Below are 61,172 nucleotides of genomic sequence, written 5' to 3'. Positions count from 1 at the left end.
TATTATTATTATTATTATTATTATTATTATTATTATTATTATGTAAACGCTGTGGTGATGAAAATTATATTGATAAAATATGACAATGACGATTGAAAGGACACTGAGAATGCTGGTGAGGATCATGACGCTGATGATGATGATGACGAGGATAAACGGTGTGAGGTATATACTTAGGTAGCGGCAAATTAAGGCACTTCAAGGTAGGACTGTAGATGAGCATAATGGCGGATGAAGCTAAAGTTTTCCTTTGAAGATAAGGGACACAAGCAGTACGATGACGATAACGATAGAAAGAAAGGTGAAGAATATACGAAAGAAGATAATGATAAAAATAGACGTCGAAAAAGGAGGTTGCCTAGCAAAGGAACAAGCGATAAGGATAATGATGAAGAACGTGGGATAACGTGAATAAAATTATAAAGGTAAAACCGTAAAATTATTGAGACATTATTATTGCTTTATATTGGCAGTATTTTATATTAATATAATAGTAATTAATATTAATAATAATAAAGTAAGTAAATAAGCGGTGGCAGATAAATAAAAACAACGAGAAACGTCAAAGCATGTTAGGGCACGATCGATTAATGCAAAAAACGCAGCTATATGAATTAGAACAACAGCGTTAATAATATTATGACAGTAGATTTTAGAAACACAATTGACCCACTGTAGATTTGCGATACTAACCTGCTGATACCGTTATCTATAATTGTAGTTTCCTAGTGTGATAATAACAATATTGAAAATCGATTGTGTTGGATATAATGGTGGAGGGCGGGGTCTAGTACACAGAAGCCACTTTCCACGCACACAGCTTTAGGAGAAATTTAAATAAGTATGTTAACACCAAATTAACAAAACAACGGATGATGTTCGCTAAACAAATCGGGTCCGGAAGCAGGGAAAATATACATATAAATAAGTAATAGATATATTTGTATGATACGTAACCATCATAGTTTTGATTCTGTTGGACATACGCCAAGTGCGAGAGGCGTCCAGAATGACGCGATTGTAAGCAACAACACTGGTGAAACGGGAACAGGGGCAAGTAGAACAAGGCTGACCGAACGCCGTTAGTAAAGAACGAATGGGCTAAAATGGGTAAAGATTCTGCTGATGACAGGAAAAACCTAAGTCTTATTATTATTTACTATTAATATAAAAACAATACAGCAAGACGATTAAAAAGTGCGGTAAATGGAGCGGCAAAACTAGATGGCGGGATAGTCGGTTGAAGCGAACAGAAGTTTGAAAGCAGTACGCAGGGAATTGACAAGCGTAACCTCGTAATGTTGATAACGCATTAACATACGGATACAGCAAACAGCTCTGGACGTACCGGGAAAAATTGCAGACAGAAAATGCTAGATGAGGGTGAAAGAGACCAAGAAAATTGACAAATTTAGCAGAAAGTCAGTAGCGCTGCGGGAAAGTGCAGAAGAGGAGAAGGAATTGAGAATGAGCGAGATAGGGAGGGAGTGTGAAAGTGTGAGTGAGTGTTTGCTTGTGTGAGTGTGAGTGAGTGTGTCTGAGAGCGAGAGAGAAAGGGTGTGTTAGGAACGGAGCGGTGAGTGTAAAAAGCAGCAGCAGCACCATCAATAAAATAAAGATGAAAATACTAATGATGTTCGAGAAATAACAATAACTAATAATAAAAGGCTCAAGATTGGAGGAGTCGACATTTTTAACGTGTCTTTGCTTCACCTGCGCAAAATGAACACAATGAAATACGACTGATAAAATAACAAACCAGGGTCATATAGATCCGTATTGATCATAGTAGGGCGAATTGGGGTTTATTCTACGGGGTTCGGAAAATTGCAAAGAGTGGGGTATTAAAATGCTTTTTTTCACCAGAGACGTCAACGATTGGAGCCCGAATTCTCCGCACTGAGATTAGAACGAGTGTAAGGAGAAACAGAAGGCGCTTAGAAGAAGAGTCATATACATGAAAGTAAAAAGGTAAAGGGTGCATTTGAAAAAAATGCCATTATATATACACGAATACAAAAGCTGACTTTGTCTTTCCCTTGTGATTTTATCCTCTGCCTCGTTATCACGACAACAAGAAGGACGGTTTCATAGTGATCAATAGCTCATCTAGGACATTTACATACTATCTAATAGATTCTTTAGATTTGTTAAAATGCAGCATTACGTTTTTAGCTTAATAGAAGCATATTAATAAATATATATTGTTGTCCCTTTTCGTTTGTTCGAGTGTGATGTTATTTTTTGGCGAAATAAACTGCCGTTGATAGTTCAGTGTATAATAGAAATTTTATTATTAAGAAGAACGATCCTGTGAGTGATAACTTTTAACAGATTAAGCAACTTAGACTCTCCAATACCTAGCACATTTATTTATGTTACCGTGGATTAAATAATGAGCCAGTTTCAGCCACGCGCTCATCAAGTCAACTTGGGGGTCAATCTTTGTTCCACCGCCGATTTTTAGGCCCAGTCTAACGATTTCAACACATCTTATTCGAAGATATGTGCGGTTAACGAGGAGAGTGGCGTATGTTTCTCATGTGAGTTTTCATTACAACCAATATGCACAATAGGTATTTTATTTACTGAACACAAGCAAAGACGCTTTTCATTACATCTGGCTGAATTCACAGAAACTATCATAGCATCTCGTACTACAGCTGTCACTAAAAAGATTCATCATACACTTTTTACAGGCTGCCTTTACATTTAGCTGAAGCTGGTACCATCACATCAATATCTATCACACTGCTTGTATCGATTTTACGACAATTATCGTTACCTCACTATCATAAGCTTTCGTTGCTTCGCTAGAATCCGTTTAAAATCGACTGCCACTACTGTTTCGGTTATCAGTCAGTTATATCCTTACCATTGAGGCCATATTGATTTCCGTTTTTCAGTGGGCGTGATTCCTAGACTATCTACTAAGTTCTGAGCAGAAGTGGACACACATAGCGCGTTTCGCATTATACGGGGCCACCAACCACCTGAAACAATGCTTAGTTACCACAGCACCGAAAACAAAAAGCCGAAACAACTTCCTCACCACAGATGTCTGTAGCTAGATATTTTATGAACGTGTACAGCTTTACACTGGAAACGGATTCACAGTTGAATCTGATAGCGCAGTCCCTATGAGAAAAAAAAAACAGTTTCGGACCGTGCTTCATTGCACGTTTATTTAAGCTATTGCTGCTAGGTAAAGTACGCGGTTGAAAGTTCAAACAATTCAAGAATAGAAAAACCAATTAATGACAAAACTGATTGTCTGAAAAAAAAAAAACTTAAAAAAAAAAGGATTGATGATGAATTAATGTTGAGATATCGATGAATGGTTTCAAACGACTATAATCTTTAGGATTTATGTATTTTGTATGTACATATTTGAACGTGTCAATCAGAGCGCTGCAAAGGTTCACAACTTCTCCCCTTGAGACCTTAGGCTTTCCTTTTGGATCTATTGAGGAAGTTGATCAAACACTTGAACATCGTACTACTTGTGATATGATTTGGCACAGTCGGAATAAGTAGCCTACCTAAAAATCGGCGTGAATGAAGTTGATATGACTATTTATCAGGCTATAGATGCATTCATCAAACAGACTGAGAAGCAATGTTCTACAATGATAAAATAGGATAAAAAGACACCAGATAATATCATCGCATATTTCGCAGAATGAAAAATCCATATATTACACTGCCTAAAAAAGTATCCAACCAATAATCAATCTAATTTCCGTGCCTGCGTTACACAACATGAGAGCAAAGCAACTGTAGTTGAGCAAATTCAAAAAATGCCGCCATTTATTTTTAGAATTGTAGTCCCGTATTACAATCGCATACAACGTTGATCATCGCCAATTATTCAATCAACTAACCGCCAAACTTTAATTTTACATAGAACAGTGGATTACTGAAGTTTTATCAGTGACAAGGCAACTTCGCGGAGTCTTCCGTGTTAAGCGCATTTTAATTTTTAGACCTAATTATCTTCGCAGCACATATACCCCGGCTCCTTCAAACCACTACACGGAATAAAATTTTAGTCGTTAATAGATTTGCGTAACTGCAGGTAATTTGATGTACATGGCACACCTGCTTTCTACCCTAATTTATATTAACGTACAACGCCTTTTCACACACTGCTCACATATTGGCGTTCATAAATAAAATCCTTATTCAATTAAATTAGTAAACTGTACCCGACAGATATAGGCGTAAGCTGTGGACATCACTAAAGTGTCCTGCTTCCCTATGTAGCTATGCAATATTTTCAGCAAGGCTGTCTATACAAATGTTGCGCTTCGTCCTGTCCTTTTACCTTTACCTGAAGCTTGTCCACCGCTCGGGCGCGACACAATGATATGATATAACAGAGAAATATATATAATAACAACGAAATCATTAGAACTTTGGAATATGGCAAACTTAAAAATGGATACTACAACTCAATTGCCAGCCAAGCGCAATAAGGGCCCGTGTTATGTTCGATACCAAAAAAGCGTCGCAACTAAGAAAATTAAATTCTAGTATTTTCTTCCGTTTGACGTGCTCTTAGCGTTATTGGAACACCAGCTGAGCCACGCCGGCGACTTATCATAAACCTTTTTTTAAATCGTGACGCATAGTCGTCAATAAGTCTACCATGTTTAGATTAGGTTTGATATAAAGCATCAGTCTTGAATTTCCCAGTCCTAGCTTCCTGTAATACCGGCCGGAATATAACTGAATGCCGCTCGCACATTCATTATTGTTTCATGGCCTATATTAGGGACTCTGTTGACGCCTGTCTCGGCCCACATCCAGATAATGCAATTACTCTGGGTATGAGTATGTATAAATACTCTCTCAGCCAGCAGCAAATTTCAACTCTGCCCGTTAAACTAATAAGCAATTATGCTACCATTATACTTTCATGTTCTATGAGAGCATACGATATATAAACAGTTGTTAACTATATATGAAGGCCTTGAAACTATTTGTCCTATGGATCTAAAAGCAAAACTAACAGGATAGTATTATTTTGACCTTATGTTAATAAGCATTTTCAATAAAATTATTTTTTCAAAGCTATTTAATTAAAGCTACTAATAAACGTCTTGAACACTTAAATGCATTATGTTTTACGTCTGGAACTAAGCCATTAGGCGCTGCCTCAGACAAAAGAGCAACTGAGTAATGGTCAATGGTAAACCATGACGTCTTTGCCTAGAATCCAACAGCTGGCTTATTATAGATTATTATATAGATATTATACAGTTATGATGATTTTGTTCTTTCATTTCACGTAATTATACTATCATCTAATGGTATCGACCCATCTACACCTTTTACGCCCAGGACTGCTTCGGACTTTATACCTACAACGAACTCTGTATCGTTGTAATTTTGCTCACTTCGACGAGAAGCAAGTTAACTATAGTCTATCCCGCAAGAGTCCTCTCTCGTGATCAGCGCCTGGGAAAGCCCCGCATAAAAATATGACTTTTTCTTTGTCGAAAGATCTGAAATTATTTTTTATTGTTGGATTAACATTCGCAAAATACGTACAATTTTGTATATTATTCTTATACTGTTCTCCCAGTTTTTGAGAAAACGAGCTTAGAAAAAGGACTGTGTTCTAAGCACAAATTAGAGGACAGGTTTATTGGATAAGTTAGTTTCTTAACTTAATGGACCTTCTTAAGGTATAACATATATTTTGCGCTTAGAGTATCTCACGAACCCACTAGTAAATAGCATAGCAGACGAGATTCTGCATATTAGATGGCCCATACAAAAGTCCCTGATGTTTAGGTATGTGCTATGAAACCAAGAGACCTACCAGACACACTAAGATAATTAGCTAATACTAAGTTCGTAACGACGACAATCGGCTAAGTAATGCGAGAAGGCAAAAATTGTGTTGATTATCATTATTAGTAAATTACTAAAATGAAAAGATAAGTGTAAAAACACCAAAATCATTCTAACATCACAAGTAGTATAATAATGTCACAGATTACACTGTTGGCCTACCAATTTTCGATTTATGTGCCTTAAAAAGGTCCGGAAACGGGGAATCTGATTGCTCAGGTCATGGTACGATCGACCGATGGGTTCGTCACGCGTCCCTTTACTTGGCACTTTAAGCAATCTAATGCGTTTTTTTTTATCGGTTATTATACATCAAAGAAGTGCCCGTACTTCCTCGAACCTTCAACTAATCTAATCTCCTTATGAAGATATTGTTCTTGTCGTTCTAGTACTGTTGCTGAGCCATACTTGCTAAACACAACGGAGATGTGATTAACACAGCTCGATACGCCGCAACTAGTAAGCCACACCGGCTAATTATATCTGTAAGTACGCATGTCCAGCTAACCCACCAATACTGGTCATCTTTAGCCAAATCCAATCTTTCTCCCTGGTAACTGGATTTTTCGCTCAAAACACTCGCCGTCGCCAGAAATACCTGTGTGAAAGTTCTGCATTCCTGAAAATTCCTGCGAAGCTCGTAATCATAGTCTTACTAGTTCTTTGACGCGATGACTAGGCAAACATACGTAAAAGAGCGAATCGGGGGCATACGGCGCCCTGCGTCGAAAATGATGGGAGGCACTAGAAATCGTGTTTGATCCGCATTTGATATACCGTTGTTAGGCTAACAACGGTGGAATAAGAGGAATAATAATCACAATCATCATAAGCATTACCATTATCATTAAGATAATGGTAATGCTTATGATTACCATTATCTTAATGGTAGTATAGTGGCAGTATCGTCAACAGGTAACAAGCATGCACTACAACCAAAGCAACTTTACTAAATCAAGATAATCCAGCATGTCGTCCTTTGTATCGCATCTGCCAGCACTATATATCAATTAAAATCATTTTTCAGCAAAAATATGGACACTTAAGGACGTCATTGTGGCGCTTGGGGTTTAAACGTGCCGGGGGGGGGGGGGGGAATCTTCTATCGATCAGCGCTGTGCTAGTTGATGTTAGCGTTGCAATTCAGTACAGATATATTAGAGTTGTTGTTTATATTGTCATGGCTGCTGCTGCTGCCCCTGATGATGATGATAATTTGTGCTACTGTGGTGGTTAGGTTTTTACGCAACCCCTCCTGTGTCGCATGCGATCGGCGCAAGTGCGTCTGCTTCCTTTTTACCTGCAGTGATTATCTGTTTTCATTACAATGGAGCTAAGGATCAGACCGACCGAAACATTGTTATACTCGAATGTGCTCGGCTGGCGACACGTTAAAGCGCGACTCACAATCGACTACACTATAGACAGCGCATCTATACGCTGTTCGGCGCAGCCTCGGCTTTGATACTGATTTCAATTCACTAATTCAGAAATTATTCCGTTTATCCTTTCGATGTTGTCGGCGCGTCGTTGCCATGTGGTTAGCGTTAGAAAATACGGGAAAAATTAGGTGCGGGTCAAGCCGATCTGCGGCCTGGTAAAGTAACGAACATCTGTGCAAGGTAACGGGCAAATGTTTTTTTCTTCGCCAGTCACTGGATCCGGCGTATTAGTGCAGTTTGCCTTTTATATACATCTCAAATGCTTAGACAACACTTTGTTCATCATCATGCTGTAATCCGAAGGTGCTTAGCCCTCAGCCTTTATCCGGGATATGTTTTTAACGAAGTTAGCGTATCCTTCCTTGTGTTAAGTTGAAAGAAGTTGTTGTCGAAAGAAGTTTTTTTTTTCGTTCCTTTTAGTTGTTTGTTGCTTTTGTCGATTACAATGCGTGAAAGAGAAGTATCGATAAACCTTCAACAGTGACTTGGTATTCATTTTACCTAGCGCCGAAGAAAAGAATATTATACGCCTTGCAGAATGCAGGCAACGATTTGTGTTTCTGAATCTATTTTGTTTTATATACAAGCAACTACATGTTAAAAGTTGACGCCGAGATATCTCACTGGAAAGATCTCCGTTCCATACTGTTACTCATGAACAGCAATATATAGAATAAGGTACCGATGTTAAATAAGTACATGAAGCATTCTGAGATTCTACTTGTGGTAATTTTATAAAGATCTCTGCCCTACAATACGTGATCTCTTAGCTTGGGCAATAATAACAATTCTTTAATTCAAATATAAACACAATACATGATGATTGTCGAGTTTTCACTTTTTGTCACCTGGTCTGCAATCGACTCGTTCATACAAGGCCGCTGATTAGTTTCTTTGAAGCAAGCCCGCTCAATTTGTCCAATTCAACCCCTTCCTAGACTTAACGTGATTTAAACCAGAAACAGTCTGCTTAGTAGACGACCGGAGTGACTTATATATGTATATATATATATATATATATATATACATATATAAGTCACCAGTAAAATTAGTCTGTAGTCATCGCGCTACAGCTGTTGATCGCATTCCGGTTGCGTTCTTGGGCAACAACGTGGTCATCTAGGGGGCATATCTTATCAACCAAGCTTACTTTACAACACCGTTCGGATATGCTAAAAAGACTTTGAAGGTAGCCGCTCGGCGACCCAGTCCGGATATGGTGGACGTCACGTTGGCCGATGGTCGTACACACATCGTCAATTACGCGGCCGATGAAAATGGAGGCCGCGCAGAAATGATTACCAACGAGCTTTGAAGGCACAGCAAGAATCAAGCTCACCAAGGAATAGGCTGCCATTGCACCTTTTTCTTAGAAATTCTTAGATTGTGCTTATCGGCCCTGTACAGGTTCAACTGTGCCAGGTTAACAACAGTTCACTGGTGCTGCCCTCGTACGGAACTTTCGCTAGATTGACTTTGGTTCTTGGCTAAATGTGTGGCCCTCTGCTGTATCGTTAGAAAACTAGATTTAAACGGAATGGTAGCTCAGGGGGCAACAGTCGAGCTGTTCTCACTTAGCACGAAGTTGAAGGACTAAAATGTTTACAGGTATGTGATACAATAGAAGTCCATTCTAACAGACCGACAGCTGTTCCGTGTTGTGCTGAAAGGTTTTGTGCTTGTATTTTTTCAGTATTTTCACACCATGATCCTACTTAGTTAGTCATCCTGCATGCATGTTTAACTAGCTCAAAGCTTTTGAATATTTCCTGATTGAGCGGAAATCTATCGTGATGATATAACTATGTTAGCTATGAGCTAACAATCCCTTTGTTTTGATTTTCCTGCTTACGAACTTTGGTTTTCATCCTATTACGTTTGTTTACGTTACGACGTTGTTTGGTTACGACGAGACCTAATAAAAATTGATTTTACGCACCTTAACGGGTGATTTTTCATCGAAAAGGAAGCCAGACTTCCCGCCGATCGAAGTTAGGCTAAAAAAATATCTATTGGTTTCATTTTTTTCTAGTCCGGTAGATTAAGGCTGAATAAGGAAAAATAGCCTACGGCCTTCATTAGCTTTCTACGGATCCTATTGATTTCGTTCCGGTGATCACCTATCTGATTGTGACAGCGTAGATTTTTTTACTGGTTGCCAAATAAGGTAAATTAAATAACTGAATAGAGGACCGTCAAGACGGAGTAACGAAGAACGAAATAAAAGAAAAAACGGATACGCAACAAAATTAAATGTAACCAAAACCAGACATGACACCTGTATCTCACCTCTATGTAGACATCTGTCTATAACTAGATGCAGGATAGGGAGGGAGTTGCTGAGATGGACTACTCACTGTTAATGGCCGTATCACTGAAGCGAGCATATCTGCTGCAGCTAGCTAAAAACACGGTGTGATAAGCATCAGTTGGTGTCTGACATGCTCGTTGGGAGCTTCTGTCTACCAATTAAAATTAGATAGGATATTTCGAGGGATCATGAACACAGAAGTCGATGCGACCCCAAAAAGACCCGTGTGCCTGAATTGTCCTGCATTTTATACACAAGGCTTTGCTTAATAATGAGCGAATCGAGATCATTACTAAAACTTTCATCAGGAAAGCGAAAAGGTTTGCGACCTGTAGTCAACTGAAAGGCATTTAAAAAGATCTATCTTTTGCTTACTACTATTGCACTCTACTGGCACACAGCGCAAACTGAATGTTGCGTCTGGAACGAAGCGGGTTTACAGGTATCAATATTTTTCCTGTTCAATGATACTACCTATTTTGTACTAAGAGCATACAAACATTTATTTGGACTCTGACTACCTATTATTGTGGCAAAGATTTGTCGGCAAAATACATAGCTTCTATCGGTTAAAGGCCGACCCATGATGGAGTTTGTAGCACCACATTCGCCTGTCCATTATGTTGAAACTTAATTTCTGGAAATTTAAACACATGTGCTATAGTCTTTGGGCGCTTTTAAATGAGTAACTTCCGGCCATGTTTAGTTTTTTCTGAAAAATGATTATGACACGAGAGTGTCAAACACCGTGCTTAAGCGTCACAACTGCCGAAGGCATTGTGACACCGAACTGTGGACCGGCGCCGGAAGTACGAGAGGTACTAACGATTTCCCGACGCACTAGCAAATCGTAGAAGCAACATTCATTGTGAGCTGCCTGTTACAGCATGTACGAATTAAAACACCACAGAAGCAAAATTTTTCATGCCAGGGAATCGCGGGGTCACACTCAGATAACAGCTCACAGAAGAGCTAGACATCTCATATGAATAGACTTAAAGAGAAGACATTGTCCAAACACCCCAGTACAGATGATGCGAGGTGGCTGCACGGGCGTCATGAGAATATGAAACTACAGTTGTCGGAGTATCGCCTCGAGCGTGAACCCAGACAGAAAAAAAACAGCAAGATCCATATCACTTACTAAACCCCTTCTCGATCCCCTTTTAAAAAACAATAAAAAAGAATTTTTGGGAAGTGCTTTTTCTGTTGCCGAACGGGAATTTTCCGGAAGATTTTTCAAAATAGGCCTAAACTCTAAAAGAACAGCTCGAGGGTTATTTAAATACAACAATACACCGACTCACATAACGCTGTTTGAAGAGCGGTTTTTGTGAAAAAATAACTCATTGACCAGATTTAGCTTTCTGTGACTAGTTTCTCTACCCAAAACTCAAAATCACCTAAAAAATAAAAATCCAAGGCACCCAAAAAATTCATGATAGAAAATAAAACACTGCTGAGCTATCTATTTCTACGACAAAGTTTACGAGTCGTCTAGCTGTTAATGAGTGGAAAATGTAATATGTCCTAAAAAAGGTAACTGCAATTCATCCGTGTCCGGTTTAAGCATCGCCATTATTAGATTTTTTTTGGCCTGAAGTAGGGACGAGTGTTCAATGTCGAATATTTTTAATCGAATCTATCGAAGCAGCCCGTTTACACCAATACCTCTTTTCGGCTTACGTTGAGTAAGCTTGCATTTTCATGTAGGAACAGTATTATTTTCAACCATAATATATGGCTATTCCTTTGAATGAACATTGGTAGAACATTGGTAGATGTACGAAGTGCTAAGCTAAAGTTGAGCACGGAACCCCTGTTCCTGAACCAACAGACCAATTCCATATGCAAATTTAACACCAAAAACGGATGAAGCAGTATCACAGCTTGTTTTAATTATATCTTGCTTATTTCGTAATCATCGGAAGTTTTGAAAATATTGCCATCTATCTAGATGTCCATAGAAACACTATTACGTAAAAGTAGTAGAACAGCTATTATAATCCTCGCGAATCTTACAGTTAGTGCTAGCCACCCAAATGCATGTAAAGCAGATAAAAAATTCCTATTCATCCGTCAGATTGACACTAGCTAATGCCATAGGCGCCAATATGTTACATCCTATAACATCCGAGTAAACGTGCAATGTGTTAAAGCTTTAAGCTTTAGGTGTTAGGTCACTCCTCTTAGCCCACAATTAGTTAGATCGGCAACAAATGCAAGATAAAGTAGCTCCTTGTTTTTCAGTGTTGCCTCATCCTGTTATCCATTCGTAGTCAACAATGTAATGCTCTTCTGGTCCACTTCTGAACCAGGCAAAGTCGCCAGGTTTAGGAATCAAAAATTGTGTACGTCGTCGGTGCATCTGCTCCCTGCTAATATGCGAAACATTTTTCGTAGGCACAAACACTAAGACCTATCAGTCGTCGATTGGGACGACGACCCAAGATCAAGCCTGCGTGTCAGTATTTTCATGACCTCACTGTGTACTTAACTTCCATCAGATCTGCTTGTCATTAGCATGGACCGTTTGATTAGTCGAGTATTTTGTATACTTTTTTCGGTTGAACGCTGGTCTTTCGGCATCGAGCTTGCAGGAGCAAACTGTTAGCAATACTTACACAAAGCTGGCCGCAACGTTGTACAACGGCATATCGCGCAGAGTCCATGAACTTCGATGCGCCTTTTGCCACTCGATTTTTGGGCTAGTAGTAATCAAGGCGGACTAGACTCGTCGACCTCACATATGTGTTTTGTGCCTTACACTTTTCGCTTTGACGCGTCTCCTGGCACTGGCATTGAATATTTTTCGAGTCTCGTTTTTTACTCTAGCCAGATCTGTCGCTGTTTGCCTGGTATTTTCCTTCATATATGACGCGGTCACGCCGCACGTCGCAAAAAGCTGTCAAATACGACAGATTCCCGACTAGCTGAAATGTGAGACGTCGTTCGTTAGGCACACGGAAATACACTAAGGCATAAGGTACAGTCATGAGAGTATGGACAAAGTAATTTTGCGATGATTATCTATTCTAGGCCTTTTAACATACGGATACATTACGGAACACTCACTTTAGCATACGTGAAAAGGCTACATAGAAAGATTCTGTTAATGTACTGTAATATATTCATCATATAACGTACAGAATGAATGAGGCCGTAATTTTTGAAGAAGTGTATGAACTGCGCGGTGGTTAATTACATGATGAGTTTGTAATGTTATTTTTTGGTTAGGTATACTTCAGCTTGGAGCGAGTTTTACAAATTAAAAAAAATTAGTTCTAATTTCCAGAGAGGTTCATCATCTCATTCTGATGAAAAAAAAAAACTTTTGGATTCCGGTGCGTAAAATGGCTGTTCCCGACGACTTACGTCTTTCTGCGACGAAAAAAACTGTTTTTCCATAAACTCGTAAATAAATATTGCAAATCTCACAATACACATATTTCTAATCTGATCGTATTTATTATGGGCCTAAGCGGGGTACGTGTTCAGGTCCAATTTGCCACGGATCTTCTCTGTGTTGGCCGCATATGCTCAGGTTGATATTGCCACATTCCGTTGCACCTGACAGAGGTTTGTCAGATTGTCTGACCGTGCCTGAACTGAGGACTCCTATGTCTAACATGTATCCTTTTTCACATTTTGTGACGAGCTGTTATAGCTGACGAGAGTATCCACAAACAGAATCGTTTATGAACATCCTGAGAAAGCATTTGTTAATGTTGTTTAAAAACGTATCGGATTCGAAGCTATGTCCTATAGACAGCAGTGCTATACCGACGTTCAACAGTAGTTATTTTTTTTTTTATAGTAGTACTATCAAAAACTACTCCGCGCCTTGATGGGGCTGGAAAATGGGCACGTCCGCCCAGTACTCTAGCTCAAACGGCCGTAGCGAAAATCGTTATAAAAGTGATTCCCCTGTCTGCTAGCGACCAAAAGGAGGCTTACAGTAAAAAAATCTGCAAGTTTATCTGCCAGCAATATTTGAAGCAATAATAATTTAAATTGGAAACCAAGCGTAGGCACGGTTTTTTTATGCTGAAAAAAGGCCGGCCGCCTAAAGCAACGGAGGCAGTACTATATAAAAACATGAAACATTTGTTTACTAAGCTCAGACTGGAGTGCCAAATAAAAGATCATAGTCATACAATTCCTACAGTTGTTATAAATAAGAATATAAATTAGTTATATGAAAAAATTGGTCAACACCGATTGCTAGGCCCAAAATTAAACATTTAGCCAACACTGTAAAAATGCAAAGCTGTCATTCTCTCTGTTTTCGAATTGATTAGGTTTGCAGATTTGGCAATAAGAAATCATCTTTTATTATTGAACTTATAAAACGTCTACATCAGCTTTACTGTTATGCATGAAAAAAAAAAATAAGCAACACAGGGTCACAGCAAAACCCCAAATCGCTGGCGAATCTTTTAATCTTAACCTACACTGAAGTCCTACATATTTCATGTAAGCATTGCCTTCCTGATCGATAATTTGAATAATCACTTCAGCAAACCATGTTCTACAAATTGCTTGCACATAATATCTTACAGATCATAATTATGACGCTTATACACGGGCTTGTCATATATTGTTTCTTCTATTTATGCATACGTAAAAATGCAGATAAAGGTTCTGAAAAAAGGATCTAATGTATCCACTAGATGGCGCCACCAGGCCAGCCACAGCCGTTGGGTTTAGCCGGCCAACTGCATTGTCCATCCGTGTTTCTCCTCTTTCGGAGCTTCACTTGAAGTACGTAAATAAAATTTACTCTGTATTGCCGTAGTCACTAACATGCAGTAAATCGTGTCTGAACGGGCTGTATTAAAAGAGCTGTATGTACGGGTGCAATACTGCAACTACCAGACCGAAGCAGGATCGCATTGTGCTGTTTTTCTTTCTTTTAGTCAAAAAAACATTCAATTTATTGTATCAATTATACAAACACAGTAAATTCAGGCCAGATCTTACCTTGCCTTTGTGTGTTCGTTGAAACTAAGTTATTATTAACTAGGACATAAATTATTGCTGCTAATGCAGTACGGAAATCAAACTGACCTGTCGCTTTTTACATTTGACGCGACTGTTTAGACGGCTAAACCTTGGATTGAAAATAACACAGACCGTCGATGCAAGCCTTGCCATCAACCTATAGTGCAACTTGTGTGGCTAGATAAAGAAAGCCCTAGGTACTTACGTAATCGCTGACCGACGAGATCGTTTGCGCATTCGAAATGGGTCCGTAGTGGCACCAGTGTACAAAAAATGGCCTCGAATCCGTCGTTTACATTAAGTACAGCTGGCGTATTCTTTCAAACGGATACTATTATCCGCTAGCCGTAAGGTCAAGGTGTTGCCTTTTAATTTGGACTTTTGAAAAAAGTTATTTTCAGTTAATTCGAGCGAAAATGAACTAGAAGGAAACCGTGGGCGACAGCGATGGATGGTAGGAAGTAGTGGCAACGATAGGACCTTGTGCGTTTAAACCTATACAAAAATGCACTGTCGACCTTTTCCACACCTGATCTACCTGTTATTTACACATCTGAGTTGGCGCAGCCACGCTTCAAAACACCAGGCAGAAAAGCCATAGCAACGGTCAAAACCGGCGAAAAGAACCCCATACCACGCAGGGTCCTCTTCATTAAAAGAATTCGTTGTCCTCATCTAAGGGAACGCTAAGCCATACGTCCGTTACATAGTTACGGCATCTTTTGCTTTGATTGAAGTGAATGGTATTTATTCCGAAATATTTGATTGCAATATCACCTTCCGCTGATCACATGCGTTTGCTGTACGGGTCTATATATAATATACTATACAAGGCTCCGAGCTTCTAATTTACACTTTATTTTGACTTTAGGTGTGCCACCTAACCGTGTGGCAGACTTATGTACGTTCCTGTCAAGGTTGGCTCACAAAACGTTCATGATCCGTCGTCTAAAGCAAAATGCTATAATCCAAAATAGGCATTAATCAGTATGGCTTTTCCTTTCCGACTTTGTTTTTGCTTTCAGTTAGCTTTATGGCTTGCCACGGGGAAGCGATGTTTCCGTAATTACTAGAATAATAAAATGTTATATAGAAAAAGGTAAAGAACAGACTTCGTCCAAGGAACAAGGGAAATCCCGCTACTCATGAATTTCTCATGCCTGCACGATCACCAACTGTAGAATCCACAGCTAACTGAGAAACCAGCAAAATATCTTTTCGGTTTGCCCTTTGGCTCGGGCGTCAAAAGCATTAGAGGCGTCTACATAAGTGCACACAGTGCAGGGTTCCGGGACTAACCAGAACTTTGTGCATTCACATAGGCTGGACACAACTGTAAAGTGACGAATTTAGTACCATATCCTGCTGCCCCCAGGACTCCACTTGCTGTCCCCTAACAACTGCTTTGTTGGATTAAGCGAGAAAGCTAGATAGATCAATATCGTAAAATAAACGCAAACGTCCGCACATCTATATTTAGGTACGCACGTCCAACGAAAAGCAACGCTCGACAGTAGACGAGAGATCCTCCATTATTTTATGCATTTTTCTTGTCTAGCCGATCTTATTTCGCATCACTAGCGCTGTTGCTGTTGGTACCAGTGGTGGCACACCATTAAAAAATTTTAGGATGCCTCTGGACGGTAACCCCTAAAGATCTTCAGTTTTTCAAGGATATCAGACACCTCTTATTTTTCTTTTCCTCCTTTCTATCTGTCTTTTCTGGCCTATGTCTGTTAAGGGGGTTCTTTGGCGACACGCTGGCTACGGCGGTCCACAAGGCTCCCTCCAGTCCCCAACGAGCTTGTGCCTGTAATACTGTATTCCTGCAAGGCTATCTGGTCGCGTTACCGTCACTGAGTGTCCTTGTCAGTCCTTCCCCTTCCATTTCTACGACTTCAGGCAAGTACTGTCAGGTTTACCCATTGTCGTAACCGGCCAACGGCGTTTCGAGAAAGTGATGCGTTTTTAGGGTATCCTGGCTAAGCTTCGGTTTTCCTCAAAGGCTTCTTCTTCACTCGGGTTTCATCTGCCTCTTGAATTCCGATTCGGTCTGCCTTTGGCTGCCCTTAATCCCCCCCCCCCCCCCTTTGCTTTCTACTACATATGCTTTATCTCAGTGTACATTTCAGCCACTCTCTCTTTTTCATTTCTTCAATCTTCTCAGTATTTCTTCTCTTTATCTTTTTCGTTCTTTCAGCTCGTATCCTCCCTAAGGAAAAAGCCAAGCGGCTAGAAAGTGGCTCCGCCCACTCAAACTGGGTCGGAGGATTCCCAGCCATCGAGAGTCGGCTACTGCTAGCCTGCCCGACCCAACTGTTCCTGACAGGGGATCTCTGTTGGTTGTCTATTCCTTTGTTCCAAAAATAGCCCAGTCGGACTATTTCAAGGACTGCGCCAAATACCTCTCCCGCCTTTCAACCTCCCTGCCGCTCCGGATCCCAGTTTTGCCCACCTCCATTGTCCCTGCCCCTTGCCTTTGACATTTCCATGTTCTGTCCATGGTCTTGGGACACTTACCTACTTCGGCCTGCTCGTGGTCCTACTTTCCAGCTTCTTACAACCTACACATGTGCGTACATTGGGCTGTGTCTAACTGTATGTATTTGTTTGTGTATATGTGTTAGTCGCCACAGGGGCTTCGAGTGAGGCTTCTGTGGGCCTTACTCGGATGGCAGTGGAAGCTTTCATACGTTGAGCTCGTGCGGACTGCGACCGCTCATCCATTGGCACATGTTGCGCTTCGTGCTAGTAAGCTTTACAGAAATCGTGCAGGTTGTTACTGAGATCTTGCCTGACCGCTCTATTACAACATTGCGGAAAACAAGAAGCAGATGGCTATCGGGGCTTGCCGGAGCCAAACAAGGCGAAATGCTATACAATAGCGAAAGTTGGGCTCCCAAGGATTATTTATCTAGAAATGACAAAATCAAAGCAGAGTTCATAACCTTGAAAATCCATTTAGGATGTTTTTAGTGGTCTTGGCGTACCAAGCTAGTACATCGGCTTTGGAGGGCATTAGGCAGGTGCCTACATCCACATCAGCCCGCACTAATTAAATTGTATTTGTATTTGATAGTAACCGCTTTTTGGTAGTAAGTATTGTTTCGTCTTTGTCTTTTCTCTAGTGCGGCATATTACAGTTATTAAGATGATAATGGTGATCATTATTATTTATTATATTTCAACGGTTACTATTACCGTCTGTGGTTGCTGCGGTGAATGCGGTGAAGAGTATGAAAGTTGAAGTTGTATTTTTTAGAACTTGACATATACATCTAGAAATGTACATTTAGCCTGGGAACGAGAGGTAAATAGCGGACGTTATAAGACGGAGCGGATAATCGTACAGTAATATAGAAACAAATAACAGGTGCAAATAATGTTTTCTTTTTTTGTTTACCTTCTCTCGTCGACCGCCAGCTTGTGTCAATTGCCGGTCGATGCTGAATGACCGCATACGGTACCCTACGCATTTTAGATATTGTATATTTGCGTTATCCAATAATGCTCTATTTAACAATAACTATGCGCGGTGTTTTTTAACTCGTGCTGATATCGATTCGGACGTCGAAAGGCGCAATACCCGAAATAAAACACCCGCTTTCCAAAGCGAATCCTGATTACTCGTCTCGGATCGATTCCTACGTTCTTTCCGTAACGCTGACGGCTGGTAGCCGTAGTACGTATACGAGAACTTTTGACCAGGAAACGGGAAAAGTGCGCCGCCAATGTCTATAATGGTACGTCTTTCGTAAAAATACCTTTCAACGCCCTCCACATGTAGTTTATCGAAGGAATCGATTCGCTATTCTTCCATCGTCTTCAGATACTCTAGCAGGACTCACAGCGAAAGCCCGAAGCTAACCTACATGTGCCGGCCACAAAAGAAGGATTGTAAAATCCTGAAACAACGAGAAGTAGCCTTTACGCAATCAACGAACTAAGTCAGAATTTGCAGAAATAATGTTACTTCTCTGTCTCTAGCCTTGAGACGAATAGAACGGGTCTACTATAGATGTTTGTACTATACTGTGCAAGATACCATATTTAAGCCGTTGTATTACTTACGCAACAAAGACATGAATACAGCTTTTTGCCATCCTAAACACCTAGAGACGGAACATCGGCTAAAAAGGATAAACTTAGAAAAAGAGTCAGCTACCAACTTTTTTCAACTCACGTTTGAGCCTTGCCCGGTGTCTCTTCTTTTGCCGCATTTTATTTCATACGAAAAAAAACTAAATAGTAATATTATTTCGAAAAAAAAACGACAGTCACACGACAATGAGTTACCAAAAAGAATACAGCAAAGCAATAGATATTCAAAAGAAAATAGTTCTTACTTGTCTTACTGCCTCGGGAGCGTAAGTTTCAATGCTCCGCTAAGCGTCTGAGCGCACGCTAATATGGAGAGTCTTTTTATCGCTCGTTCAAGTCATTCAGAAAAAACAACAGCGTATAAATGCGCGTATAAAGATACAGGTTGAAAGCCTAACCTCGGTGACGATACGTCGATCAACTGAGAAGGGGAAAAAACCCAAAAGCCACAAGCCTTTTTCCGCTGGACAGGTAGTTCCTCCCAATCCGTGTGATCAATTGCACCAATATGGATGATACCTGTGGTGCATCTAATAGCAGAGCCATATTTTCGGAACCTCCAAGCAGTCATCGATTGCCTCTCTATTTATTTGTCCGTATGATATGAACCTATACTTTTTACGGCAGTGGCTGCTCAGCGGGCCCGGAGGAATTTTCGAGAAAGCGAATTTACAACAGAGGTCCGATTTAATACAAGGCCCAGCTGGGATAGGAGGCCAGCTGACGCCGTTTTCACGTTTGATCGAGGGAGCCAGGCGCGTCAACGTTAGCGACGAAAACTGTGGACGAGGACAGGCAATGTGTGCCGTATTTCCGTTTAGAAACGAACTCGGCGAGGAGGGAAAAGCGCGGGAAAGCAAAAATTTTGGGTTCCGTGGTTCGACCGCGGAACGAAGAACGCGAATGAAGTGGGAAGAGTCCGAGGAGACACTTTTCTTTAGTGTACGGCTGCTACTGCTATCAACCGATTGGTTAGGTATTTACGTTATTGGTTTCTATTTTTTTCTTTCACTCTATGGCTATTTCTTTTGTAAGACCAAGTCAAAGGCCTGTGTGACTGAAAAGGGGTAGTCAGATAGGCCTTGTCTGACTTATCATGTATTCGAGTTTTTACAGTAGATTTATAAAATGGGCCAGAAACAACCAGCAGGTTTTTTTTTGCAATTATTAACCCATTCTTCTTTTTTGATAGTAATAATTCCTATTATTTCATGCCGGGGTTATTTATTTACAAAAATAGCAAAAAGCGTAACATTACCGAGTATAAAGGAAATCATACAGGCTTAACTGAACAGTGGACTTGGGCGCAGGTGAGCCCCGAAGTGGTACCTATTTGTTTATTTCGGAATGGTGCGAGACTCTTCTGACGGACACTAGGGCCGCTGTAGCGGCACGACTAAGAAATACTGACATTAAGAGCGAGACAAAGTATCCCGTTAGTAGCGAGGCGAAGCCTAAACTCAATGGCGGCACTCGCAAGACTTGGTCTGGCTAACAATTAGAGGCTTGAAAAGCATCGTATAATAATAAGAGAGATAAGAGTGAATGAGATAAAAAAAGAAAAATAAAAAGCAACGCGATACACATACATGTTCTAACACCTGAATAAGGGTGTTAGATAAAATTGCTCGTCTTTCGAATAGTACTGGGAGGACAGCTCCCACCTGCCTACGATTAGTGTCCTGTTCGAGGCGAAACGACTAAGAAAAGTAGTAGACTTAAGACCTAGCATTCATTCAGACACAAAGAAAATTATGTGAGAACGAAGGCCAGAGATTCTTATGCGCTACTGGGTTACATTCTTTGTTCATTGTCTGAAAAGGAAGGTTACGTCTACAACGAAACATGACAGTGGTCTTTCTCCTCGACTGAGAAGGTCAATCCGGTCTTACTAGCCTCCCTTTGCAGCAAAACCCAGCACTGAAAGGCTAACCAGCATACGGTTCATGTCTAGCAATCTCTATGAAGCACGATAGATTGCATTATAATCTTTCTGGAACTACACAGAATAAATTCAAAGACGAAGTGTAATAAATAATCATCACGAGTTGTAGTCTTCTAAGAGGAGTTAGCGAAGACACATGTTTGCTTGGCACAAGCCCACAATGTGCTCATCTCGTCCATTGGTTTTAAGAAGATTGTGGAAAAATTGCCAACCTACAAAACGTGTACTCCAATATACTAATTACGAGGTGAGTATAAGTCATTTGAACAATTGTCATATTTAAGACTTTCATAACTTCCTGTTAATGATCCTTTCCAATCAAGAGGTTTTCCATTGCAACCTATTGCACATAATTGCAAAATACTTGTAGCATTATTTTTGCAGTTCGGTTGTATGGCAAGTAGATTTTATACCTAACTAAATTATTGAGCAATTTTCTATAAGAACAATTCATTTAGCCCCTCAGTGCGGGATGTTTCTAAAGTAGCCCTTTTCAGCCTATAAGTATGGCAGTTCGTTCATGGTAGGCCGCTCCGCTCCGTTTATGAATCAGGTCTAGATTACTTACACTAATATGTAAACTCAAATAAAGTCGTCAAATCCTAAATAAACACTTCAAAAACCACATGACTTGCACGCGAAAAAAAGTTTTTTTCTCGCAAATACAATGAATACTTTCAAGTTATTCTTGCCTATTGCATAACATGTCTATGAAGAGAGAAGCGTGTGCAGAATCGATTTTCTCGAAAGTTCGAAATCAACGATAAATTTAAGGAACAAACCTAAAAATAGATATATTTTAAAAAATTATTCGATATAACTAACATATGACGAAGAACAGGCACAGGCAACTCAAAATACACATTTAAAATTCTTTGCTTTTCCTAACTGGTAGGTTCCGGTCACAGATGTTTCATGCCGTAAAAATCCGAGAGCTAACACAAAGACATTTCTTGTTTCGTTCATCTTCTACCTCAAGGATACTTTCCTGAAGGCTAGGAATAAATGTCTTATCAGTATTTGCCTATGGGGTGACGTAAACTAGTAAAAATGCCAATTTAGATCAAAGCTGGTTTTCGGAAACACTGGACCTTTCCCTAAGCAAGGACCTAGGAACGTCTTAATAGACCCATGCAAATGTGGGTCTTGTAAGCACTGCGTAAAAGGTATCAGAATGGAATTTACCACACCAACATCAAATTACTGGTGGCCATATGAAAGGATCATAGGCAAATCTCGAATGTTCATAGCCTGACAGCGACCTACGTGCGGCCTCACATATAATTTGAACCTATTTTGAAAGCCAACGTCAGATACATCAAATAAAATGGATTGCATTCAACAAAATATTGGGAGAAAAAAAAGCTATATAATTATTATCTCTAGTGACTTACTGAGCATAGACGTCGGTTAGTCGGATCAAGCTCCGGAGCCCCGTGTGCGTGTAAACGATATCGTGTAACAGAAGCTCGAGGTGTTTTAAGTACAACTGAAGTTTTAGGCAGAGGCCATTAGCAACAATATGATAGAATTCTATGTTATCTGTATATAACTGATGGTATCTGTACATAAATAATGATAGTCGAAAACGGCTAACACAGCTCTCAACTCTCGTTCACTGCTCACTTGACGAGGTTCACTCCATGGAGCAGTGAACGCTTCCAAAAGCTCCTATAGCTTATTAAGCACAGACGTAGAGCATAACGAACGAGTTGAACAGATATTTGCGTCATATGGCTGTGGACTTTTACCGGTACTGCAAAAGTAACAGAAAAAGGGTACGTCTACCAATGTACGGTTCTCCGAGGCAAACCTTCACGCGTGACAGCTAATTCTGTTGCCATCTAGCTTTCCAATCTCAGCTATTTAATGAAATACTTAGGAAAAATGTATCAAATCAACAAAGATGAACGAGCACAGCGGTTGCTTCAACTGAAACCCCCTACTGATAGCATTTTTTCGGAAGCTCATCAACAAAAAGATAAACCAGCAAACATTTAGTCTAATAATATTGGCTGAAAACATAAGCCGTTATGTAAAGTGGCAAATTTCCGGGTCGAGATTTAGCTAGTGGATAATGGACACCTAAAGAGAAAGAATCTAGGCAATATTTTTTGGTTCCACACTTCGCGACCTATAATTCAAGTTACATGGTATCCTCAGATGATAAGCTTCAGGTTTCATAAAAAGGCTTCATTGTGCTCAGCTGTACGAAAATTGCTATATATGCTACTACAGAGATTTTAACAAGATTTTCTGAGACATACGATTGCTGCTACGTTTATCGTAAATCAATCTAGAACACTTCTTGGTATGGATCCGTATTTCAGTGGAGGCGAAGCCGGTATCTGGGCTCGCATCGTGAGCCAGCTTTGCAAAACCTACGTGTTCGAATCTGAATAGGCACGCGAAAATTTTGTACGAATATATTTCTCTTGCGACAATGTCCACATGAAAGGAGTAACTGAGACCAAGTAGAAGGGACACGTAAAGGAGTTACGTGGCTGCGAAACCGATCGCGCACACCTGTTGTCGGAAGAGACATACAAATTGTGTCCAGTACCCGTGACTGGGAGGACATCCGAATTTTTCTTACGGACCATCTTAAATAGATTCTATCGCTCTATACCTAAATTATTATTATTATACATAAATATATGCAAAGTACCCGGAATAGAAACAAAACAGCTTCTGTTTCATCCGGCGCTTTAGGATATAATTTTTGACGAATGGGTACGGACGTTGCGCAGGATAGAAATGGTAATCATGGCAATCAATAGCGGTCTGCTACTGACTATTCAATTGCGCCCCTGCGTCTGTCCCATTACTTTTTATAGCCGGAACAGTAGCTGTATTTGACTATATAGCTGAAATGAAGAGAAGCATTTGTGTCGACGCAAACGCCTAGCCATAGAAAAATCGTACTGTTCAAAGCAGGGCAAATATACAAGGAACTATTACTAGAAGCAAAAGTCAGGTTAAATATGGCACAGTCTACGCCTGCTCGTTATTTATTGATCCTTCATTAACCTCTATAATGTGCGTTTCTTAGCGTCATACCGCCAGTCAACTCAACTTGGTAATTTTATCTTCTGCAGCAATACTTAACGGCATTTTACCAGAGGTAAGACTCGAAAATATTTATAGATGATCGAACTACGTGTGTGTACGAACAATTTACCGCCCACGATTTTCGAAAATGTTCGTTGTACGCGTGCGCGTGCGCGTGCGCGTGTGTGTGTCAACTACGTCACTATGAGATCGTTCTGAACTACGCTAAAGGTACTAGTTTATATAAAGTTCTTCTCGTACGATTCGATGAACGCGTACGGTAAACGCGTCATCAATGCATTTCCGCGCCCTCGATTCAGCTGTACCCATCTTTACTGCAGTTAGACAGGAAGGAAATCGTCATAATGGAAACTATCGGAACAGCTTTGAAGGTTGTTGCCTAATGCCTACTTGTACTCTTCCAGCCGCTAGTAGTAGACTTGGTCCATATTCTTATTAATATTGTATTACTGAAGGAATAATATAAGCTATATCTAGATATAGCCTAGGTATAGCTAGATGATTTTACGTTCTGAGTCGCGTACGACTCACGTCAGGTCGTCGTTGGTATCATTCGAAAGCAGAGGTCTGACAATAATTGATGGGCTATAATTGTTAAAATGATTTCATTTAGACTTCAGGATAGAGCGCCTCGAAGATCTATTTTACAACTTTATTCTGTCTGTGTTACAGGAAAAAGCAGCGCAAAGGTGACTCTGCTGGATATTTTCTAGAAATTTGGCGTCAAAGATGCTCCTTGCAGTGCTAGAGTGATTAGAAAAAAACTGATGAAGTTAGTACGAAAGCCGAGCAAGATCAACGTGTGAGTAGCAATGATGTCGTCAGAGGGCCGAATCAACCAATTCTTGAACCCGCTTAAAGAAAGTTAGCTTCAAAGAAGTCTCGACGTGTGAAAGTGCCACGAAGTTAACGCAAAACGGGTTACTCGATCGCATTTCGTTATAAAAACGCAACGAGATCGAGCCATTTTCAAAACGGCTGATTACGGATGATGAAAAGTAGATTACATAATAAAGTAAAAATGTGTTTGACAACCTGTGGCAAGGCTCAGCTCAGGTTGACGACAACGAAAACGATGCTATATGTTTAATAAAATTGTGCATTGTAGGTCGCCACCAGCTGGCTTAATGATCGAATTGAACCCCTCCTGTTAATGACTAACTAGACTACAACACACTATTGCAAAAGGTCGATCGGAAATAGTGAATAGAGTAGCATCGTCTTCCATCACAAAAATGCCAGACCACTAGGTACTTGGGAAAAATTGGGAGGGGAAATCTTTGTGCAGTCTTGCACCATCAGGTTATCATCGTTTTGGTCTCAGCAAGACCCCTTAATAATGTTCATTTAGTTTCAATGGAAAGATAGCGCAAGGTTATCAATAAAAATAATATGTAACAATATTTTAAAATTTAAAGAATGTTTGCTATTTTTCTGGCCTAAAAACGGTCAATACTTTTCAAGCCAATACGGATGTTTTTAACAAGCAAGTTGGTCGATAGACTTACATTTAATTGTTACTACTATTTTACTATACCAGATAATGACATTAACATTTATAATATATACAAGCAGATACCCAATAAAAATCGCATTTTCGAATCCTTTAAAGGAACTAGATCGCACCTGTTCGAAATGGTGTACCTATTATACCTTTATTTTTAGTCATATTTCAACTTTTTATTATCTCTTCGGATGTTCTCTTCTACCCCAAAAGCTGTCACTGCTCCCCTTTAGAATCATATGAACATAAATTTTAAGGCTTCACACCCGTTTGTTAACTAGGCAGTTCGCTTGTATCACACTAACTGATACGTTCCTACTAGTCTTTTTCGCTGCCTAGATAAATTACTGATATATTATAACAAAACTGTCCGCTCAGTACGGCCGAAATAACTAGTGGAGATTTTTAAAGAGTTTTGGGATCGTTCCAGAAAACGTCTAGGACGGCTTTTTCCATTTGATGAGTTTTCACATTCCCAGCAAGGGAAAATGTAGGTTGGAAACCGCTGGCTTCGTTAATGCCAGATACGTACAGGAGTTGATGGAGGGTGAATGACAAGGGCGGAAAAACTGGTCATATCGTGATTTTGCACTGCGGTCGTCTCAACTATGCTCAGATTCAGGCGGTCATTGTTAACTGACACCAGAACGACAGCAAGGCCTGCGTGTCCTGCCGGCTTGACCTTGGAAGCTCAAGGAGGAACATCTACTTTTTAACGAGTTTTTATTAATACTGCTGTCGAAACTGCTAGTTAGAAACCTCTCGGATTTTAATTTCCTTGTTTATTTCACCTAGTGTGCGAAGCCATATGACAGATATTGCGGTCTGTAAATCAGTGAGTTCGCGGAGGTGGCGAACCCCAACAAGATATCCTAGTCTAGAAGGCAACGTGTGGTGAAACGGACAGGTCAAAAGCAGACTGCAAATCCATGTTTTCTACTTTATTGTATTTTATTTCTCGCACGATTACCACCATTAGCACTGACAGCACCCGAACTCGGCATTCCCTCTAGTCCGTTTCGAGAGTTCTTTCTTCCAAAGCTTGTGTGACGAATGCGTTCCACAGATTACCTCTATTTAACTTGGGAAAAATGATTAAGGCCTTGGCCACAAGTAGCCAGCTGCGTCAGGCCGAATCCGTCGCTGCTGATAGTTTCGTCCTTCGTCCTGCTGTACAAGCTGCTTCCTTCTTTATAGCAATAACACACTTTTTTATTTTTCTATGTTCTTCTTTCTCTCTATTCTTTTCTGCCTTTATTTATTTTTTTTTTTCAATTTTTATCTTCTCCTTCCTTTTCTTCATGTTGTAGCAAGCCGTTGCTGAGGGTCGTTTGACCTTTCTTATGTATGTTCGCACGCTTACTATTTTAAAACCGGCAGAAACAGACGAGCTGGCAGTCGTTCAGACCCAGGTACAGGGAGCGAGTCGAATGTCTGAGCTGTGTCCATCCTTTTCCGCCTAAGCTTGGGGCTGGTAGGAAAAAGGAGAACGGAAAGGAGCTTGGGAAAAGGATTAGAAACCATGGTGGACCTCGGTTCTGGTTTCTTCGACCTCGGCTTTCCAACAGCAAACAAACGCCCATAAACCAGTACCCAGTCACCCCCGGAAACGCCGGCAACTCGCAACAGCGGGAAGACCACATAGGACCTGTGTACTGAGCTGGACGAATAGACAGACTGGGAACGAGAAATAGGGATTTCGGATTTCTGATAGAGTCAACCGACTTGCCGGATTCTACTTTTGTTACTACCACCGCCGCCACTGCCGCCATTGCCTGCCCTCGCGGAAATCCAGATAAGCGATGGCAACTGCAACAGCCATAGCACTAGAGCCCGCCACAGGGCCGGGGCAATCTCCTGGCCCCGCGCATCGTGAAGCCACCAGCAGACATAGAAACCGCATCAGCAGGAGTCACAAGAGAAGAAAGGGCAAAGGTAGGGATTTGACAGGAAACAAGAGTGAGGTGAGAGAGAGGTGATTCTTCATTGGGACCTATGAATCAGATACAAACTGTTTATGGGGGCTCCGTCGCTTCCGTCTTCTCGGTCTTGTCAATTGCCACATACCATTCTAATCAAAAGCCGAGAACGGAAGCCTTCGTAGGCGTCGAACACACAAATACACGCGCATAGACAGACAGAGCCCTACAAAGTGTAAAGGGGGTTGGGAAACGCAACCAGTGAATTAACCGCTGCGTTCCACACCAACGTTCCTATGGCCAAAAAGAAACCTGTTCTACCATAAACGATCAGTCGGCGTGCGGGCTAGCTTCTGCGGAGCAAACTTCGCTGATTTGGTTCCGTTGGCAACACTGACCCAAGGGTGAGCCCTAACTAGCGCATTGCTATTTTACCTCTATGTTGAACCAAGTCTAAGCGCCCATTTGCTAACATTAAAAAACTGGCAAAATTCAGTGATATAGTGTTTGGGTGGATTAACGAGATTAAGTGATAATAATATGAAAAGCTGTGTTTGGTAGGCTTTGTGAGTTTCTTTATAATTAATGGATTTCTATTTTATGGACCAAGCGCCTTGCAGGTGTCGAAAATTTATAAATCACTGATAAAGACTGGGGATAAAGTGCCATTGATGTTGTTGACATCAAAGCTATAACATTAAGACCCAGCGGGACATGGTAGGATGACCAGCAAATTCTACACAGACAAACCTAAAATTCAAAAGCAGATATAATTAAAATTTATATAAATTACAGTGTTCAGGTTTTACTAAGACATACAGTTCTCGTTATAGCACAGCTCATTGTATTGAAATGTTTTGGCTATTTTATTGTGGACACCAAAAGTAAAAGTATAGCGGAAACGTTGTTTTAAAAACAACCATAAAATTTCCAATGTAATTTGTAAGAAATAAACAAATGACGGTGCCAAAACCGTCTATTCAAAAAATTTATAAAGCTTGCTTTCTATTTAAATAAAAATAATATTGTTCTTGCGAAATTTTCTATCGTTGGGAAATCGGCAAGGAAACTACACATAACTTAATAAAAACTTCATAATAAAAAGTACATTTTCTAAAAGAAAAAACGTGATTTTACCCTCATCTTTCAAGTCCACTCACTGGTGTCTTGACCTAAATCGTTTTCAACCATGACATCTTTCGCATCGTTTTTATAGTACTTGAGTGGTATCTTAAATCCGTTTCCGGAAAAATGCCGGTCACCATTTCAATCGAATGTTTTAATCCATATTCTCTATCTGTACCCCTTCACTAATTTCTTTTAGCTCTGCCCGCTGTTCTGTTTTGGGCCTGTATAGTACTGAACTCGTTTCTGATCTCGCTAAACCTGATGCTGCAGTGCGACCCTTTACAACACCGTCCAAAAATTGCATACAGCCCGTCCGGGTGCCCGTGACCCATCTGTTTGTAAATGCATGCATTCCGGCAAATCACATGGCTAGTCCCTCACATGTGCAGCGTATTATACACGTAACTTACTACATTACTTTCTTTGTTTTTCTTCTTACTCCGTTCGTGTCTGCCTCCAGTCAACTATCTGACTTTTTGACAGTCAATTCTAGTAATCAGTTCAAACGATCCGAATACTACGTGTTCTCGCCAGTCCGCGCCTCCGTCACTCAATTAGCCGACGCGTTCGGCAGGCCCCAGCAGCAAAACAGGCCATAGGCGACGATACTACACTGGCTCCATAAACTCTCCATCGTTGTCTTGAACTTCGCCCTCATCAAGCCTGTGAAAACCTTACAGCGAGCACCTAGCAAACAAAAAAAGGTTGAGGCGCGGAGGCCATATAGAACAGCCGGTAGCGGGCCGCTGGCTGTAGCGCGAGCCTACTTTAATTTTCCGTAAAATATCCGGGCTTTCCTTCTCTCGATGAATCGGTTTCTCCGTCAGTGGGTGCTGTCCCTCGGACGGGTTCGGCAGTAGAACGCAGTGCGTTCCGCTACTGCTCAGAGACAACGAGTAAGCGCTGGCTGGCTGATCCTAGACAGGCCACTGTCGCTGTTAGAGCTGCGGGTGACGGCAGGAGCGATAAGAACCGGCCGAGCTCCTAAGAGGTAGCAGCAGCAGCACGGCCACCACAGCACCAAGCTGCAGGGCTAGGCGTTAGTAGGGACCAGCAGCATTATCACAATCAACACAGAACTGGAGTTCTCTGATGCGATGGTAACTTCACCAGCAGCAGCAACGGCTGCCGGAGCAGCGGAGTCCTATGCAATCCCTCTATTGACTGTGTGGGCTTCAATGTGTGCCGCCTTGACGCTTTCCAATGCTTCTCCACCGCAACCGCCGCTGCTCTTCAGGACACAGCCGACTCCGCCGCGCCCATTAGCTTAGCTCGGAAGCGTTCCGCCGACAGCGCCACCTGCCGGCTGTTCGGTAGAACCCACGATGGCGCGGTGGATGCATTGCTGCAGGCAGGCGCGAGCTAACCAGCCAGCGGCGCGATATGGCGCTCGTGTTCTTTTGGGTTAGCGTTCGGGTTGACGGGAACGGTGCCGATGGCCACAGCTGCATTGCTAGTACTATCATTAATACCATACTACCAGTCGTAAGCATGGCGGAAGCCGCCAGCAGTAGCTGCGAGGGCTACCGCAGCCCTGAAGGGAAACGAAATGGGAAGCGCCGGGGGTTTGGCCAGCTACGGCTCTCGCTCCCCCTTCCTCACTTTTTTTCGCTCTCGCCATTTTCCGTTCGTCTCTCTTTTTTCGTTCTCGTTTGGCATGGCTCTGACTAGCCGTACTAGAGTCAAGGAGCGGCCTATCCAGCAACACCATCCCGCCGCGCTGCTGTCGCCTATGAGTTTACTATACATATAGTCATATAAGCGTCATACAGCCTCAACACAGACGGCAGGAGCATCACAGCAATCTTGCTGTGCCGGCGTCGCCACCGTCGCTGATGCTGAGTGAGCGCCAATTTTCTGCTGCTCCGGTTTGCTCTGCTGTGGCACTCGTTTGCTCTGCTCCCTCTTGCTGTTGTCAGCTGCAAGCAGCGGGCGGGCGTTTGTGAACTAGGCGCCGACTGAGCGACTGGTGTGACGGCGACCTCCTTCTGCCTGTCAGTTAGTCGCTCTCTGTGCTCCTCTCTCGCCCGTCCTCTCCCTCCCGTCCTCTCTTTCCTGCCTGCCGCCTTCTGAACTGAGCAGTTCCAACCCCAGCTTCCCTCACAGGCTCACTCGATCTGCCTCCGACGACGACGACGCCGCCATTTTGGATTTCGCTGAATGTGACTGGTACGGTTGGCTAAGCTGGGTGGCTGCTGCGCTTGCTCGGGGCACATCAGCAAGCGGCACGCAGGCAGGCTGGGCGTAGTAGCGCAGAGAACGGTTGGCTCACTTGCTGGCGGTGGAGTGTGGATCGTCTTAGGAGAGACCGTGCAGTGGCGAGTGAGTGAGTGTGTGTGAGAGAATCAAGTTGGTCAGATTTTCGCTGGGAGGCCTTCTCGTCGTAGTCGTTGATTCGGTTCGAGTCGTTGAGAAATTTGCCTGCGACCAGGTTCTTTGTTGGTTTGCTGAACCGAGTGTAGTTAGGTTCCTCAACGTTCGTGCGACGAGGAACACGGTACGTACGCTTTGTGCAAACCTTGCATCGGTTTGGGATTCGATTGTTGGCTGACTGTCCCTCGTCAACGACGACGTATTCTTGTCGTCAAAAGCGAGTCTCCACACGACCAACGGAGTAGACGTTAGGATCAAGACTGAATTGATAGGATTTTTAGCAGCAACAGCAGCAGCAGCAGCAGCAGCAGCAGCAGCAAAGACAGTAGCTGCAGTAGTTGGAAAAGAAGAAAAAGAAGCGAGGGCCGCAACGCTCCTGGTATCCGTGGCAGGTGGCTTGTCTGCAAGCATTTTTTGCTAAGCACCGTGTGGCAATGAATGCAGCATAGTGAGTGAGCGCCTGTGGAGTTTCCGGTGATAGCGAACAGAAGCGTCCTCCACCGGTGGTTGTCGTTGTCGTCGCTGCTGATCGACTTCGTGCGAATGCACAGAGACAAAAAGAAAAAGCAAGGGAAAACAACACGGCTGTGTGTGCGTTTGCTTCACTCGACCAGCTAAATAACTATCCATCAAACGATAGTTTATTAGTGAACGTCACGGCGGTAGCGTGCATTCTCTTGCGACGAATACCGTGCTGCTGATCTTCGAGGCCGTGCTGATGAAGCCTATTCATCTGTTTTCAATGCAGTTTTTCCACGAGAATTCCGAAGTTCCTAAAAGCTGACTCGCAGCGAGTGCACCCGCCCTAGAGAGAGAAGTCAACAGCATCTGTAACCGCAGCAGCGTCCATCGCAAGAGTCGCTGCAGCAGAAACAATATTGGTGGAAGCAATAAACCTAGTAGTGCACAAAGACATCGCGTAACGGCGCACAAAGCAACGGCCTCTTAGCTGCGAACTTCAACCGTTCACAGGTTGCAAGAACGGCGAGCGACGGAACCCCAGAGAACGACGGCTAGGCTTCGAAACCCCTTTGCAACAACTGCAGGAACCGCTGAATCCCTTTACTCGATCCCCCCTATTCTCCGAGCAACCTGCAAAAACCTGTGGGGTCACTTAGCTCTTTTGGCTTGTCTGTTCCCCGCTCGTACTTGCGCGTACGCGAGTCCAAGCGTATTTTTCTGCTCCTGTCTCGGTGTGTGTGTGTGTGTGTGAAAGGTCCTAAACGGCGGATTAGTTACATCACAGCAGCTAGCGCTTAACGTCAGCCTTCGATCACCAGGACAAGACAAGACAGGACAAGGCAGGCGCTAAACGCGAGCACCGATTGTCCAACAACAGTAACAGCTAAGCCGGAGAAGCGCCGAACTCGGCAGTATTTCCACAGGTGACGAACACGGAGTGCAGCTGCGTCTGCAACGCCAGCTGCAGTTGCAGCTGCACAGAACGCGGTCGCACAACGGACCGGCCCAACATCTGGCTCTGTCGTGCTGATTTTTCCTGAGAAAACTTTGCAAACTGTTCAATTTGGCCTTGGAGTCTAAGCATCATCCACAAGACGACAGCAATAGCGAATCTCACGCGCGCGATCCGGAGCGATTGTGCAATATTGATACGTCACCAATAGCTACCTGAATGCATCAAAGGCAAGGGCGAGATTCACCCATCTAAAAGCAGATCACTCGTCCAGCGGTGAGAATTGATTGCATTGGCCAGCGATCAGCAGCGGGTCGGTATTCCGGCATGCGGCAATTGCCGGAACAGAAGCTATACAAACAGCATCAACTGCAGTGGTATCAGCAGAAACAGCATCCATAGAGCATCGAACGAGAGCGTGTGTGTGAAAAGTGTAAGCGGTGGCGGGGTGTAAGCGTGGTGATCGCGCTGGAATAGACTGAAACGAAACAAAGCGGAAAAAAAGCAAAACCATCAAAGAAAAGTGTCAGCCCAAAGGGAAATAAGGGCAAACCCACAAAGATCGGTGACTGTGTATTTGAAATACGGAGGCGCCAGCGGTGTGAACTGTAGGCGACAAGTTTGTGGCTTGTGGGGGTTGTGTGTGTGTGTGTGTGAGTGTGTGTGTGTGTGAGTGTGTGTGTGTGTGTGTGTGTGTGTGTGTGTGTGTGTGAGAGTGTGTGTGTGTGTGTGTGTGAATGTGTGGGTGTGTGTATGCGTAACTGAGTCTCGGATAATACAACGCTGCTCCTGTTCACGCAGAACAGTGGAGTAGAAAGAGGAGTGCTGTTGAAGGCGAGGGATTCAGCCAGCAGTAGCGGCAGCAAAGAGACACGTGAATGAAATCAATAATAAAATGTGTATATTAAAAGGCGGACGGATTAGTGAACCTCAGGAGAAATAAAGGATTATCGCATAGCCGTAAGCCGCATAGGCACTGAGAGCCAAGCAACAGCACGTACAGCCATAGAAAAAGCGGATACACTTTGCCTAGAACCAGAACACAGATTAGCAAACATAGGGGGGTTGTGAGACCGCAAGGTAAAAAGTGATCAGTTGCATGAAGAAGAAAACATGCAAACACGTCGCCACAGTGGAAGCAAGTCAACAGGACAGAAAGAAAAGCAAACGAAGTGTGCAAAACATACCGAGAGATCTAGTAGGGGAAAGAGCGAATAAATAATTATCTAAATCACTACCACTTGGTAAATACTGGGATTTATTTCCGCGTTCGATTCTACCCAGTCGACCTAAAAGCCCTACACACTTCAACACCGTGCGACCTGAAGAATATCTTCCTACAGGCGGATCGACGCCTGCTCTGTAGCAATGAGCAAATCGTCATCCTCTTAACGTCCGCGTTGCTTAGCTAAGGTTCGACGGCAAGTCGTCGTATAAAATCGACACGATAGGTGGCAGCTCGCTACTTAACAATTTCACTCGCGTTTAGACCAAAAGCATCACAGGCGTCGTCTTCGGATCGCTCTCCGTCCATACCCAAGTTTCTGACGTTTGCGGCGACAGAATCACACCCGCAGGCTGAAGCAAATGACTATGCGAAACAACCTGCTGCTTTTGTTATATCGGCGGTGACGGTAACTTTACCAGTGGTTCTAACTCACCACTCAAAGCCCTATACATGCACGCGCTCGGGCCGCTGCTGGAACTAGCTTACTTAGCCATTCATCTGGCACAACGGTTTGGTTCGCCAATAACGAATATCCAGTAACATACAGACACGCATGCATGCACGCACAGGCACACACACACACGTACACACACGGTAAAGAGCGACTCTGAGCTGTATCTGTGGGTGCAACGATTGCCAAGACACGCACAGGTATTCTCTGTGCAGTTGTCACTGTGTGCGCCCGCTATAAGCCGGCTTAAACAGAGCGTCAACATCATCGTTGGCGTTCTCTTGCTAAATCTATCTATCGAACACGAGGCAGAATCAAGTTTCGTTCACGGAACGCACGGCAGTTTTAAGTGGCGCGTCGAAAAGACAGTCGCGCCAATATCCCAACGTCGACAGCTTGCGGGAGACGTCACTGTGAACCTTCCACGTAGATCAACTACGCGAGGAGCCGAACTCCAGTCGGCCTTCTTGGCTAACTGCGTTCAGCCCAGCTACAGCAGCAGCAAACTTTAAGCAGAATCAAACTATCGGTGCGTCTTTTGTTCGTTTGCTTGGACTATCGCTTGCTGGACTGGTAACACAATCCTTTCCGCATGTTGACATTGGTCGTTGCCGCGTTCGTCGCAATCGTCTGATGCGGTCTCTGCCTATAAACAAGTAGCGAGGCAGATATTGAGACTGCAAACGGAGTGATCGCGAACACAACACAGACAACCGGAAGCGGATAGGGACGACACAGAGATGCGTAGGCAGCGCAACAACGAAGGAAACAACGAAAAACACAGAGAAAATCAAACAGTGAGAATAAACAACAGCTTATAACTGCAGCAGGGCCTAAGCTATTAACGACCCGCCGCTATTCGCTCGTTGCACACAAATTCAAAAAGAAACAAGGAGTTCATTGAGGGATTAAGCGATAGCGAGAAATTGAGGAAAGAGGGTGGCTGGGTATTTGTGTCTGTGTGCGTCTGTGTGTCTCGAGCGTTGGCCAGCAAGCGCTAAACAATAAGCGTTCATAGTCATCGGCTGCTTTTGGTGTGGTTTGAGCAGCAGCAGACCGTTCATTGAACAGTGCGACAAGCGAGCAGCCAGAGACTCTTGATAAATGTTGGAAGAGAGGGATAGACAGTAAAGGAAAAAGAAACAGTCAGCCAATGTTAGCCAGCTTGCACACGAACGGCACGGCAAAACTACTAAACGGCCTGCAGCAGTCTATGGCCTGCAGCCTGCATAGACCACTTCGACAAGCAGCGCCTGCCGTCGTATGTTAGGTTTAGTGCTGTGGTACATACAAGAAGAGAGTGAACACACGCGGTTTGCGTACGGTAGTTGACCAAAAATAGGTTCATGGTTTTAGTGATCGGTGGCGGACGACAGCGAAGGCTTACCAACAACTTCAATTGAAGGCCTTAATAGTCTACGCTCGAAAGGGTGAGGCAGTCGAGTGCGTGGGGGGACAGAGTCGCGGTAACAGACAGCGGCCGCAGCAACCGGCTATTTTCCGTTGCTTACAGCTACTCCTGTACGGGAAGGTAAGGCACGAGGGTCTTTTTTCCCGTAGCGTGACCGGTTGCTGCTGACTTCTGCTGTCGGTGGCGCTACCGGTAAAGGCGTGTGCATTATCGCAAAGCAACGATCTGGCGTATTTGTCGTTTTAACCGTTACGTAGTTCTGTCGCGAAAGCTCTTATGGCTGTTATATAGTTTGTTAAAGGGTGCGACACAGAGAGAGGCAATGCAACAGTGCAGGATATAGCAGAAGAAAGAGACAGGCATACAGATAGATAAAGGATAGTCAGCTGAACTTCGCGGCACGAGTTCTGATGAGTTACAGCAACGCTGATGCAACATCAACAAAAACGACAGCTACAGAAATCATAATGGGGCTACAGTACGGACGACGGTAGCTAAACGAAAACCAAGTAGTGATATATGCAGTGCTTGTAGTGCCGGCAATAGATGCTGCAACACAGGTCAGGACCAGGGTTTCGAGTTTTTCGGTGACGGTCAAGCTAAGGAAGTCAATAAGTCCGGAACAAAAGAGTCCAGCTGTGGGTGAGTGGCTACGAAAACTGCCACAAAAGGTTGTTGTCAAACGGTTTAACGGAAGTCTATCGATGTCAAAATCAATGGATAGATAGCACCTATTTGGAGCCGATTCTAGTGCTGTTTTGGTATGTGTTCACGCAAAAGTGGTTCAACGCATGGGAAGGCCTAAAAAAGCTGAAAAAAGAGTGGAGTAATAATAAAGCGGTTGATGATCGTGCGCTAGCGAGCAACAAGTGTTGAACGTAACACCGTGTCGACGTGATGATACAGTTCTATGATTAAAGAAGGACGATTGTTGTTCGACTGTTCGCTTGTGTGTATAACCACTAAGTTTCAAGTGCTAGCATCAGTGAAGTGCGCTCTTATATATTGTTCATTAATTTTCGATAATCAAAATGAAGCAAACAAAATAGCCGACAAATAAGAAATAGAAAAGTCTCAACGAGTTTACCCTGCAAGACGTACCAGTCCTGATTACATACTAACTGATTGGCGTCATCACAAGTTGATCTGCGAACAGTTATAGACACTGCCAGCCAGTAATGCTAATAATACATTTGCTAATATATCTACGATAAATACATTAACAATAGTGACAACCCATAAATATACCTGCATATATATATATATACATATACATATATATATATATATATATATATATATATATATGCATGCTACTTTGGGAAAGGAAAGGACGATAGCAAAAAACCAACATCGAAGGATTACACACTCGATAGAGAAGCCTTCATTGCGTTACGCAGTTGCATTCTACGGTTTGCTCTACCACTTATAGTTGGAGCCAGTGTAGCCCCACCGAAATAGGAGCCCTCGAAAGCGAAGCTTCGTGGACCAATTCCACTTAAACATTCTACCTAGAGACTGCCAGACTGTGGATAGACTTCTAGCTACGAGAGTCTGCCGTAAATCTGTTCCATGATTGTAATTTTTGTTTTGCAGCGCCCGAACCAGTCGAAAGCCGGCGGCTATATAGCGGCCGAAAGCTAACCGGATTTATTTGGTTGTCGGTGGCTTCGTGAAGTGACAAGCCTGCTGCGTACGCAAGTGTCGCGTGACTGTTTTAGATCTTATTCCCTTCTGATTGTTAACGACACAAACGAACCTCCTAAACAAAGCCCAAGATGGGGTGTGCTATGTCAGCTGAGGAACGGGCGGCTTTGGCCCGTTCGAAGCAGATTGAGAAGAACCTTAAGGAGGACGGCATCCAAGCAGCAAAGGACATCAAACTCCTACTGCTGGGTAAGTAGACGAAAATTTGACAGGTATTTAGGATGAAACCTTCAGACATCACTTCGTTCAAGCCGGAACAACGCGAAGTCAGTAAATCAGCAATGGCTAGTGTTGGTACTGAGCATCGAATATAGAACGTTTGCTTAGATTATAGTTTTTTAGGTATTCGTAAGGGTTAATAACGTGAACACGTGTTACGGGGTTTGGCGTTTCAGTCCGCCGGAAATAAAAGCTTTTAGTCGCGGTATCGGACACTCAATGCGTAACAAATCACGTTCCGCGCAATAGCTCGTTCATACATTGACAGTCTGCAGGAACCTTAACCATACCGTGAATGACTTGTACTTTCGACACCTTGTTGGCATAAGCTTTCCTGTCGTATATACCAGGCTACCAGCAGCGCTCATTGGCTTCTAGACAACCAGCGTAGTTTAGTCAAACATACAATAAGAAAAAACCAATTGCGGCTTTGTACCGACCAGACACTCCTGAAGAGGTATTGATGACGCGGTATATTGGCGTACTTTGAAATTCTGTGTCGATTATTTTGCACCTTATAGAACGCCTGCAAATTCTTAGATGCTTTACGAGCTACTAAGCATAACAGTACCCGTCATACAGTCAGACGGCTGTATAAAAGTCAACTCTAAGTTAAACTATGGTAATTTCACTGCGAGTGTACGAAACGTGTCCCGCCAATTCAGCTGATACGGGCATCGAACGCGCTACAAACAATCGAATATGCTAAATATGGCTAAAGATAGCGTGACATCGCGGGCAACAGGTTCAGTATTATCGATTGTGACACTTGGTCACTATAATATAATCGACCTTATATGATTTACATTTTGCAGTTATACCCATATGATCTAGCATAGTTCAAACAAGGGGTGACCTTTTGCTCTGAACTTTCTCAACATCTAACTACCATACGGATTATATCTACATAGCTACGCCACTTGAGATTGGAAAGCTCAGGTTGTAAAAGTTCCAGATTTTCTCCGTTGCGTTTACCTGGGAAGCACGAGTTCGTATCATAGCAACAGTCATATAAATCACAGTAACGTTACTGTATTTGCACGCACCCGCCAAAAAGGCATCGAGTATTTTTTCGACCATTTGCAACGGCGATCACAAACGGTTCGTCCATTTCGACCTGCACCAGTTGATCGAAGACATCTCAAAAGCTCTATAAATTGTATTGAGATGAACCATCTGAGGCAGTCGCTTCCTTGACTATTCCACTGCAGTTAACTGTAGACAGACAATACAGCGCTTTGTCGCAGATATCAGTTTTAAATTTGAAAAAATAGTTGATTTTTTTTATCGATATAATCATTTATTTAAACTAAATACTTTTTTTTTTTTTTTTTCTTTTAATAAGGATGTTCTCTTCTTCCTTCTTCTTAATAGCAGCGATTCACGATTTGTTCATATGGAGGTGAAGTCCCCCTGAAGATGCAAGGGTAACTTGTTCGCTTGTATTAAAACCTAACAGCTCCTGGTGAGGTGAGGTGAGGTGGTCCGATTCGAATTCGGTAATAGTTACATTGCTTGTTTTGTGGTTCTGCTGAAAGGGGCTACCCTCCGCCATCCGAGCCAAGCAACGAAAAACATCAGTTTATGGCCCTCTGTAGATTATGAAATATACTCAAATAGAAGGTAAACTCTCTATCAATTCCTATGCTTACGAAGCGTTATTTGTTCGCCCGTTTCGCTATGTGCCTATGCATATATACGATGTCAAATACGATGACGATACCGTAACCACGCTTTATCGTGATCCTGTGATTTCATTCCTGAGATCATTAAGCTATGGTAGAGAAGGGAACGATGTGCCGAAGTCAACAACAATATTCAACTCTGTACCAATTCATAACGATAACAGAGCAGCACCAGAACAGCGGCAGGAGCTGCCCTTACAGATTGATCTCCAGTGTAAAATGGATGAGATACTGTATAATCTACACGAGGCCAAGCCCATTTGTTTATATCTTACTACCTCTCCGTAGATCAATTGCTGCCTAAATGTTATTTACCTATTTATTGATTCGGCGGCCAAGCAGCGCGATCTCTAAGGTTGCTTCGTGTCGGGTTGCTAGCAATGGCATCACTCATGTATACAAATATCAGGAAGAACAGCAAAAAGTGTATCTCGTCATTAGTGTATTACCATTACGTCCATAGTAGTAACACGCTGTCCATGCTAAACTTAGCCGACCTGACAAGCATTAAAGCTGCCGCAGCGACTCAGCAATAGAACGGAATTATAGACTTTGACGATGGGTCCATACACCTGTTGTACGTTGAGGCAAATACGCTTCGTTTGACCGCCGTTTTCTAGCCCGTCCGGTGCCTTGTGCCGAAATCAGGTAACGCGTTCTCGCAGCGCTCTGTTGCGATAGATATTCATAGGCGTTTGTAGTGACGCTTCAGAGCCGTAGGAGTCGCTACTCCCAGCAGATACTATGGCAGCAGCAGCAGCAGCAGCAACAACATTGTTTTGGCAATGTTAGCTTCAATACACTTTTGCTGGTTTCGTTCATATTCAGCTAAACGATTGTGAACCACCATGGGGCATACGTGTTCGTAGGCATTCATGCCATACCTGATTGCTGATAGTAGACCTATAGGCGGTAGCCTGTTAGTTATGATTATTATGGCATGACACATACACATGCTCAGTCATTTTGTTACACAAAAGTTCTGTTGGCCAGCTCGCTGGCAAATGCACCCCAAAATGTTTACAAGTTGTGTGTATGCGTTGTTCGAAAGCGCTGTGGTACATTAAGCATTCAACGTCTAACTGAAGCAGTATTCAGCGTTCAAGCGTTCTCTGTGGGTCGTCAGGCGGTTTCAAAAGAATAGTCCATTGTTCTTCTTGTCTAGTTCTAATGCTAACCCCACAGGCGTCTTACTCAAGAGGTCGTAGTTCAGCCCAGTTCATTGTGGCAGCAGAAGCGACACCCGCGTAGGTAACTCGTCATCGTTCAGTTTGTTTCTTCATTGATGGCTGCATCCTACTTTTGGCTCGCACGATCAATGGTTTGTATATTTTTAGCAGATACATATATACGCTGAGATATCTATGTGTGCATATTGCTTAGCAGCTATTGCTTGTGATGTCGCTGCTACTGCGTTAAGGCCGGTGAATCGAATGCTCCTGGCGTAATTGTTTGTCTGCTATACGTCTGCCGTTTACCGTCTCCATTGATTTCCCATGCATTATATTTGGTTATACTTTTCTGTACTATTAGACTATCTCGCATTCTTGCTCTTTCCTGATACCTTTCCGCCCATTCGCCCCATATTGTCCGTTTATCCCTTCACATGGAAACAGCATCGCGCTATAGAGATATCTTGTTCTATGTGCTACTTGTCCCACGTTCTATTCAATACACGAATAGAGAGCACAGCAAAACGCCTGCGTTCCCCATTTTTGATTTACCCATAACGGAAATCTGTTCTCCAAAGAGGCTATTCGCGATGCTGGTAAATCGGTGGCGGCAGCGCGATTGGCAGAATATACCCCCATTCCTAGTTTATGTCTAGCAATGCCCGTACCTGCTGTATGACAATGACAACAACGAGAGAAGCTTTCTTTGATGTTCTGTCCATAATCATCTGTAGGCACGTAGGCATATTGCTCTATCTTGACTTATCTTGCTGTGGTATTTGTCCCTGCATCAGAATGGGATCCAGGGGGACAGCAGGTGGTCATCTGAAATCAAAATGTGGTACGAGCTCGCTGACAAGTTGACATGATGTTGTTAGGCGGGCGCAGAACGATGGCAGACTACATGGCTCCTACCTGAGGGACGGACGAAGCGGTAGCTTGATCCGCTAAGTTATTGGCGTCGCCGGGATTATGCCAGTGGTGGCGGTGGGGCAGGCATCGCAAGTAGTTACCAGGTCGAAGGGGAAAAGTCCGACCGGTTGACTGAGGTTGGTGGATTCACCGGTTGATAGGGCAACCAGGCGAGGCCACATATCTAAACAGACGAACCTAAGAAATCCACGCAAGACAACGGAGAGGGATTGAGGACTAAGGACTTCGAATTTTCTGCGACTTTAGATGACTGTAGACGTTTATTTGCCTCACCTACGACAAACTCACTGTCGTTCTAAGGTGATCCGCGCCCCCTAAGGAAGATTTTTGCCTGCACTGCTTCTTGCTCTGTGGCAATTCCTTTTCTGTACACTTCCTTTATAACCAGTTATCACCCTCTGCCCAACATACCCCGAACAAAACTGTAACCCAGAGGCTCACCTAGAGATCCGATGCCGTTTATCTTCACGATGAACGTTCTGACAGCGAAGATTTGGTCGTACATTGTATTACTTCTCACATCGTTGGAAATCTCGGAGGGGGATATCAAGCGGCTGGATAATAGGAAGAGCTTTATCGAATCCAAGCAGGCTTCAGGGTACCTAAACCACCCTTGCATTGCAGTTTGGGGACAGCAAAGGTTTATGTTAATATCGCCACGACGAGAGTTAGGGTCTTACACAGTTATTTAGATTTGTGTCCTACGAGCTGGCCTGCGTTGTCGCTGGTTGTGTCCAGTACCATGCGCCTGCTGTCATGCTGTCTTTGCTATTATTGCTGCAAGTGGAATAGGTCATGTATGTTCTGGACGACTTAGGTCATCGACATTTACTCTAACAAGCCCGGCCAATAGTTTTTTTTCGTGCAACAGTTTCCATAGCTTGCTTTGCCCCACAGTTCTCAACGCTCATGATCCACGCTGCTCGGTGACTAAATAACCGGCTTCTTGAGCAACAGTGGAAACTGTAGTAAAAGTGCTGACTTCCACACAATACTAAGCTCTTAGCAGCCGCATGGCCACCGGTAGTCATCCAAAGACCTAGCAGTGGTTAGTTGGCAACGTTTTGTTAGTTGACCAGAGGCTTCACCGTTCTTCTGTCCTCATGTTCTGCCTGGCAGTCATCGCACCGTCGGACCAAGATCCACAAAACAATAACCACGTTTGACGATTTCATAAGATGCTGGAAAGTAACGCGACCCGGTGAGGCAGTTCGGAGTGATACGGTACTGTCGTTGCAGCGGCACAAAAGCCATCTTCCGTCTCAACACCCATAGCATTGGACACATATTTTTATGTGCTTATCTTGACGACCTAATACGACTCCTCCGAGCTCCTGAGTCTTGCCATCTTGGAATCTTGCCGGATCTTCGTGCTATCCGGTAAGTGGGTAGAAAGTTGAAGGCTCGGTCATTTAATTAGGCCTAGCTGAGCGGTTAACTGCTAACTGCTGTGCCTTTCCTGGTACTTTCACTTATGGTTAAAAACTGAGATTCCCGCTCTTGGTGGCAGGCGGCGGCATCGCCCCGTGCCCCGCTCTTAAATACCGGCCATTGCCCCGGCCAGCTAGGACCGGGGCGGGCCCTCTTAAAAGCAAAGGAGCATCTAAGGGCCCGACACACGGGAACCTGATCCAGAAAACCGCATACGCCGGAGTAGCTAATCATAAGCTAATGCGAAAGTGTCCTGCTCTGGAACACGTCCCTATGTGGCCGATTGCGTCTGGCTGCTGATTGTCGTCTGCTACTGACGATGATTTTGATTCTATACATGACGGAATAACGTAGAACACGTTGTTACCTTCTGAGGTCAAATGTCTTTTTTTTTTCAAAAGGACTAAATTATCTTTAATTATAAATACGAGACTACATTCCATACTATGTGTTTTTCAGTGATTCTCACAGAGTTTGTTATCACGGATTATCACAGCAATATGTTTTAAATATGAGCTACCAGAAATAAGTATTATTATTACATGAGATGGGTACCTTTGTTGTTTGCCGTAACACTACAAGTGAATTATTTAGAGTTTGTAGACCAGCAGTCGCTTTACGTTTAAAAAGGCCGAAAGTGGAACATTTTTTTGCCTGCCAGCGATTTGTACAAATGCTATGGTTTAATCACTTCCTGAAATGGTCAGTCGGAAACAAACATTTGACCTACTTTAATTTGCTGAAATTCTATTTCTGAATAAGCATATATAGAATTTATTATTATTATTATTCTACCATTATTAATGTATTTGTGTATATTACAGTCGCTACCAGATAAATAGCACATTTTTCAAGCTTGTCCTAAATCACTGCTCGCCTATTGAATCTGAGACGCGGACACAGCCGTCTCAGTTTTCATCTTAGAATACGCTTCCCTAAATTCACAGCAGTAGGTATACAAATGCTCAAATTAGACCTTTATACAGATAGTTTATACGGAGAATTGCAGCGTTTTAATGATAAAATAACGGGATAGTATTTTATCGTATATCAATGCAGTAGACTGAGCTACTGCGGTACTTTACACCAGCAGCCTTCCCCTGACGGCGGTGGCCGCATTTACCTCTTCATTGAAAACTGCGTCGTTAGCCAAGACTTGATAAATTAGCGCCAGCGCATTTGGCGGAACGAAATATGAGAATCGGTACCAAATCCCCCTTGCGTTGCCTAATCCAACGTTGTTCCAGGTCTCCCGATTCAACAAAATTTTTTTTACCTATCATCGATTCGCTGCTGCTGCCGCCATCATTGCACCGACAGCTTCATAAATCAACAGGTGTTTCCTAGTGGTACACTGACAGGCAGTAGCGGCAGCGGCTGAATAAACATTTGATCAATGTTTGTTCAGAGATTGATCTTTCACCGCCGCCTTCGTCCATTCATGCCATCTCCGCGTGCCATTTCACCGTGTCACTTGCCATTCCCTGTTCTCTGGAAAGATCTTCGTCATTACGCGTTGGCTTGCTTACCAGTGGTCACCATTGCTATTATACGTACTCATCAGATATTGAGCGGCACAGCACTATGCCGTCAGTAAACTGGAATATTACATACTGAATTTTCAAATTTTAAGTAATTCCGGGCATGGCATCTTTGCAACGAAGTCAGTCCAGCGGCGACAGGACATGTTTGTCCCCTCCTTGCAGATTTCTTCGAGCCAGCGCACCCTAGCGCACACTGGCGGACTCCAGCGTGCCCCGGGAAACCTATTTCTACGACACGCAAACAACGGTAATGATTCTACAATTCGGACCAAGCCGACAATTCAGTAGCAGCAACTGCCACAGTACCACATTGTTAATGGCACGGTAATCACGGCGTATGCATCTGCTGCTCTCAGTGCGGCATCCGGCAGAAAGTGCGTTTAGTTCGGAGCCCGGCGTTTCCCTGCACGGTAGCCTTAGGTAGTCGAGGTAGCCGTTACTTGTGGCGATGCCACAACGACAGCGGCAAAACTAGTGGTTATTATTTTAGTGGTCTTAAAGTTTATATTTGAAGCAATGCTTTACGCGCTACATGACGTAAGACTCGAAACATTTAACACTATAATTTATTGAGACATTTGATTCCAGTAGATGCTGATGTTGCGCGGAGCAGGCTGGAAGTCGCAGCAGCCTAGAGTTAACGCACGATTAAACGTACGGGTAGTCGTGCAGAAAGAGAAGTCGGCACCGCTTGTTGAACGTCTAGTCAACATCGCCGTTTGGCTTCTTTCTTCTGTCGGTGACATCCGGTTGGCAAGTTGAGGCGTGCTAGCCTCTCAATAAACTCGATGATTACCCAATAGACAAATGACCTGCAGCACGCACGTCGGTTTCTCACGGGTTTAGATAGTCTCTTACCGCTCTTAGGCAACAAGGTTTGGCTTTTGTATATAGGCATGTTGAAGAACTCTAGCCAACTCAATCCCGTATCACTAGCTTGTTGTATGGAACTATAGCCTCGTAGCGCTTTCTTTTGTTTATTTTCCGGTGACCTGCTCCGTCTGTTTATATAGGCGAGGTGTTGTCAGATATCTCAGACCTAAGGGTCGAAGGTGGGCTAGAATTGCTTAACCAAGGACTCCTTATATTACTCAGGGCGTTGCTTGGCAACAAGTTCCTAGAAATTTAACAGAATATGAAAATATATAGCTGCGTGAGAGAGACGGCTTTACGGCAACCGACATTGATATACAAAGCGACGTCCTACCATATGATTCGATAAGTTTCAATAAACCAAACGAATTATTCCAATAGGATTGATCTGTATTGACTTGTACTTGTGAGACTACAAAAAACGTATCTATATGGGAAATAGAACACGCATCTCAACCTGCTTATACTTACTGCATGTAGATCCACACGTTAGCATAGCCTATCGTTAGCAAATGTCTGCTTCATGCATTTGTCATGAAACGCGACATGTCAAATTTGAAGTTTCAAGTTCGCGAGTCGAGAAAAGCTAGGGCGGTAAAAGGACAAATCCATTGGAAGCATTCTAAGTTGCAATTTAAACTGCGAGCTCTATGGCAACTTGCTCACATATGGTTGCTACCGGTACAACGAATGCGAAGTATAGGACTTCGTTGCCTGCATACAGCTTAAACGGTGAACGAACCGAAAATTTAATACACGGTGCCCACCGATGGAAGGATGATGGATGGTGACAAATTGATACGGGATTTTCACAAACTCGCTGATTGCCTACGTATATTTGTGGGTTTAGTTAAAAACTACGTGTCGTGTGCCTTCTTTGCTGCCTTTCTTCAACACGGCCTTCGCTGGCTGACTGAAAGCAACTATATACACAGAAATGTAGCAGTAAAAAAGTCAGATGATACAGTGCTGGCTGGCGCACGCCGTCATCTTCTGTGTCGACGCCCTTTGTGTTAACCAACAATGTGTGAATGCATGCGTTTGGACATGCTTCTGCCATCACGTCCCGCCGGCGTGGCTACCCCGGTAAAACGACTTTATTATAATTTTTTTCGCCAACAGCGACAACCCCACACATACTACCATTACGATAGGCGGCGTTACATCGTTCATTGTCTACTGCTTGAGTTGGAAGTTGTTAGCTATACTGGAAGCGACAGTAGCAGCAGCATCGTTTCAGACTCCATTGCAGACAAGCGAGTGTATCGCCGGGACTGCCAAAGTGTACATAGCTGAGCGGTCTGCGCAGTGTCTCGTGTCTTAGAAGCGTCGCTCTCGTAGAGCACACGAACAGGCAAATATGATATGAATAGACGCCTATACAAAAGTTTGCATTCGGTCGCATCTCGCCTATTAATAGACTTCTAGACATGCTGTGGCAACCGCAGGAATAGGCGTCATCCCTTGAATATGCAATGAAACAGTTTTACAAAGTGAATTAGCTCTGGTCTATCTGTCTCATATCAGAGGAGTTTCTTAGCTAATCGCCATTCTGTGCACATGATAAAGGAGGACCAAGCTAACAAAACACACAAATGAATAGTCCACACTGCGCTGTACTTCATTCGATTATAGATCAACAATTAATCCGTCATTTTAATTCAGCGAATATTACGCAGTGCCAATGCGTCTACTGACGTCTATATTCATCACCGTACAATCCAGCAAACCTAAAATAAGTATTTCTAGTTTTACGTCCCTTACTTCATTGTTACTTCAGACGGTTAGTTCAGTCTAACACAAAAAACTATATGTCTTCGCCTAGGGTTTCGAACGCAGACCACCGCTGGTTCTTAAGTTTATAAGGCAAGCACATTAGCACGGTCGGATCACAAATACTACGTAACGACTCTTGCTGAGATTCGCTTATCTGAAACCGGCCATGTCCTTAGGACGTTAGTAATAACATGTGTATTTGCACGCATCGTTCGTTTGTATAGACAAACCATTGTTAATATATTATTCACCCCTCAGATACTTGCATGTGGTACAGCATATCCATAAGAACCCAATTATATAACTATAAACATGATAATGGCTTTCATGTGGAACATAGGTTAAGCACGCGGCTGCGTCATCCGGGTGCTAATACGCGTTCCTTTCAGTGTGTTGCCATGGTAACCATGAACATGCGGCCATCGCTGGTTTAAATTTTTGGCTTCTGGCAGTAAATGGCTACTACGAGATATTATCACCGTGCTGATTCATAGATGTGTCAGAGAAATGTTGCAGGCCCAGCGAGACCCATCTCTAGTAGAATCTTCTGGTGGGGGCAAGTGCTTGATGCTATACCGAAAAGGTAATTCTAATGACTTGTTCTTCGGAACGAGAATAGTTAAAGACGTTAAAAAAAAGGGAAATCAATGCGGACCCTATACGAGGGCTTGAATAAAGAAACGGATTGTGGTAGGTTTTTTAGAATTACTGCTCGCTGGAGTCTGCGATGCAGTTGTTGCTGGGGTATGACAAAGGAACTGCGGCTATATACGTACAAATGAAAGATGTGATTATATTCTTCCCGGGTAGCTTCCTCAAAGGGATATGCTTTCAAGCGGATATCCACAAATGGTCCTATGGCATAAGCGGTCTTATATACCACGTTTTTATGCGTTCCTCACACAGCCAAATTGCGTTGACTAAAGCAGTGGCATCGTCTACGTTGTTGTTTACACCACCTTCGATGATCGGGACTTCGAAAGGCTGCGGAAGACTGGTATAGTGGACTGGCTAGCGGAAACCTCACAGCATTGACTCTCGTTGTTGCTCGAATTCCAGCGCTAATAACTAAGAATTATGTGAGCTCCAAAAATCGCGTTTTTACTGCCGTTACTACATCCGCCAACACTATGATACAGTAGAATTCTCGGGGCCAAATTCTCGTAACGGCTAATATGATTCTTTAAACTTTGTTGCTTGAGGGGAACTAAAGGGACTTTCGTCACGGTGGAAGAAGTGGCGTCGTGGGATTCATATACGAGATGCACTAAGTACACAACATAAAATGTAATAATAAATGACATCGTAGAAGACATCGCAAATGAAAGCATGAGTTGATGCAAATGTTATGCAATAAAACCATTTTTTATGGTACACTAAGATAAGGCTCATGCTGCGATTACTACCTTTTGTTTTGTCATGTTTACAGGTGCTGGAGAATCCGGAAAAAGTACCATCGTCAAACAGATGAAGTAAGTAACGCAAGTTGGCCTCGTTCAGTCTGACACACACGTACATGCACAGATAATTTACGAGTTAATAGCATACGCAAAAAAAATGGGTAAACTTTGTTTATTCGCGTACTCCACCCTATTATATACAGTTACATAGAAGCAACATTCCATATGTTAGTGTAATCATTTACTCACCAATATTGTTAAAAAGCATTTCGCTTGTCCCACATTCAATGTATATTCCGACTACGTCCGCACATTTAATTACATTCTCTTTGTCTTTGTTCACTCCCTTTTTCTTTCTGTCGTTCTGTCCTATTTTTGCCCCTGACAGGATCATTCATGATAGCGGATTCACACCGGAAGATTTCAAGCAGTACAAGCCGGTCGTATACTCGAATACGATCCAGTCGATGGTGGCCATCCTCCGAGCGATGCCGTCGCTCAGTATAAACTTCTCCTCCTACGAACGGGACGCCGACGCTAAGATGGTACGTCTACGTCGCCTGATTATTTACTTGCGTGTTGTAGTTGTCGTCGTTGTTGTCACTGCTACGGCTGCTATTATTACTGTTATACTTGCAGTTGTCATTCCAAGCAGTATCCACCTCCAGTGGTTTATCTCGTAGTGCTTTTTATGTTTGGCCACAACTCCGTATTCAGTGCTATTCTTTTTAGGCGCGATATCTGCTCCTTCATTTTGTATGTGTTAGGTCCCGTCACGTGTCCTGTCTCCATTCGTTCCTCATCTGCCGGGAACGGAGCACCGCCTTTACCATCCGCCTCACGTTGACGTCTACCAGCAGCATCAAGACTGCAAATGGTTAGACCGGTGTACAGCCAGGAGCTAATAGACCCCACAAGATGCTTTTTCCTCACACAGTTGTCACTGGATCATGTGGGCGCGAGAAGGCAATGGCACGGCAGACTCAACCACGCCAGTCTAAATCATACAAAGCTCGCAGGCCAGACGCTCAACGGAGGCAGCCTTTCCCAGCGGTTGTATGCAGCTATTGCAAAACAGGCCGTGCAGATCTGCTGCAGTTACCCGCGCGTGTATATGGTGGCACGAATCTGCAGCCAGAGGAAAACAACACGGGAGCGCTGCCACTGCTGCTGCTGCCGTCGCTGTTGCTCGAACGGCTTCACTAATAGAACGATAAAACGATAACTCTTGTGTAGACGTCAAATTCCCGCTCACTACGCTGGTTCCGCTATTGTCGGTACTCGATATACCGTTCTCTTTTCCCAACGCCACCACTACTGTTATTTGCTCATCCTTGAGGCTTGTCACAAGATCGACCGCCGTTGTAGTTGTAGCGGTAGCGGAATTAAGGATCAAGTGACAAAGGCAGCTCGGAGTCCTGTCTCGGCTCATCATTGGTAGCCACTCTGCACAAGCTGCTTGGTCTATTCCTGTCATAAGACGCTGGGGAAATTTGCCTTGCGACTCAAGGTCACTCAAAATCGCAAACTTAGTTAGAACGAAGACAAGAGACAATTGTTACTTCAGCCATTGCTTTCCGAACATCCGTTTGCCCCTTTGCTTTTTCGCTTGCTGCCCTTTTATGTTGCAAGGCGACAGTTCTGTCTACGGCGGTTCCGATTTGTTTGCATCTAAGCTAGCTTGGCCTCGTCTGATTTTCAAGGTTTAAAACATGAAGACTGAAAAACCAGACGTGGCCTTACACCTTTCATCTTATCCTTTAATAGGTATTGCCTATGAGTTCTCATTTGTCGTTGTTGCCCTAGGCTTCGAATGGCTTGTTAACTGCCCGACTACCGGGCCTACGTGCATAATGTTCTTCACTGCCGTTAGCACTTCATTCACTCTTCATCGTCTACTACAAATGTTGTTCTTTTATCAGTTTCTACCCATTCTGCTTCAATCCTTCTTTCTCAACTAACTTCTCTTGATATGTTGACATCTCCAATAATATATGTCCTAACGTAGTCCGTTTGGAGCCTTCTCTTTGTCATGTCTAGATTAACCTAATTCATACCCGTCTTGAAAGTGCTTCTGTGGGGGTAACAGCGAATAGTGGCGAGTAATAATTGCCTGTCACGGTCGACCCAGATTAGCAACACTATAGTTTAGATTATTTAGTGTAGTATCAGCACACTCTTTATGGCGATGGAAGTCACGTCAGACCTGGGGGAGCTGAAACTGTTATATCTCGTTTAAGGCGATACTAGTCGCCAGCGAAAAGGAATGTTTATAGATATACGATTCTACGATGTCTTCGGCTGTTGTATTGTATATGTGCTTCCACCATGTGAATAGGGCGGACGCTAGTCAGCACACCGCATAAGTAATGAACTTTTTCATCAGAAATCAAAGAAAGAATAGGGCTAAAATTATATAAATTAAATAACAGTCGTATTTAATAAATGACCCTTACATTATTCTATAGTACTTAACGATATGTTCTATCTTACCGTACACATGTTAACGTTCGATAACAACATTTACTGACTGGTTGATGTACTAACCTAACAGTTCCTCGATTTCTTGACTTACTCGAATACCTACTGGTTATGTTTGTTGTGTATCTACATTTCTTTACTGGATTTTTACAGGTATTTGATGTCGTATCGCGGATGGAAGACACGGAACCATTCAGCGAAGATCTGTTGGCCGGCATGCGACGACTGTGGCTTGATGCTGGCGTACAAGAGTGTTTTGCACGGAGTAATGAGTATCAGCTCAACGATAGCGCGAAATAGTATGTGTCGTGCAGAATAGTTCTGTCTGTGAGTCAGCTCGTGACTCGGTCCTCTTTCAGTTGTGGCAACTGCACTTAATACAAATATAGACAGCAATCTTAGAGGTGTTATAGATGCTAGGTATAAGAACATGAAATCCTGTTTTTCTACCCATAGTCTTTTTTTTTTCGCACGTTTCCTTCACTTTACCTTTATTTAGTCATGGACAGTCTTCTTTATGCTGTTCTTCTATATAAACGATAGGGATGCTAAAATTGGGGTAAACCATTACCTGATCCTCTTGTTAGATGGAAGTACCTTCACTATACATGCACCTAGAATCACAGACAGCAGATTTTAGAATGGTTGTATATTGCCTCTCCAAGCCATAGTGTACCTAGCCGGTGTTCACGTGTCGCTTGAGTTGCAATGATGACACCAATGGATACAGCGCGTCCACCTTGTCAATTGCCTTGCCAGAGTTGCTGATCACGTAATTGTTTCTGTAGATTACATTGGTTCGAACAAAGGATTTCGATCCAGACAAGCATAAAGAATTTTACAGAGACGCTGTTTGACACGGGTAACAAAACGCGCCTGAAGCACGTATAGAAATTGGACTCCAGACAGAAGAGTGAAGCCATAATTAACAGTGTGTCATTGGAACTGTGCAAAGTTATTGTTACCGCTACTGGCTGTGAACAAATAAACGTAGACCCCTTTAGTAGCGTGTATTTGCAGGACGCTTGCATCGGCTCTGGCGAACAGGAAGTAACATTGCTGATTGATTGAAGAAAATGTACTCACAAATTAATAATACGAATGCACCGATACCCAGGAACGCACAAAACCATGGGGCAAACTGAGAACCAAAAAGGCAAAACCTAGAAAGCAGCACTACTGACATTCGAAACTCGTTTCCCTTGGATCTGAATTCTTTGAGCTGAGATAAGCCTGTCTTCTCCGTTTTCTGCCGCTCATTTCAGTTTCCTTGACGACCTAGACAGACTAGGAAAAAAGGACTATATGCCAACGGAACAAGATATTCTGCGGACCAGGGTGAAAACCACCGGCATCGTTGAGGTCCACTTCTCCTTCAAGAATCTCAACTTCAAGTTATTCGATGTCGGAGGACAGCGGTCCGAGCGGAAAAAATGGATCCATTGTTTTGAAGATGTAACAGCAATCATCTTCTGCGTGGCCATGAGCGAGTACGATCAAGTGCTTCATGAAGATGAAACAACCGTAAGTACTGAAAAGTTGTTGTTAACGTGAACCGTCATATTTATAAATTATATATATGAAATTTTTTCATGTAAAGGGACATAAGTACACTTGGCTAGAGTCGACCGGACCAACTTTTTTTTCAGTATAAAGAATAATTAAGTGTTAATTAGTATTGTTTGTACTTGAACCATCAGTGAGCCTAAATTGTTTTTTGGGCCGAGGGGAGGAGCACGTATTGAAACTTGTACTTGCACGTGCTTGCTATCCGTTTAACCAATTCCTGGGGTGTCTACGTTTCTGCCAGATTTTTTGCCAGATTATCAGGGGCGTCAAAAAAAAATGCACCAAACGTATTTCATTCGAATTCCATTAAAACCAATTTAGGCCCTTTGCACCAAAGCCCTTCACATGCAGATCTTGTTGCCAATGAAATCGATACTGAATGGAGGGCCAATAAGCTATCCATTATACGTGAAAGCGAAATAGATTTAAGTGTAGTGGTCCTGATGGGTTGATGGCAAAACAGTGGGAAGCAAAGGTTTTAGACAAATGTGCTTCAAATCCTACAGTTGTGCGAATTCCTGGAAGAACTTCTTCCAGATGGGATGTAACTGGTACGCGAATCTTTTACAAATGTTTTTTTGTTACTTTGCTACCAGAACCGCATGCAAGAGTCCTTGAAACTGTTCGACTCCATCTGTAACAACAAATGGTTCACAGACACCTCGATTATTCTGTTCCTCAACAAAAAAGATCTCTTCGAAGAGAAAATTAAGAAGAGCCCTCTAACGATTTGCTTCCTCGAATATACAGGTAAAGAGAATACAGTCATTGAAATCTACTATTTTTTAGTGCCTCGGAGATGCTTTAGCTATAAAGATATATATATATATATATATATATCTCTTTATAGCTAAAGCATCGATATATAAACAACAAATATATATATATATATATATATTGTTGTTGCTACTTTAAAACACACTTGATATTTTCTCATAGTAAAATCCACACGCATAACAAAGCTAAATGCGAATGTTTGTCATATCTCTCGAAGTAGGAGTGGAACCAGTAAGAACTTACATTTTGTTTGGTTACCGTTTTGTTTGTTTCCTTCTCTCATTCATTTTGCGTTTTCTCCACCCACGCTAATGTTCACAGGGGCGCAAGAATATGGCGAGGCAGCGGCCTACATCCAGGCGCAATTCGAGGCAAAGAACAAGTCCACAACAAAGGAAATCTACTGCCACATGACGTGTGCCACAGATACGACCAACATTCAATTTGTATTTGACGCAGTAACAGATGTCATCATTGCGAATAATTTGCGAGGCTGTGGCCTCTATTAAACCACTAGCTTTTTCTCACCTCTCTCGCTCTCTTTCTCTCTCTCTCTCTCTCTCTCTATATATATATATATATATATAATCCGAGCGGCCGTTTGCAACAGAAAAGGAAGCAGATGACAAGAATAAGCAGACGAATAGTATGAAGCCAGAAACCTCGAGCGACGGACGCATCGATCTGAAACGGAAAAAAAGCCACCATTAGCTCAATGGGTATGTTACGTTAAGAAACACGATCAAATGGCCGCGAAACAGGCAGGCGCTCAGAAGCAGTTGGAAACACTTGCTCATAAGCTGCACTGCATAAAAATGAATTCGTTCATCCCACTCTCAAGGCGGTTTCATAATCATGGCTTACTGATGCTATTCATCCAAGCTGTTCATGAACGTTAAGGAAAACTTTAAGGCCTCAATATAGGTTTGAAAGTCCATACTTAAGGACAAGTTCGGAGAGAAATCAAACGGGAAACACAACAGATTGTTTGCGGTAGGCCAATAAAAAAATCCGGCCTTGAGCAAAACACGCTACAGCGCTGAAACCGAATACGATTAAATCATCGATTATCGCTGGCTGCTGGATCATTCGATTTGGACATGTCTGGGTTTACGGGTTATGCCGACATACAAAACGCGTTTGCGGCTCGCTATCGACAAGCACTGCGCCGTTGCGACCACCAATTCCACTATCGGCCAGTTGGTGCACAAACAAAGGCCGCGCGATTTCCACTATCGTCCAACTCAACTGCTCAACTACATCCATCCAGGATTTAATAAATACCACTAAGAAAAACCAATATGTACCGTAAAGAAATGAGCTATCAGTTCTTACAATAATCTATTTCGCGGTCGAAATCTATACTTGGACCTATATTTTGATGGGAATGGCTAGCAACCGAGTGAAAGAGTGCAGAAGATAAAAACACCTCGCCAGCGACTGTACATCTACCAATTCGTTGTATTCTATCTGCTCCATATAGTAACGCGGCTGGTGATATTTTCCGTATCTAATATATATAGGGCATATATAGTGGTAACAAGCGATGACCGAAGCTGAAATACTCGCGTGGCCTTGACACAAAGACGGCATAAAACCTTTAGTTTCGCCTTCAGCCTAGTTCTCCGAGGCACTCGTTCATCCATTGCGGGATGTGGAGGAGGCCTCAGTGATGAAGCTGGAATTAGTGAATGGTAAATCCTAAAATATCGCTAAACATGCTTGTCTGAAGGTTGTGCACCGATTTAAGCCCGATACAGCCGACGACTGCAGAAAATGACAAGGTAAGCAAACTAGCTGACCACAACAGGTGAGCTGTAACAATAACGGTCAGCAGAATGAAAAAACACATGGAATTCATGAAGAACATATATATATATATATATATATATATATATAAAACGAGACGAGATCGATGTAGTGGACTTCAAGGGTGATCAACTGTAGATAACTGTTTTAAGAAAGCTAAAACCTACCACCGAAAAATACCGGTGAATTATAAAATAGCTACAACTATTCGAATATACAGGCATATATATGTAACATCCCCACTGATTTTATGGATCACGACGGCGGGCGCCAGCGAAGACGCCCGCCGACTGTCGATAACGATAATAGCAGTAAAAACACATCTGTACTGTTTCGGCAGGCGAGAGCTTCTTTGATTTGCCAAATTCTTGTTAGTCTCTCTCTCTAGTATATACAACCCATGTTAAAATAACCAGAAGGAGTCTCCCTGCCGCGCACAGCAAGAAATAAATAAATACAGAGGATTCGCTGATTCGTTGCGATACAGAATCACATATGGACAGATATGTACTACTAGTAGTTCTAAGCAAGCATGGCAAGATAATATGAGCAAAATGCAAGTATACGAGACGGTACTGGGACAAATGATGAAATAGTGTATGAGGATCAGTGTGTAACACGCGACAGAATGATAAACAGATTGATCCTACTGTACTCGAGAAGCCAACCATGGTATTGAACTGCGTAGGGTGAACCAAACACGACGGCTCGGGACTCGAGCCGGGCGGCCGTTTATACATCCGGTATTGGCAAGAAAAATACGTGAAGAGAGAGAAATGAAATACAGAGAGAAAGAGAGTAGAGAGCAAGAACTAAAAGCGATTAACAAAACAAAGCCTCCGAAACGGCCAATGACAGCGCCTGGCCCTGACTTTAGCGCAAGAAACGTCGACGGGCACAACTGAAATGGCCAGTCGAAGCGAACAGAAACCACTCATGCGCAGTCTTATAACTACTAATATTACTTATATTAAACAGTCCCAACGATTCCTGTACCTCTATATACACACACACACACACACACACACAGACACATATATATATATATATATATAACAAATGGTTATGTGTGTGCGATTAGATGATATGTGCTGTGCACATGGGCGGCCGCACATACAGAACTCTTCCAAATACTATTACGCTATTGTTAGTATAACAACAATAAGAACAACTCTGCGATGGCACACACGTGGGCGTAAGCTGAAAGACCAAGAATTGAGCAACTGCTACTATAAGAGATTAGACAGAAGATGTGATTAAGATGTGTACATCTCTAGCCATCGACTGGGGATTGGAGACCTCGAAGTCATTGTATTCTTCATCCTCAAACAAAAAAGCAGTAGTGGTAGCCGATGAGGCTCCTGCATTTAGCATCACTAGACCAGACAGACCAGTAATCCTGCCCATTTTACCTGCAAGTCCTTCGCTCAATGAAAGAGAGAAAGTCAGTGAAGCACTCCCAAATGGAGCACACTCGATCGGTATGTTTGTGTCTAAAGCTATTTATTGGGTTGCGAATTGTTGATGATCTGAATGGCAGTGATTCGGTGTCTAAACAGAAGGACCAAGGAAGAGTATGCGGAGGGCACGATAATCTGCATCGTGTCAAATCTTATGGCTAGGGGCACCGCCGAGCCAGTGACTGAAGTATAGAGTTTCTGAACGTAGTTGGTGAAGGCTTATGTGGTCAAATTCAATGACGATCGATCGCGTCCCAATTTAGCTGTACGAAGTCAAAGCGAACACCTTCGTAATCATTCATACTTGTATAAGTGCAGTAGGCCGTGAGCAAATGCAGATAGCAATGTTGCGGGAGTGAGCTGGCATCAGAGCGACGGGACCTGAGCAGATTCGGCATGATACGCATAAGATGTACACAATGTACGCACAGTGAAGCCTCAAGTTAGTGAAAACAGCTAACAACATTTAGAGCAGGATACGAAAGGCGAATGGAAATTATACCAAAATCAGCGGACGTAGACGAAGAACGCAATGCGACTCATGAACGGAACGTTGGCGGCAACGCTGCGCCTTGAGAAATGGACACCTCGGTGACGGATATTCGTACCTCGTACAATGCGGTACGTTACAATACAGTGCGGCGTCATCACCGAAATCTTCGCCACAGAACAATGTTTCTCACGACTCGATCTGGAAGGATCCTGCATCCATATCCGGTGCACACCCTCAAGGGCATTCTGTTGGCGCCGGCTACGCTCAGCACCCGTTATGCTGTATAACCAACACCACGGGAAGAAGGGTGAACGCGCGCAGATCGATTGCCTGTGGGTCGTAACCCGATAGTAAACTGTGGCGTTTCCGCAAAACTGCCGAGGTCTCTGTTACACCCCTTATTGTATTATACTAGTCAGCGAAGTCGTACGCCACAACGATCATCGCATGATTCTTTACAATTAAGTAGTAATAGCTATAATTATTATAAAGTAACAACTATATTAAGTTAATATAGATGATAAGGTCGATCAAGAGAAAAGAAATGATGACCCACTATATAACACGCTGGTAAATAATAAGAGAAATAACTAAGTGGAATGCTTGAGTGAAGGTTGATCACGATATGAATGATGGGAAATAAGTATTATTATAAATAATGATATGAACAATGAGGCGTCAGAGCAAAAAAGGAAAATGCAGAAGGGGAAGGATAAAATAAGGAAGCCAGAAACACAACGATGAGAGTACTGAACGATGACATGATGACTCATTATTACATGACAAACGGTAATAATTTCACGGTGATGCTTCCATGTCATCATAATACCTCCGTATTAACAGGAACAACCATAGTCAAGCTCGAAGGTAACGGTGTTTCGTTCTTTGCCATAAAATATATAGTAATTAAGGACATTGCTAGAAGCAACAACAATTTACAGTATAAATATACACATGTGTAACATTATTATATGATTATTGTTACCATGATGATTATATTGATAATAATTACTAATATTATTAGCATGGTTACCATAATTGAGTAGAGTGAAATGGTGAAGGCGAACTACGCAGGTACGGAGAAGGGTTCAAGTGAAAAGGAGTGTATCAGACTGGGACATATAAATATGGCAGAGGAAAAAAGTCTCTCAAATTAAGAGGCCAATTAATAGTAGATCTTCGAGATGAACCGCTGTAACAAATCGAAGCGCTGCGAGACACACGAAATATTTCTCGCCGTTTCGGAGAGCTGTCGAGCAGTTCCGCCGGTCTAGAGCGTAAAAAACGAATGAAAAGAAACAACAACAACAACAACATACAAATAAACTGTTTATGGCAGACGACGGAATCGATGAGGTATATATATATATATATATATATATATAGTGGCAAGAAAGGACAGCATGACTAAAAAAATTGAGAACGATATATGACAGAGAAAATGTGTGCGAGAGAAAACGAGACGGACTGAAAGAAACGGATGAATATAAGATACTAATTATGGATGATACGAATAAGATAAGATAACAATAACGCTGATATAACGATTGAGCTATACTACAATAGTACGTCTCGGTTGAGACAGCCCTTGTTGCAAAGATATGGATTATGATCAGTTCATTATTATTATTATTATTACATACTCACACCGCCATACGCACCTCATTACCGCATAGAGACATATAGTATACAACACAAAAGCCATATACTACACCCGAATGAAGCATACCACAATCTGTACAAAACAAATATATCACGCAGCATAAACAAAATGAACATAACCGCCCACGCACGAACACACACTAAACCAGGACATACAGACAAAAATGCCGAATCCACACATAAACATAAACAACAACAATAATAATAATAATAATGCCCAGTTGATCTACAGACGACACGCAGACTAAAGCAGAGTCATATCCCAAAGCAGAAAGCGCTAACAGACGATTATCACTATAAACACAGATTACGTGCTGCGATGCGGTAGCGAATGGACGCATCGTGTCTTATTGCGAGTATATTCGTTGATTATCAGGTAGCAGCGCATTTTTTCCGCGGTGTGTGTGTGTGTGCTTACAAACATTTTGGTCGTTAGCTTGCCTTTTTAAACCGTACAGTCTGTGTGGGTCTACGTGTCTCCTGTAACCAGCTTACTAACTCATGACAAACGAACGTGTGACGAAGCAACTCCGTCAGTCAGACAAAGCCATACTGAGAGCTCTATGAGCGAGCGACAACGATTTGAAAATTGATTAAAGACAGTAGGTTTATTATTGTAAACAAAGATCTAGCGGCATTATGACAACAGCTTGTGTGATTAAGCGTTCAATCCTCCAAAGATCTAGTTATTACTATTATCGTTGTTATTATTATTATTAGTATATTCTGCTTTTCGTTTTTTGTCAACTGCGCGCATGACGATGATTTTTAGTTGCGCCCTACATATGACTGTTATCTCACATAGACGGCGCACCTAAAAACGTAAACAACTGATAATGGAAACACGACAGCCAAATACATCTTTGAACCTATACAGATCAACCGTCGACCGAACCACCACACATAAAAGCAGCTCCCAGCCTAAATTGTAATTTATACAAAACATAGAACGAATATAATTATAACTGTAATTAAACATATACATAAAAATATTGATAGAGTTGTTATTACTATTCCCCTTGATATATAGTGTTCTTACGAAAAGAGCGATCTGGATCGACTGCGCTAGATGTTTCTGTTTGTTTTGAGTTAATCGAAGATAACTATTCTATATGTAGTACAATCAGATGTATTATCCCTCTGAGTCTCGCCATATTTAGTCATGTTTGTTTATTTATTTCAAACGATAGTAAAATTATTTAGGAGCATTTATTTAGGAGGAATTTTATCCTCGTTGTTAAGACTTGTCACTGTTATTATAATATTATTGATCCGAAAGCAAATATTAATTAACAAATTTACATTAATTTATTTCATCTTGCTCAGGCGTCTTCGTCAGTAAGATGTGTAGTTTTTCTCCATCTTTCTGATTTTCCCAGTTTATTTAGCAGTGAGCGTGCATTTGGCGAAAATGTTTATTGAGGAGTGATATAGTGGTTTAGCGGTTAATAGTGGCTTTGCGTCGCTTGGATATTGTACGGAGCTGTCCTAAGCAGGTCATCCTCTTGATTACATCCATTGTCGCGGGTTTTCGTTGACTAGAAAATTGGGGCCCAGCGGCTTGGTGCGCTTCGGTGGCATCTCCATCTAAGGCCACCAGAAAAAGTAGCATATAGCGGTGGGAGGTAAAGGAAGCTTCGCTGCAAAGCCGGACAAAATTGAAAATTACCCAAAGCATTTGGACCCGGTGTAAACTTCCTTAGCTCGTAGCTATCGAAAGCTAGGAAGGAATCTTCCGATCGAAGGAACGCTATCTAGACCGCCCAACTGCATTCGCATGAAAGGTACGTGGCCTTCGCATCAGTGTATTTATTTGGGCTTGCAAGGTCGAATTACGTTGCGACTCTTCTTTCCAAGCATGCGGATGCTACTTTACCCAGGAATGAGGTTAGAACCTCAATAAAGCTTGAGTTTAACGGAGCTACGGAAAAATTAAGCAAAGTGCACAATGACTCCTCCACATTGCTTTGGCAGCCAACGGTGTATGCTGTATTTGTCGACTACCAACAGTAATATTGTTCTGTACAAATGAGAAGAAGAAAAAAAAAAGTCAATTCTGTTTATTTTTATAACGACGAAAAAGGAAACCAATACACTGAACCCGGTTGGTCACTTCCCAAAATCAGCGAACGTGCAGATTGATAAGCAGACATGTAGTGTCCAGCTTCAGCAAATACCGCAGCTGAAATACTCCAGATCTTATAGTTCAACCCAACAACCAAGCAACGGCTGTTGATAGCTGCCGCTTCGGATACCGTTGGGCAGGAACAAGCGGGGAATTAGCTGGAATAGAGAAAGCAAGCTAAAAGTCTGTATATCAGATATCGCCACATAGTGTGATGAAGTCATTACGGCGTCCTGGTGTGTGGTCTCTCAAGGTGCCATGTTGATGAAGCCTAATACTGTAAAATAGTTTGCTGTAAAACAACGATACTATCCAATTACCGTGTCAAAATCAGGTTTTGGCGTGAACAGTCCTTTTTTTTTTTGCTATTTCAAAGGATAACTAGTAAAACTAACTAAGTAAAAACGTCAAACTCGAATAGTAACGCTGACGTCGTAGACGGACATCATCAATAGTATTTAGGCTAACTCTCAATCTTAGTGACAACGATAACAATCACAGAGATCAAAGCAACAACACACTATAGTAGGATAACAGCGAACTAACCACAACCCGAAGCAGACAGCCACCGTGCGTACAGATCAATAATATCCAGTAGTGTTGACGATAACACGGTGGCGTGACCGGATCATAATTATATATGAGTAAATATCATAGCGTTAGCTACAGCGGCAAGAATGACTATCTATATATATATATATATATATACATATATATCTCTCTCTCTCAGATGAGATCGGTGACTGACTCATCCATAGAGCGAAAATATTAAGTTTAATAATGGTAGCATAACATAATGCGCGAAGAATAAACGTGTATCAGGAGATATAACAATAATACTAATAAATGATGAGTTATTTACAATAATAATCACCATAAGGATAATGGGTC

General features: G+C 42.6%; 1 protein-coding gene and 2 long non-coding RNA genes across 7 annotated transcripts; 1 reads left to right on the top strand and 2 right to left on the bottom strand.

Moving 5' to 3' along the window:
- Positions 1 to 8,550: 8,550 nt before the first annotated feature.
- Galphao (G protein alpha o subunit) lies at positions 8,551 to 53,261 on the top strand. 4 transcript variants are annotated; one of them, XM_086973254.1, is made up of 8 exons: positions 8,551 to 8,912; positions 24,410 to 37,061; positions 47,935 to 47,977; positions 48,294 to 48,450; positions 50,540 to 50,685; positions 51,652 to 51,910; positions 52,552 to 52,705; positions 53,054 to 53,261. In XM_086973254.1, the coding sequence occupies exons 2-8, from the start codon at positions 36,944 to 36,946 to the stop codon at positions 53,239 to 53,241; spliced, it is 1,065 nt and encodes a 354-aa protein (XP_086829380.1). In that variant the 5' UTR covers positions 8,551 to 8,912; positions 24,410 to 36,943; the 3' UTR covers positions 53,242 to 53,261. The 4 variants fall into 4 exon arrangements, with proteins under 4 accessions (XP_086829380.1, XP_086829379.1, XP_086829377.1 ...); XM_086973253.1 differs by lacking the exon at positions 8,551 to 8,912 and adding an exon at positions 19,562 to 20,912; XM_086973252.1 differs by lacking the exon at positions 8,551 to 8,912 and adding an exon at positions 23,359 to 24,108.
- LOC147751870 (uncharacterized) lies at positions 44,409 to 47,887 on the bottom strand. The gene is made up of 2 exons (XR_015315721.1): positions 45,201 to 47,887; positions 44,409 to 44,973 (listed from the first exon to the last, which is right to left on the bottom strand). It is a non-coding gene; the product is annotated as an uncharacterized LOC147751870 (long non-coding RNA).
- Positions 50,318 to 61,160, bottom strand: LOC111272393 (uncharacterized). Of its 2 annotated transcripts, XR_002687495.2 has the most exons (4): positions 57,528 to 61,160; positions 53,261 to 53,416; positions 50,958 to 51,000; positions 50,318 to 50,754 (listed from the first exon to the last, which is right to left on the bottom strand). It is a non-coding gene; the product is annotated as an uncharacterized LOC111272393 (long non-coding RNA). The 2 variants fall into 2 exon arrangements; XR_015315720.1 differs by having other exon boundaries at positions 50,686 to 51,000.
- Between the last annotated feature and the right edge of the window lie 12 nt (positions 61,161 to 61,172).

This window comes from Varroa jacobsoni, unplaced genomic scaffold (genome assembly GCF_002532875.2).
Source record: "Varroa jacobsoni isolate VJ856 unplaced genomic scaffold, vjacob_1.0 contig02148, whole genome shotgun sequence".
Taxonomy (NCBI): domain Eukaryota; kingdom Metazoa; phylum Arthropoda; class Arachnida; order Mesostigmata; family Varroidae; genus Varroa; species Varroa jacobsoni.
Note: the sequence above shows the minus strand (reverse complement) of the source record. Positions and strands in the feature narration are given on the sequence as shown.

Bases quoted from the DNA above. Each gene is read 5' to 3' on its own strand.
- Galphao (XM_086973254.1), top strand. From the start codon at position 36,944: ATGGGGTGTGCTATGTCAGCTGAGGAACGGGCGGCTTTGGCCCGTTCG. The intron at 51,911-52,551 runs GTAAGTACTGAA...CTTTGCTACCAG, and splicing joins TTCATGAAGATGAAACAACC to AACCGCATGCAAGAGTCCTT. The intron at 52,706-53,053 runs GTAAAGAGAATA...TAATGTTCACAG, and splicing joins TTGCTTCCTCGAATATACAG to GGGCGCAAGAATATGGCGAG.